We start from the raw sequence: 72,089 nt of genomic DNA on the forward strand, positions 1-72,089 counted from the left end.
TTAGCAGATGCCGAGGACCAGAACTTTTGTTTCCAATGGTAGAGGAGAGGTAGTTCCCATGGCTTTTGCTGAGACCCCAACTAGGGGTAGAGGTAGGACTTGAGCTAGAGGTCCTACTCATAAAGTAGCATCGGCTAGAGGTCGTGTCGATGGAGTGGCACTAACCCGAGGCCGAGCTATAGAGTCTCTCCTAAGCCACATGTTGGGGTTGCTAAGGACCAGGTTCCTCCCGAGTTTGCAGCTCCTTTGTTTTAGGAGACTCTGTTGAGGATGCTTGGTGTGTTAGAGAACTTCTCCCAGGGTGGTGCGACAGGGACACCACAAGTTTCTCAAACGAACGTAGGTGCATATACCCCAGGTCAGCACCATTAGGCTGTGGTCATCATTGATTAGGTGGGTCAACCACTAGTGGTTCCTGCACCAACATTTGGTGCACATTTTTCTCATGAGGTTATTTTGACAGCGGCTGATCAACAATGTTACGAAAGGTTTAGATGATGAAATTACCTAGTTTCACGGTGGTAAAAGTGAGAATGCCCATAAGTTTTTGACTTTCTGCCATGAGATACTTGAGGCAGTGGGTATGATGGATGCTCGTGGTGTCCGATTTGTTACACTTTAGCTTCATGGACGCACCAGAGAGTAGTGGAGGACTTTTGTGAGGTCTAGACCAGTTGGATCTCCTCCGGCGGAGTGGGATGTGTTCTCTAGTACTTTCCAGGACCGTTTCATTCCTTGGAGCATGAGGGAGGAAAGCCGACTGAGGTTTCAGGATTTGAGACAAAGCAATTTGACTGTTATTGAGTATGAGGCCCCTTTTTGTGAGCTTTCCAGGCACGCCATGACTATTGTTCCAGATGAGGCGAAGAGAGTTTATAGGTTCGTGAGAGGGTTGTCTTTCTCTACAAGGTCTTATGTGTTCAGAGTATTCTTGCTTGAGCTAGATGATTAAAATTTATTGTGAATGCTTGATTTATATAGATTGTGTGACTTTAGAAGTGGTTCAGAAGGGGAAAACGCAAGCCTTGGGTTGATTAATTGATTGCATTAAGACAAGTCATCTCTTAAGCATTGTAATCTAGAAGAATTGTCTACTTCTCTTCATTGTAAATGTGTTGGGGAGCAAGGGGAATGAGGTGAAGGGTTATTGCTTCCACTTGATAAATCTTAACGAATAAAAAGGGGATAAATGAAAAGGCAACATGTTCACATTGATGACTTGTGAATTGCCTTGTTGTGGCTCCTATTTCATTGATTGATAAAATGCTTGATGGCATGAGAGTGGATTTGAATTGCTTGAGTTGTTGTATTTTCCTTATGGTGTGAAATTGTTCATGTGCATTTGATTGTTGAACACCTTGATGAGGTTAGAATAATACCTCTTCTTTATCGGTAGGTTAGAATAATACTTGCGACTAATAATAACTCAATAGACACGTCTCTAAAATCATATCAAAGTCATAAGTAGAATAAGAAAATTCATTTGTATAGAATAAATAAGATGTGTCTTTATTGATTTTCCCCAGTCGGAACCTTATCTTATATTCAAGTACGGGGTTATATATACACCACAAACAAAAAATATCTTTGAAAAAAAGAGTATAGTCAAGTTCTTTTAATTTTTACATAACTAACAAGTAAAAGTGACTGATCATTGTTCATGACAGAATCAAGAGTATATTCATTTTAATTTTTACTCTCTCTTAATTTTTGACTTATTTTAATTTTGATTTTATCTTAAATTCCACTTCATCTTTCACTCCCCACATTCAAATTGATCCATCCCTCAATTTTCTTTCTTTTTCTTCACCTCTCACCCTCACCCCACCCCCCACGTCAAGTTGAACCCTTCTCCCTTTTTTTCTTTTCTTTTTCTTTTTCTTCTGCAATCAAATTCTTTATTTCAGTGATTTTTTTATAAAAAATAAATCATACTATTTTCTAGACTTTATTGCATTATTGACAACAAAACTAATTATTTTTCTAAGAAAATTTAAAATTTTGAAGTTATCATCAATTACTCTTTTCCATATAACTTCAAAATTAAAAATGATAATTTTAAAAGAATCAATGAATTCCCCAAAAATTGAAAGAACTTGACTGAAATCGGATAAAAAAAACTATATGATACCTCTTAATCATTTTGAAATCTAATGGGTTTATCGAATTGTTCAAAATGTAAGAAAATATTTAGATAAAGTTTTAAAATTAAAGAGAGTAAAACTAATAGTAGTAAAAAAAAAAAAAGGAAGGTGAAGTTGTGGTAAAAATGGTAACATTGAAAGTGAGAAGATTCAATGGAGATGACAATAAATTTTTGAAGAAGAAAGAAGAAAGAGAAAAATTAATAAGGAAAAAATGTTAAAATAATAAGAATATATATTTTATAATAAAATTATATTTGTTATTATAGGTTGCTCACTCTCTTTGAGAGAGTGCACACACTCTCTATGTAAGGTGGACAACAAATGATGTAATAATATTTAGTGGGGTAATAGAACGCCCGCGTAGTTAAGGTGTCTTTTTAAAAATTCGGGACAAGTTCAAGTGTCACGGATGACAAAGACTTTTTATTTTTCTTCTTTGGTTTTCCACTCGATATTCGGTACCCACATTAGAGTCCGACTAAATTCGAATTCGCGCCCGAAAGTCCCACATTGGGGGTAAAGCGCTCTCCAACAAAGGCGACTCCGTACCCAAGAGGGTTCGAACCCAAGACTTTTTGATTAAGAATGAATGAGTACTTACCACTCCACCACAATCCTTGTCGGTGACAAAGACTTTTTATTTACGGTAAAGACAACATCTATGTTTCAATGGAAGACCAAATTGGTTGTTTTCTTAGCAAATAACAATTCCAAGGAGAAGAATTGTGATTATCTCATTAAGGGAAATTAGACTGATAGATCATGTGTAATTTATGTTGGATATTCTTCTACCATAGTTGCTCAGGTTAATTATGGTTGGTTTTACTTTCTTTTTGTTATTTTTTCTTTAAGCATATTAGTTTGACTTGACAATGAGTTTAAGAAATAAAGGGAGACTTTTGAATTTTGTAAATTAAATATGTCTATATTTTTCTAAATTTTATGGTTTTAAGTTTGTCATGTAGAATGCTGAAATTGAAAAACTTACTAAGTATTGAAAAGACTTTATTTTGAAAAAGCCAAAAAAATAAAGACACGTAATTTCATGTTTAGTAATAGTACAATGAAAATTTTCCGTCATATTTATTTTTAATAAAATTAAATGAGTGACACTTTTATTATTTTGAGAGTAATGATATTATTACAATGATAGTTTCAAATATTTTATGATTTTATAGTACTTTTTTAGAGAAAAAGGCAAAAAAAATACTCTTATATATAAAATAGATCAAATTTGTCCTTCATTATATTTTCAGTTCAAATGTCCTCCCCATTAAATATTCATCTTTAAAATACCTCCAATTACTCAAATGAATCAATAATACCTTTCTATCTAACGATTGTTTCAAAACAAGAAAAACTGGACCAACTTTTTCCATTACTACTTAAAATGAAATAATTTGCCATCAATTTCAAGAATTTAGTAAAAATCTATTTTGGAGATAAATTGAACTATTTTGAAATTCAACAAAAATTATTCTATTTTTTTTCAAAAATATTATATTACCTCTTGACTGACATTTAGGATGACTTAAGTTAAAAATAAAGAGAGTAATATAGCACATCAAAATATAACTGAAATTATTATTTTTAACCACATCAGTGTTCTTAAAATTAGTAAAAAAAGGTACATGATATCATGTTTAAGAAAAAATATAACGCATACCTAACGTGTTAAGAAAGAAAAAGGAATCTATATGCCATCTTCTTTTAAAATGAAAAATATTTATTCTACTTATTTTCTTATTTTATAATTATATTTCTCAGATTCAGTTAAGTTAACCTAGTTTTTTTTTGTTTTGGAATAACTGTTTCCTTTTAGAAGGAAAAGTATCTTAGTCTATTTTGATGAGTGAAGGATATTTTCGAACCAAAAATATAAGAACAAGAATTTTTTTTAATCAAAAATATAATAAAGAATAAATTTAACCTATTTTGAATAGATCTATATTACTTTTAGGAAAATTATTATTATGTTTGAGGTATAAGTATAATGTGGCAGATAAAACTCGTATGAGGAGCCATTTGTATTTTGCCAAGTGGATTTTGGTCCCATTTTAAAATAAATGTGCCAAAATCCCTTCTCTCTCTTCCTTTTTACTTTTTTCCTTTTAGTTCAATTTTTGCTTCTCTTTTTTTGTGTAGTTATTTTAAATTTTGCTACCTTTTATTAATCTTAATATTTTTATTCCCAAAAATGTGGAATTTAATATTTCTAACCGTGTTTATCTTATTTTAACATTTTGATATTATTTTTTAACTTACATTACTAAAAATAATTATTAAAATTACTTGTCAATTAGTAAAATTATCATTACACATGGGGAAAATAAGTAATTATATTTAAAAAAATTTAATTGACAATTAATTTTAAATAACTATTTATGTTTACCCTAAAATAGTACAATTAAATTTTTAGGATGTTAAGAACACATGTTTAATTTAATTCTTTTTTAAATACATAGTGGTTTGAATTTAAATTTGAAGTAACATTAATCTATTTAATTTTCGATAAATAGACATAAAGAACTATTAGGAAAAAGGAAAATAAACTACATTAGAGGAGAATCGGAGAAGTAACGTTAAAGAGACAAAAAAAATAGGAACGTAATATCAATTTTCAAAACTTACTTTTGCTCACAGTGCCTTTTTAATTTGTGTAGTAAAAATAAATTTAAATAATTTTTTTTTTAAAAAAAGGCAATGTACTTTATGTTAAAGGGAGGGGTAAATGGAAGGTGTGGGTGTAGGAGTGAGAAGAAAAAAGATAAGTAATAAAGACATGTGATCCATAAAAATGAATTTTTATTTATTATAAAACTTCTTCATACAACTATGACACGGTAGACCTATTAACCATAAAAAAAATTCAGCACTAGATATTTAGTACACAGGGTTTTGGAATGTGTTTTCTTGATTTAGGTCATGGTACTTTCTCTCTTAAAAATTATCGTTTGACTAAGTGTATAATAATAATGTTGAATAAAGTGTATTAGTAATGTATGATTAGTAATGTCAATATTAGTTATACTGACATTATTTTTCATAATCTGTTTGATTTGATGTAATAAAAATAACAAGTCTTGCATAACTTCTATAACAAATATTTGTTTACAAAAATATCCTCCACGCTCATTAACTTTGGAAAATGAAAAATGTTTTGAGAGAGATTTAAGGGGTAATTATGTCATTAATCAATTTAATGCATGTATTGAAATCCTTTGTATTACGAATAGATGAAAATCCATGGTATTATAATAATACACACTTCAATACACAATAGATTGCGAAACTAATACAAGTATTTGTTATATACATAGGCTTAAAAAAATATCAAACAAAATACTATTATTTTTCTAATACACAAAACTAATGCATGCATTATTTTTTTCTAATACACAAAGGTAATGGATGTATTATATTTTCTAATACACTCTACTAAATGACCCCTTATAACGAGCGTTAGTAATTTATGGATTGTGAATTTCTAAGACATGAAATTAAATTTCAACAAAATAAATATTCAAATTCACAAAAAAAAAAAATTGTTTTGATTCTCATATTCAGAATTTCGCCGATTTACTTTGTAAAAGAAATTAAATTTCAACAAAATTAATATTCAAATTCACATCAATTTAGTAATTCTTTAACCTATCACACGATTTTCTTTCTTGATTGAAAATGATGAATTAATGAACGTTATATTATACTTACACTATATTTTTGTGAATGATTTATGGCAGATGCATAAGAAAATTACTGCTAAGAGTTTATTAATTGGAAAAGACAATTTTATGGTGACAATGTATCCAAATATTGATCAAGCCTTCATCTTCTCATTAATAGTAATCCTTGATGCTATCAAGTATGCAGCCGGAGATAAAAGTGTTTATTTCGTAAAATAATATTTCTTTTACATTGAAAATAATAATTTAAAGTTGGACTAAAAAAATCTCAGTTGGTTAGGATTTGTTATTTACTTATTTATATTTAATTAAGATTTGTTATTTAGAGTGATTCCTAATCCTAATATAATTTGATTTTTACTTTTACAAATAGGAATGTTACTATTATTTTCATTACACAGAAATATACAGAATTGAGAGAACTCGAATTGAGATTTAAGTCTATAAATAAAATATCTTGAGCTATGGGAAAGAGGAAGTTGAAATCAAAGCCACCTCCAAAAAAAAGAATGGACAAACTTAACACTACCTTCACATGTCCATTCTATAGACATGGCAGTAGTGTCGAAATCAAAGCCTCCTCCAAAAAATGGACAGACTTGACATTATGTATTTTTTCATATAAAATCTCCAGTTGCAAAGCACTAATAAGAGCAGCAAAGTAACGATCTTTGTGCGAAGGTCCCGACACAATACAACGATTTCTGCGCGAAGGTTTTCACTACAATTGGAGGGACTGCAGAAGGATAATGAAAACCTTCGCGCAGAGATCATTGTATAGTGTCGAGCTGTGGCAGTGTTAGGTTCAACACGTGGGAAATCGTCTAAGGTTAAAATTCCGGAACCAAAAGCCTTTGGTGGCGCAAGGAGTGCTAAAGAACTGGAAAACTTCATCTGGGATATGGAACAGTATTTTACTGCTGCAAGGGTGCCTGAGGCGGACAAGTTGAATATCACTACGATGTACTTGACTGGTGATGCTAAAATTTGGTGGAGGACTCGAAATGCAGACGATGTGAGTGCTGGACGACCCAGAATTGATACGTGATCCAAGCTAATGAAAGAAATGTGTGATCAATTTCTTCCTAGCAACGCCTCATGGCTTGCAAGGGACATGTTGAAGAGACTGAGGCAAACTGGTTCGGTGCGGGATTAAATTAAAGAATTTACCTCTGTGATGTTAGACATACAGAATATGTCTGATAAGGATAAATTACATAATTTCATTTCGGGTATGCAAGGCTAGGCTCAAAATGAACTTCGGAGGCAGAATGTTAAGGACTTGCCAGGGGCAATTGCTGCTGTTGATTCGTTAGTGGATTTCCAAATGACTCGACATGCTGCTGATGTTCCTTCTACTTCAAAATCTAAGAAAAAAGGTGAGAATAAAGGGGACTGAAAAAGGGAGAATCGTAAATACTATGCTAATGATAAAGGGAAGGCACCAATAAAAGAAGGAAATAATAAAAAAAACAGACCAAAGAACAAGAATGGAAATTCGTATGGCTGTTGGACTTGTGGTGGTCCTCATTTGGCTAAGTCTTGTCCAAATCGGGAAAGGGTGAACGCTTTGCTTGCTGGAAAATTGAATCAGAATGAAGAAGAAGAGGAAGTCATGACTGCTATGGTAAATTCGTTAGGTTTGCCTTTCAATCATATTACGTTGGTTAATAATGTTGAAGGGACGTCTAAGACTTCAAATCCACATGCTTCATTGATTCATATAGAAATGAAAATTAAAGAAAAATGTGTGATGGCTATGGCTGATACAGGGTCTACTCATACATTTATTGATGTTAATATTGTTGCAAAATTGGGGCTTCAGTTAACTAAAAGTCCTTCCTACATCAAAACAGTTAATGCTAAGGCACAAGCAATTGTGGGCATGGCTTATGGGGTGTCTATGTCGATTGAGAATTGGGTAGGAAAACATAACATGATGGTGATGCCGTTAGGAGATTTTGAGATCATACTTGGTATCGATTTTCTGAGAAAATTCCAGTTTGTTCCTTTTCCACACTTAGATAGGATGATGATTATGAATGAGGGCAATGTTGGATTTGTGAAAGATGTTTATCCGTTTGGGAAGGTCAACAAAGTTGCAAAGAAGAAGGACAAAAGGGTGTTGTCTGCTATGTCAATCGACAAAGGGTTGAAGAAAAGTGATGAAACTATACTTGCTACCTTAGTCGAATTGAAGCCTGATGTTATGGTAGAGGTGTCTGATTATGTGGCTGAGTTGCTAAAACAATTTGCTGATGTGATGCCACCTGAATTGCCAAAGAATCTGCCGCTAAGGAGGGATATTGATCATAAAATTGAGTTGTTGCCAGGTACGGTTGCTCCTGCACAAGCTCCTTATCGTATGGCTCCCAAGGAGTTGACTGAATTGTGTAAACAATTGAACGATCTGTTGAATGCTGGACTTATTCAACCATCTAAGGCTCCGTATGGTGCACCTGTTTTATTCCAAAAGAAGCAGGATAGGACGATGAGAATGTGTGTAGACTACAGTGTGTTGAACAAGGCAACTGTAAAGAATAAGTATCTGGTTTTGTTGGTATAGGATTTGATGGACAGGTTGAGCAAATCATACTGGTTCACTAAGCTTGATCTTAGGGCAGGCTATTGGCAGGTTAGAATAGCTGAAGGCGATGAGCCTAAGACTACTTGTGTAACTAGATATGTCTCTTATGAATTCCTTGTAATGTCGTTTGGGGAGGCAAATTGCACGATTTGTCAAGAGAGCTTCAGCACTACTGTTACAACACTAACAGAGGCCATTGACATATACAGTGAATGGATTCACGAGTGTGAACGTGTGAACAACGTAGAAGACGATGATGGTTCTTAGGGTCTAGTGACAGTGTGCTTCAGTTGTGTAAATACATTAAAAAAATAATGATTTTATTGTGTAAAAATGTTTTTAATGGTAAATTTGATTGAGTGATTTTATAAAAGAAATATTCAATGTTTAATGATTTTATTGATACAAAACAAAATTGAATGACTTTACAACATAATTTCTTAAAATTAAATGACCTTTTCAGATATTTACTCTAGCCTGAGATGATCTAAAGCTGACTTAAAGCTTTGATGTTAGTTCTGTTGATATTTCTATGTTTCACTATACAGAAGAGACACACTTCTTTGAAAGGACATGTACATGGAGGATAATTTTAAAAAAAAACTTTTAAGATCCTCTTCAATATGCATTGTTGGAAAACTATATGCGCAACGAAAGCATATCTGATACTGCTTACGTGAATAATAGATAACCAAATCATTTATGTTAGAACACATATAATATGCTAGAACACATAAACTTACTAAAATTTAATTCAAGAATTACCTCTTGAAGCGTGAGTAGATACCTTCAAGCAAATCCACAAGTCAGACAAACCCCTCAAGCGAATCCACAAGATAGACAACAGCTATAGTCTTTTACAGTGATCCCAAGTTCACATCCAAACTCTCTCAATACTTGGGTGAACATATATGAATAGAATCTTTCTAGGGTTAGAAGAATCCTTAATTATAGAGATATATTCCAGTCCAAAGAGGGCAACAAAACACAATCTATTTTCTTCGAAAGAGAAAAATACACAACTGTTTTCTTTTTAAAAGAAAAACTCACGCTAGTCTCCTCTTTTCCCCTTAGAAATAGGATTCTGAGTTCTAGTTAAATATGGGCACTGTAGGGACCATATAATTAATTATTGAGGCTTCCTATTATGGAAATAATTCCAAATAATTAATTTGAATTATTCTTACCATAATAAATTACAAATCATTCCACTAGAAATTTGCAATTGCACTCCTCTATTTATATTTTGAAATTCTCCATTAAACACTTATATAATTCCCCATGTTAAGATACAGATAACTAATCAATAAATTAAATTACTGACGAATTTAATTTAATGATTAATTTCCTTTAGAACACTACTTAACTTATTTCATGTGTCGGATTCATAAATCCACTTGCAAGGTTTGACACGATGAAAACTTATAAGTTTCTCAAAAAAGGCATATCAATCAATCTCTATAATGATACATGGATTCCATTAACTAACTTATTATTTCACCCATATATATTATTATCATCCAATCTACCAGGCATATTATACTACAAAAAAATCAGCATTTAGCGATAAATGAAATCCGTCGCTAATCGATGATACTCTGTCATTATATCGGATTAGTGAAGGATTAGCGACGGATTGTCATTGTTACTATTTCCCTCCTTAATAATCTCTTAATGACGAAAAAATGAGTGTCGTCACAAGTTTAGCGACATCTTAGAGACGAACAATAGTTGTCGCCACATTTTAGTGACGGATTAATTTGTCGTTATACTTATATAGTTCGTTGTGAATTTCATAATTTATTTCGTCATTTTGGATAACTTCACGATGGAGTTTCGGTCACTAATCTATCGCAAACTATTCTGTCATTTGAGTGAGCACATTTGCCACTTAAAAGTTCGTCGCTAGTCCGTCGCCGGTATTTTTTTTTATAGAAACAACCAAATCATCATTAAATTTGTTGCTAAAAAAATATTTTAAAATAATTTAATTTATTCATTTTAAATCTACAATGCTGAAATTAATTAAATGACAATTATTAAATACCCCTAAAATAACCAACATTCACATGATATAATACTTAGACTGTTCAAAATATGTAGATAGCAAAATTCAATTCACATATTTTTAGTGCAAAACATCAAAAGCAATGTATCAACTATTTTTAAAAGTAGCTACGTTCATAAACTATTGTTACTGCACAATTTGTAATTTCCAAAACAACAGACAATATCAAAAATTAAAGTTGCAGGGACTATGGGATAGCATCGTCGTCACTTGAAACTAAGGGATCAACCTCTTTCTCATTAGTAGTAGCAGGAGGAGGCACTATGGGGGTCAAAGGTGATGATTGTCAACGAAAGTAATCATTTCTTGTACCCGCTCCATAATAACAGGAGGAAAATGATTAGTAAGTGCAGGAATCATTTGCTTTACAAATTCATCCATATTTGTTATTGCTGTTGATTGAGAAATTGAAAGTCGTACAGATGATGAGGCACAAAGCTTATGCTTGTAGTAATTTTTCGCTTCAGATCCAATGGAATCCATGACTAATAACTCTTAAGGTAGATGGGATGCTCTCTTCTTCTTTTTTCCCGTTGAAGCCTTTTTAGCGTCAAGAGATTGCGATCAAACCTTTTGTAAGTCATGTACCCTCTCTCTCTTCTAAAAAAATAAAGCTTAAGCTCTTTCACAGATCTAATATAGCAAGTCTATGCGGAAAGGATAGGAAAAAGCTCTATACGATACGCGAGTTGTTGATCATCTAAATTAGAGGACTGAGCAAAGCACCCATTGTGCAATGCTTCATTAATATTCCAAATCCCGGCATTCTACATTTAATTGATTTTCACCTATTTCTTCAAAGCACTCATTGACACTATTATTAAAAACATTCACACATTGTTTTTTTCTTTCTTCTCGATGGATAACTGAGAATTCCTTTTTTCAGAAAACAAAAAAAACAAAGAAATTCATTGTTTTAGCATCAAAACATGTTGGAAAATGTGTTGACTGATACACACATGTCCACTAAGATATCATACTTGGTTCAACAACTATGTTTCAAGCTTGTGAAGTGCACCTACCACAAATTTCTTGTGCCATTGAACTAAAGCCTTAGGCCTTGTGTGTTGGGAATTCTAGATACATTTCAATTAGCCAAAATGAAGGTTCAACCCAATGTAAATCACTTTTACATTTTAAACATCCACTAGAAAACTGTCAAAAGGTACACATAAATAGAGCCTACAAACACCAACTCAACCAAAACATAAAAAAGAAGAAAAAATGGGATCAGAAAACAACAAAATCAATCAATCAACTAGATCAATGTACCAAATAAACAACTATATCAATGTAGCGATAATATAGTTGTAGAGAATAAAGTTATACTGATTAGAGATACCTATCAAATGATTTACCATTACCAGCAGATTTGGATGCCTCGACAACTTATCAAACCCACAAACTGAGTTGAACAGAAAAATAGAAAAAAAGCTTAAAATCGATTCACAATTGTAAACCCTAACAAAAAGCTTGAACTCAACATGCATGAAATGAGATTGGGAAAAACAGACAACAAGCTCACTGTAACATCTCACAATTTAAAATAACTAGGAAGAAGCCAATAATTGGAAATAGTCATTTTTGGAAAGAATGAAAATCTGGAAATTTGTTTAAGTTAGGAAAAATTGAGTTTTGGTCAACTTCAAATGGCCATAACTCCTTGCTCAGAATTAGTTAGACGTATTTCCAGATATGGTTGGAAACATCTTTGAATGATCTTTCCAACGCCACTGAGTTTGCGCAATTTTGAGTTCGTATGAGTAAGTTATGTCATTTGGAAGTTGGGTTGTTGGATTAAGGAAAGTCTAATTCGGATTTTTGAAGGGTAATTTAGTCTTTCCCTTACCTAATTATTCTAATTCGTTTTTAGGAGTTTAATTGGGGTAAATTCATATTTTAGTCAGTTTTAGAAAAGTGAATTTCACGCTAAGGCTTGGAGAAGAGGAGAAAGGAGAAGAACGTTCAAGATTCGTCAATTTCGTCAAGGATAGCTTGTGGATTTCATCAAAGGTGATCCCTAAATGGTATATGAGATCACATAGCGTTGGGTTAGTTCACCCATGCGCCAACCATGATTAAATTCAGAGAATTTAAGTCTTTGAAAGTTTAGAAATTGAGTTCTTGATGAACATTGTTGAAAGTTTCATTTGAATTTCTTGTGGGTTGTTTTGTTGGAGTTTCTTGCGATTTGATTCATGTTTTCAGGTGTAATTTCGGTTTGAATCTATCATATATTAAGGGTATAAATGATTCTAAGTATTTGGGGAAGGAACCATTGAAGTTTAGAGGGTTTAGAGATGAAAAACGGAAAAGAAAGATCGTCAAACACCTGGGTATAGGGGTGGGGCGTCGCGCCAACCAGCGCGCCCCAAAAGGGTCCCCAAATGTTCACCCTTGGGGAGCCGCACCAGCCAGCGCACCCCAGACCAGTTCCTGAATGTTGAGGGCTGGCGCTCCACGCCTCTCAGAGCGCTAGGGACGCCAGTTCTCCCCATTCGTTTCCCCATCTTTTACTACTTATTCCTTAGCAATGTACCTATGTTTCTTAGTTGATTTCAACACTCTTAGGTACATCTAAACATCATGAAATCATTCATAAACATGAGATCATGAACCTTGAATCCATAATCCAATTCAAGGAAAGTTAGGAACAAAGTCAAGAAAAGTTAAGAGTCAAATCTAGAAGTTAAGAACCAAGTCAAGAGAAGTTTATAAAGTTTTCCAAAGTCTTTACCAAACATTTTAACCTTGTTTTAAGACTCAAGATTCAAGTTAAGCAAATAGTAAAGAGTTGAGTTCATTTCTCAAAAAGCTATAAGGGAACTAAGTATTCCCAAGAGTTTTAAATGTTTTCACATTTGAATAACAAAGGGAAATATCGATTTCCAAGAGAGCTTTAAGCTAAAGTTTTGAGTAATTATCTCAAACAAAAGAAAGAAGTTTTGATTTTAAATCATATGAGCTAAGTATATTTTTGGAGTAGTATTGAGCACAGATATGGGGATGCGAGTTCATATTAACTCAAGTCTCCATAAACCATGTAGCCATCATGGGTAGTAAAAGATCATACTTTTTAGATGACTCCTTAAGATACTTTTAGCATAGACTAGTTGACCCACTAAGTTAAGCGTTCTATATGACGGCAAAGTATAGGATAGTTCTGGTAGCGTGGGCAAGACGTTGTATCACCACTTAGGCTCATAGTTGTGGTTGTCGGTTAGAGAATCTCCCACATAAACTATATTACTTTATTATATGAGTAAAGTTGAGTTTGTTGTTGCATTTTCTTTAACGAACAGAGTTGCTTTTATCGTTTTATAAATCTTTTCATATATTGCATGTGTCTTATTGCTTTATTATGAGTTGAGTTATTCATGAGTTGAGAAGAGTCAAGGTAAGTGTTTCTTTCAAAATCTTTTCAAGCCTTTGTATTGTTTAGCTTTCCAACTCGCATACTCGTACATTCAATGTAATGATGCCAGTTGGCATTATGATGCAGACGCAGGTAACCAGGATCAGTATCCAGCGCCTCATTGATACAGTTTGAGCATTCATAGTTTGTTGGTGAGCCTCCTTGCTTCCGGAGGATCCCCTTTTATTGCTTTTCAGTATTTAGTTCATTAAGATGTCGTGGATATTGTCCCGACATCCATCTCAGTTATTAGAGGCTTCATAGATAGACAGTCAGTTAATTCATTTGTCTTTATCTTATTATTGACTTATGTTCAATTTTGAGTTGCCATTTTGGCTAAGTTAAATATTTATTTCTAAAACATTATGAGTTTAGTTTGAGACAGTTAATTTATCTTGCATTTGAGTTCTTTTCTTAATGCTTAAAGTCTTCCGCTAAGTAAGTATGTCAGGCCAAGGGTTCACTTGGGACCAGTAATGGTTCTCGAGTGCCTGCCATGTGCATGGTGTAGGCTCGGGGCATGACAAACTTGGTATCAGAGCACAGAACTCAAGAGTCCTAGTGAGTCTGTGAAGCCGTGTGTGTAGAGTCCTAGTTATAGATGTGAAACGCGCCACATCTATAATTAGGAGGCTGCAACATTTAGGAATTCCTTCACTTCTTTCATATTCATTTCGTGCGATAAAGTTAATCTCTATAAAGTTTATTTCTACTCGTGCTTACGTGTAACTGATTGTGAGTTGGACTGTTTTGAGAGTGCTTTCATGAGATGTATCTTTCCTCATAAGATAAGAGAAGCGAAGAGATGGTTGCTGACATGAGGAGCAGGATGAGTTTATTCGTAGTTGGGTGGACTTGTCTGTCAAGTAAGGAAAGGAATGCAGCCATGCTAATAGGTTACATGGGCATAACAAGGCTTATGATCCATGTGCAACAAGTTGAGAAGGACCAGCTAAATGATAGAGAAGAGTTTGATAATAAGAGGGCTTAGACATCAGGGAATAAATTTGGGCAACAAAAGAGTAATGCGAACCGGTTTTCTTTCCAACATAAGCAGAAAGGATCTGCTCCATCATCTGCTAGTGCACCTGCACCAAGGAACAAATGTGAGTACAATAGTCAAAGTTTTCAGAACTTCAGAGCTAGACCTATGCATTCGCAAGGTAGTAAGGCACAACGGGGTACTAAGACTCCTGCATGTGCTAAGTGTGGAAGGAGCCACTCAGAGATGTGTCGTGATAACTCCACTAGTTTCTTCAAGTGTGGCCAAAATGATCATTTTATGAGAGAGTGTCCTAAGAGCAAACAGAGTAATGGTAATGGGGGCAATAGAGCACAATCTTCTTCAGTTGCTCCACCAGATAGAGCTGTATCTAGATAAGCTACTTCAAGGGCAGACGGAGAAGGAAACCATCTTTATGCTATCGCTAGTCGCCGAGAGCAAGACGATTCACGAGATGTTGTCACTGGTATGGTCCAAGTCTTCAATTTTGATGTTCTTCCTGAGCAACTTCTTGAGCCCTTCAGTGTTTCTACACCTTTTGGTGAGTCTATTCTAGTAGAGAGAGGGTCTATCGTGATTGTCTCATTTCCATCAATCACAAGAGTACCATGGCTGATTTAGTTGAGTTAGACATGGTAGATTTTGATGTCATTCTAGGTATGGACTGGCTTCATGCTTGTTATGCATCAATAGATTGTAGAACTCGAGTAGTCAAGTTCCAGTTTCCAATGTACCAGTTATAGAGTTGAAAAGTTGTTCAACAGTGCTAATAGGTCATTTTATTTCGTACCTTAAGGCAAGAAAGTTAGTTTCTAAGGGGTGTGTCTATCACTTAGTCCGAGTTAATGACTCTAGTGTTAAGATACCTCTTATTCAGTTAGCTCCAGTAGTAAAAGAGTTTCCAGAAGTCTTTCCAGATGATTTACCTAGAGTCCCTCCTGAGAGAGAGATAGACTTCGGTATAGATGTTTTTTGAGATACTCGTCCTATCTCTATTCCACCATATAGAATGACACCAGCAGAGTTGAAAGATCTTAAAAGAGCAGTTGAAAGTTCTTTTAGAGAAAAGTTTCATTCGATCAAGTATCTCACCTTGGGGCGCTCTGGTCCCATTTGTCAGAAAGAAAGATGGTTCCTTTAGGATGTGTATAGATTACCGTCAGTTGATCAAGGTTAACATAGGATTGATGATCTTTTTTATCAGCTTCAGGGTGCTACTAGTTTCAGTAAGATAGAACTCAGATCAGGCTACCATCAGTTGAAAGTAAGAGAATGTGATATTCCAAAGACAACATTAAGGACCTATTATTGTCATTATGAGTTTTTGATCATGTCATTTGGTTTGACCTATGCACCTGCAGCATTCATGGACCTTATGAATAGAGTTTTCAAACCTTATTTAGATATGTTTGTTATCGTCTTCATTGATGACATACTAATCTATCAAGGAATGAAAAAGATCATGCTAGTCATCTCAGAACAGTTCGTCAGACTTTGAAAGATAAGGAGTTATATGCTAAGTTCTCTAAATGTGAGTTTTGGCTTGAGTCTGTGGCATTCTTGGGCCACATAGTTTTCGGTGATGGAATTAGAGTTGATGCTCAGAAGATAGAGGCGGTGCAAAATTTGCCTAGACCCACATCTCCAACTGATATTAGGAGTTTCTTGGGGTTGGTTGGATATTATAGAAGGTTTGTCGAGGGATTTTCATCTATTTCATCTCCTTTGACCAAGTTGACTCAGAAAACAGTGAATTTTCAATGGTCTGAAGCTTGTGTGAAAAACTTTCAGGAACTGAAGAAGAGGTTGACTACTGCCCCAGTGTTGACCTTACCAGAAGGTACTCAAGGCTTTGTTGTATATTGTGATGCGTCTAGAGTTGGGTTGGGTTGTGTGTTAATGTAGAATGGCAAAGTTATGGCTTATGTCTCCAAACAGTTGAAAGTTTATGAGAAGAACTACCCAACCCATGATCTGGAGTTGGCTGTCGTAGTATTTGCTTTGAAAGTATGGTGTTATTATCTTTATGGTGTTATTATCTTTATGGTGTTCATGTGGATGTGTTCACCAATCACAAGAGCCTTCAGTATGTGTTTACTCAGGAAGAGCTCAATCTCAGACAAAGGAGGTGGTTAGAATTACTCAAAGACTATGAAATGAGTATTCTTTCTCACCCAAGTAAGGCTAATGTTATTGTTGATGCCTTGACCAAGTTATCTATGGGTAGTACCACCCATTTCGAGGAAGATAAGAAAGAGTTAGCACAAGAGGTGCATAGACTTGCATGGCAAAGAGTTCGACTAATTGATTCCACAAAAGGAGGAGTAGTGGTGATAAATGGGGCTGAATCATCATTAGTGTTAGAAATGACAGAAAAGCAAGACCAAGATCCTTTATTGCTTGAATTAAAGGCAAGTGTTATAAGCAAAAAGTATTACCTTTTGAACAAGGGGGAGATAACGTACTGAGATATCAAGGTAGATTTTGTGTACAAATGGTGGATGGACTCCAAAAGAGGATCATGGAGGAGGCTCATAGCTCCAGATATTCCATTCATCCGGGTTCCACAAAGATGTATCGTAATTTGAAAGAGGTATATTGGTGGAACAGTATGAAGAAGGGCATTGCAGAGTTTGTTGCTAAGTGCCCAAATTGCCAACAAGTTAAAGTAGAGCACCAAAGGCCCGGTGGTTTGGCTCAGAATATCTAACTTCTGGAATTGAAGTGGGAGATGATTAATATGGATTTCATCACAGGTTTGCCAAGGTCTCACAGGCAACATGATTCGATATGGGTGATTGTTGATAGAATGACAAAATCAGCCCACTTTTTGCCGGTAAAGACTATCCATACAACAGAGGATTATGCCAAGTTGTATCTTCAGGAAGTGGTTAGACTTCATGGAGTTCCGGTCTCCATTATTTCAGACAGAGGTGTGCAATTTACTGCACAGTTTTGGAAGTCATTCCAGAAAGGCTTGGGTTCAAAGGTGAACTTGAGTACTGCTTTTCATCCTCAGATTGATGGGCAAACAGAGCGCACTATTCAGACCTTAGAGGATATGTTGAGGGCTTGTGTGATTGATTTCAAGGGTAATTGGGATGATCACCTACCTCTTATTGACTTTGCTTATAACAATAGTTACCACTCTAGCATCCAAATGGCTCCATATGAAGCTTTTTATGAGAGAAGATGCATATCTCCTATTGGATAGTTTGAAGTTGGTGAAGCTGGGTTGATAGGACCTGATTTAGTTCATCAAGCTATGGAGAAGGTGAAAGTGATTCAAGAAAGGTTGAAAATAGCACAAAGTCGTCAGAAATCCTATACTGATGTTAGAAGAAGGGAGTTAGAGTTTGAAGTAGACGATTGGGTATATCTTAAACTTTCACCATGAAGGGTGTTATGAGATTTGGTAAGGAGGGGAAGCTTAGTCCCCGGTATATTGGACCTTACCGAATATACAAGAGGATTGGCAAAGTAGCTTATGACTTGGAGCTACCACAAGAGTTAGCCGCGGTTCATCCGGTGTTTCACATCTCTATGTTGAAAAAGTGCATGGGCGATCTGTCATTGATCATACCAATTGAAGATATTGGGATCAAGGATAGCCTATCTTATGAAGAGATTCTAGTTCAGATTCTAGATCGCCAAGTTCGCAAGTTGAGAACAAAAGAGGTAGCATCAGTCAAAGTCCTTTGGAGGAACCAATTTGTTAAAGAAGCTACTTGGGAAGCTGAAGAGGATATGAAGAAGAGATATTCACATCTCTTCTTAGTACTCTTTAAATTATGAGTGAGCATGTTGTTTGTTTGCAATTGCTTGTTGGGTGTTTGAACTTGATGTTACACCCTTAGCCTAATAAGAGTAATCTCATTCGAGGAAGAACGTTCCCAAGGGGGAGATATTGTAACATTTCGCAATTTGAAATAACTAGAAAGAAGCCAATAATTGGAAATAGTCATTTTTGAAAATAATGAAAATCTAGAAATTTGTTTAAGTTAGGAAAAATTGAGTTTTGGTCAACTTCAAATGGCTATAACTCCTAGCTCAAAATTAGTTAGGCATACCTCCATATATGGTTGGAAATATCTTTGAATGATCTTTCCAACGCCGCTGAGTTTGCTCGATTCCGAGATCGTATGAGCAAGTTATGCCCTTTGGAAGTTGGGTTGTTGGATTAAGGAAAGTTTAATCCGGATTTTTGAAGGATAATTTAGTCTTTTCCTTACCTAATTATTCTAATTCGTTTTTAGGAGTTTAATTGGGGTAAATTCATATTTTAGTCAGTTTTAGAAAAGTGAATTTCACGATAGGGCTTGGAGAAGAGGAGAAAAGAGAGAAGAACATTCAAGATTCGTCGATTTCGTCAAGGATAGCTTGTGGATTTCATCAAAGGTGATCCCTATATGGTATATGAGATCACATAGAGTTGGGTTAGTTCACCCATGCGCCAACCATGATTAAATTCAGAGAATTTAAGTCTTTGAAAGTTTAGAAATTGAGTTCATGATGAACATTGTTGAAAGTTTCGTTTGAATTTCTTGTGGGTTGTGTTGTTGGAGTTTCTTGCGATTTGATTCATGTTTCCGAGTGTAATTTCAGTTTGAATCTATCATATATTGAGGGTATAAATTATTCTAAGTGTTTGGGGAAGGAACCATTGAAGTTTAGAGGGTTTAAAGATGAAAAACAGAGAAGAAAGGTCGTCAAACACCTGGGTATAGGGGTGGGGCGTCGCATCAGCCAGTGCGCCCCAAAAGGGTCCCTGAATGTTCACCCTTGGGGAGCTGCGCCAGCTAGCGCGCCCCAGATCAGTCCCTAAATGTTAAGGGTTGGCGCCCCGCGCCTCTCAGAGCGCCAGGGACGCGACTTCTCCCCATTTGTTTCCCCATCTTTTCCTACTTGTTCCTTATCAATGTACCTATGTTTCTTAGTTGATTCCAACACTCTTAGGTACATCTAAACATCATGAAATCATCCATAAACATGAGATCATGAACCTTGAATCCATCATCCAATTCAAGGAAAGTTAGGATCAAAGTCAAGAAAAGTTAAGAGTCAAGTCTAGAAGTTAAGAAGCAAGTCAAGAGAAGTTTTGATTTTAAATCATATGAGCTAAGTATATTTTTGGAGTAGTATTGAGCACCGATATGGGGATGTGAGTTCATATTAACTCAAGTCTCCATAAACCATGTAGCCATCATGGGTAGCAAATGATCATAATTTTTAGATAACTCCTTAAGATGCTTTTAGCATAGACTCGTGAATCCACTAAGTTAAGCGTTCTATATGACGACAAAGTATAGGATAGTTCTGGTAGCGTGGGCAAGACGTTGTATCACCACTTAGGCTCATAGTTGTGGTTGTCGGTTAGAGAATCTCCCACATAAACTATATTACTTTATTATATGAGTAAAGTTGAGTTTGTTATTGCATTTTCTTTAATGAACAGAGTTGCTTTTATCATTTTATAAATCTTTTCATATATTGCATGTGTCTTATTGCTTTATTATGAGTTGAGTTATTCATGAGTTGAGAAGAGTCAAGGTAAGTGTTTCTTTCAAAATCTTTTCAAGCCTTTGTATTGTTTAGCTTTCCAACTCGCATACTCGTACATTCAATGTACTGATGCCAGTTGGCCTGCATCGTATTATGATGCAGACACAGGTAACTAGGATCAGCATCCAGTGCCTCGTTGATCCAGTTTGAACATTCATAGTTTGTTGGTGAGCCTCCTTGCTTCCGGAGGATCCCTTTTTATTGTTTTTCAGTATTTAGTTCATTAGGATGTCGTGGATCTTGTCCCAACATCCATCTCAGTTATTAGAGGTCTCATAGATAGACAGTCTGTTAGTTCATTTGTCTTTATCTTGTTATTGACTTATGTTCAGTTTTGAGTTGCCACTTTGGCTAAGTTAAATGTTTATTTCTAAAACATTATGAGTTTAGTTTGAGACATTTAAGTTATCTTGCATTTGTGTTCTTTTCTTAATGCTTAAAGTCTTCCGCTAAGTAAGTAAGTCAGGCCAAAGGTTCACTTGGGACCAGCAATGGTTTTCGAGTGTCGGTCACGTCCACGGTGTAGGCACGGGGCGTGACACTTACAATCGATTCATAATTCACAATAAGTGTAGAATTTCTCACACAATATTTGGGAGAGAAGATTGAGAGTTTACTGTATCTCCTTCCATGTGCGATTTATGAGAGAATAATGAGAACAATCTCCTTCACTGTGCAATTTATGAAGAAACAAGAGCTAATTACCGAAGAAATTTGGGGAAATATTGGGAGCTAAGTGAGAGAGATTCAAAGAAATTTGGGTATATTGAGAGCTAATTCCGTAGACAGTTCTAAATTGGGAGCTCATATTTTGGCAAAGCATTTGAATTCTCTGGAAATCTTAACTGGTAGCTAATTAAGTTCATTTTGTTCACTTTGGAAATCTTAGCTGGTAGAGATAAAAGGAAAAAATATATTTGGAATTTATTTAACAAAGAGAGAGAAACGTGATTTGTTTTTTAATGATGGAAGAAAGAGAAAAGTTTTCAATTAATTAAGGAAAAGAAATCATGTCCGTGTATATAAATATTTATATTTAATAGTTTATATTTTAAGAAAATAATAAATTTATTAGGAAAATTTTTAAAATTTAGAAAATGTTAGTGGCAGTTGAAAGGGTCGTAACTAAAATATAAACCGTCGTAATTGAAATATTTAATATGGTGAATTAAAAAAGATCGTAATATGTTATATTTGTGGCGGTTCATTAGAACCGTCGTAATATAACCGCCATAATATTTCTTTTTTTTTTGTAGTGTTCATATGTTTCCTGTAATAAATAGAGGTAAAGAGAGAGCATTAAAGACTAGGAAAGAAAATTATATTTGAATGAAAATGCAGAAAATACAGAACCTTTTAAGCTGGTTGATTATTACAGCTTACCGTCAATGAGTTGATTACTTACAGTTGTGATTTGTTTCATTACCAAAGTTAGGTTCGAGACTTTAAGTTCTTACATAATCTTCCTCAGTTTCTTTACCCTTAAACTTGAAGCTTTTTTTAATTATCAAAACGACATAACAAAAGATGGTGAACTTTAACATCAATACACAAATAGATCCTTCACTACAAAAAAAACCCCTTAAATTGTTGGGGTTTTATTACGGAGGTTAATATAACCCCCGTAAATTGCATCTAATTATGGAGGTTTAGTAACCCCTGCAATTTCTAAGCAATTTGTGGGGGTCATTAACTGTGGTAACCCTCAAATTAAAATTTCATTATTAATAATAGGGATAAGGATCTAAAAAATATCCCAACTTTGATCGAATTTGTTATTGTGATACTAAACTTTCATGAAACCTATTATCTCCTTAGACTATTTAATACCGTATTTTTACTGTAACAACAAATTCGACCAAAGTTGAAGATTTTTTCAAACCCTTATCCCTTAATAATATTAAGGCAAGAGACATTTTCTCCTCTTCTCTCCAATTTCCCTAATTATTATTTTAGGGTTCCTGGATAGTGATTGTTGGAGAATAAACAATGGCATCGGTGTCAATTGGAATCACCTGCCTGGAAGTCCGATACATCGTCAACTCCATTGACAATGACATCAATATGTATTGAGCGTGCTAGACCAATAATTTCGTTGCCGAAGAAAGTAAGTATACCTACCTCAAGGTCACTTAGAACACCTCTAATTACCCGTCCATAGTTGTCCTCTTCTTAGAGTCAATTTTGTTGAACATTTGGTACAGATTGATTAATATATTTGCCGGTGTAGATTTGTCGGTAGCAAATTTTGAATATTTGTTCATTTACCTGTTGATTTCCATGTATTTGATTAGAAATGGATGCGATTTATGATGAGTTCTATGCACATGTATCACTAGTTCCATACAATCAAGTATTCTAAATGCTTAAATTTAGTTCATTTATCTAAAATTTATTTAATACAAGCATTGCCAGGGATGATTTTACTCTGTTTTTAGCATTGCTATTTGATAGATTAAATTGGAGCTTTATTCAAACAGAAAAAAGTATAGAATGAGGCAAAACAAAATATGTTGGTTGGCTAGGAAGGTGGTATTACGAACGACCAAAATGGTCCTTGATATATGAGGGTTGGAGCTTTTTGGTCCTTTATATATATCATCTTATTGAAATAGTCCTTGATGTATAGAAAAAAGGTGACTATTTTGGTCCTTAACCTAAAACTAACCATAGAAGTGAAAATTTCTGTTAAACTTAACAAATGACTATTTTGGTCTTCCTTCTTTCACCACCATTAGAGGTGATACTCCATTTTCAGTTCACTCACTTGTCATATTCTTGTAAAATATATATATATATATATATACACTACACTCATTTGTTAGTTTCCCTCAGAAATAATAATCCCCAGCAACTCTCATTTTTAGACAGACAAAAAAAGCGATCCATTAAAATAAATAGTATGAACTAAGTAAATTAAATAAAACGCTCTATTTCTCTTTTACGAGATCTCCATAAGTAAACTCTTTTCAAGTTTTAAACAACTATTCTCTCTTGTTGAAGGGATTTATGAGAAGAATATAGCTTTTTCTTGTTTTGTCACTTTTAAGATTAATTAATAACTTTTTTATGTATTAATTTTTTATTCCGTTGTTGACATTAAAGGGTGAAACGGAATGGATAAAGGTGGAAAATAGAATCTTAAAATTTTCTTTGAGATTTGAAGAGATTTTTGTGTGTCAATTTTTTTTCTTGGTAAAATTTGGTTTAAAAAAGAAGAAGGAGGTAATGGAGAGAAGAATAAATCAATTGAAAATTGTAGTAGAAGAAAGAAGATTGAGGGAGAAGGGGTTTGCCATGTGGCAATTTTATGGGACCCACAGTTAAGTTTAACAAAAAGTATCACTTGTATAGTTAGTTTTAGGGTTAAAGACCAAAATGGTCATATTTTTATATACATTAAGGACTATTTTAGTAAGGTAATATATATAAAGGACCAAGAATGTTCAAGCCTCATACATCAAGGACCATTTTGGTCGTTTTCTCGTGGTATTACCATTAACTTGGATATGTCACTCTCCTTTAGAGTTCTTGTTAATAAAGTAAGCACTTGTTGAAATGTTTGTACATAATAGGACTGCAACTTATTGAAATACTTGTCGCCATAGGACATGAAATTGTTACTGATAAAAATCCCTCGAGCTTTACAATATTTTCTAACATTCTAAGTTTTGTAACTTCTTGCCATGGGGATATAGGGCTTCTCAATTCTTGTAAGAATATTTTCCACTAGATATTTTGCCATGTAATTGGATTTTGCATTTAACACATGTCTAATGTACGTTAGACTACTAACTTTAGATATTCAACTATTTGCTAGTCTCATTCTTATTCATTTTGAGAAATTGTGATAATTTCTGTTTGTGAGAATCTCATTTTAACACAATGCCTTTGCAATTTGCAGAGTATGTAAAGAATGAATACTACATTACAGGAGAATCATATGCTGGGCACATATTTTTGTCTCTTAAATTGCCTGCAATATGTGGTATGCACGATTAGAGTTATTTTACATTGAATACTGGTGCTAGTACTATGCTCCTTTTCTCAGTTTGATTGTCCCAGAATGACAAGATTTTCGTGCGCTTCTGCTAAATATGGATGCAGCTTTTCCATCTCGGTTGTTTTCTGGTATTAGTTCTAACATATATATTAAAGAACAGTGGAAAACATGTTATAAAGCCATTTGGATTCCTTGTAACTGTGAATTTTTGCTTAAAACTCCTCTCAAAACTGTTCATAAGAATGATACAGTATGTGCCAGTTTGTTCTGCATATCTTCATTTTTACATTTCTTTACATAAAAAACACTAATAATACATTTTCTTAAAGGCAAAGAAGGATCATGATCGTACAAGTAATAGAGTGACTCTTTTTTGAGAACCGGGTATCGTACCCACATGGACTCACGCTTAGAAACTATCAATTTCTCGAGTTATAAGTTAACCACAAATGTATTTCCAGATTTAGAGAGTTGTTTATTCCTATTTCTAAATTTCTTAAAACAAAATGTACTAACAGGATTCAGTTTCACGAGTTTCAAACAATGATTTGGGAAAAGTCCAGGGTTGCAGCTTCTATCAGGATTCTTGCAATCAATATCATTTATATGGGTAAATATTAACTATCGAATCAATGAATCACAGGGTTAGATGTATGATTATGGTCTCCCGACCTCTAATCGCCTACGATAGATAACACCCTAACTACATCGTTGAGCGGGGATAGAATGATTAACTACCGAGCATTAGGTTATCTTCCTGTATGGTGACCCAAGCGAGGTCTCTAGGTATATCCCTATCCTAGAAACGAATCAATCCTAGCTATTTAGGGTTCAACAAGCTCCTTATATTCCACATTCTATCCTCTTATTCCTCTCCTGAGTTCAATTCAGACAATAAATTTATTTATACAGTGATCAATCATGAAATACAGAAAATAAGAACATAAGAAAGATTCATATGATAGTCAATAATAAACCTCAAGACAAACTCAATCAATTACAATCATCATGTAGCCACAGCCCTAGAACTAGGGTATTTAGCTACTCATAATCCAAAAATCAATCATGCAATGGTTATGAATCATCAAACGATTCAAAGGAAAAGAGTTCGAGAAATAACCCTTAAAACTTCAGAAAACGAACTCCCAAATCGTCGCTTTTCCAATTCAGAAAAAGAAGGCCCCCCTCCCCCCCCCCCCCCCCCCCCCAAAATAAAATAAACTAAAACCTTATTTATACTAAAAGTCGAAACGGCCAAATGTGGGACTCGGGCGCGCGATGCCTTCTAAATTCTGAATCCAAGAACTTTTGCCTTCTGTGCGACGCGCGAGCAGCACGAGGTGTTCTGCCTAGAATTTGATTTCACAACGTATATTTTTCATTTCTCCGCGCAACGCGGAGATAACACATAAATGCCTTGGTGCATTTTCCTCAGCTTCTTCATTGTCATCTTTTGACTCGAATCTTCAGAGTTCTTCCTTTGTCCCTTTTTATGCTCGTTTCTCCCATTAATCTTACCTACACAACTAATCATGTTGGTTAGCTCAATAAATAAACAAATGGCTCGCTAAGACTCTAAATATATATAAATTGACTTCAAACTAGGCTTACATGCGGGCATAATTAGCACTCTAGGCATATAAATATGCCTAAGATCACATCATAAGAACACAAAGGAAACAAAAACAAGAAAACTTAGAGGGGACGATATCAGCAACTAAAGCATTTTTTCTTAAAACGGAGAAATCGATGAAATGAAAAGTTAACAGATCTGATGAAAGTGACAGATGGTTTAGAATATTGCAAAGTATGTGTGTACATATTTCCTTGCATTTTGTGACAGCCAAGGTAAGTACAACAACAAACATAATAGTAGGCCATTTGTGACAGTATTCCCTTTGTTCTTTACTAAATGAGTTTAGTTTATAATCTCAATGGTCTAAAATGACGCATTATGTTTAACATTTGTGTCATAAAAAGACTTACTTTCGTCTAAAATGATGCTTCATGTTTAACATTTGTGTCGTTCGACTTAGTTTATTTTAAATAACGAGTTTTTTAAATCTTCGGTTATGATATATTCATCTACTTTTGCTTGATATGATGGCTCGTCTTTTCCTAAACATATTATCTTCTTTCTCTGTTGATGATTACAGGAAATAGAGAATTGAAATGTATTTTATATCTATGCTTGAGAACTTGCAAATTACCTGATTTTGCTTTATATTGTGTTGGCAAAATTTATCACAGCCAACAATATAATATTTACCGATGTCTCTAAGCCTTAAAGTAATAGAAGAGTAGATCTCGAATGCAGAATCTTGTTGATAATTGTTTGTTGGAATTATTTTGTGTTTTCGTTGAGTATATTGACGAGGTTAAGTTGTACTTTATGAAGAATCTGTTGTTTTCTAAATTGTTAGCATTGAATCGAACTCCTAAGCTTTTAGCGTATGATGGAATGTGAGGGGAAAGTTACTATTTGGTGCAAATAGCAACCACATTTGGACATGAATAATGTTTTCCTATTTACTGCTTGAGTTTTGGACACATTAATGATTTGCTACTGATTTTACTAGGTATAAAATAAAATGTAAAAATTAGGCAAATGACATAGTATAAGAAAGAAATTACTTCATTTTCCTACTCTTTCATTAATTACCAAAAATCTCTTTTTTCAGTGTTTTTCGGATACATAATATAGCAGTGTGAATACTTAATATAGAACGCGGATACTTTAATTAATAACGGGCGGATACTTAATTATTAAGTTGTTAGCAGCACAGATACTTAATTAACGGGCGGATGCATAATATAGCAGCGCGGATACTTTAATTAATAACGGGCGGATACTTAAATTATTAAGTTGTTAGCAGCACGGATACTTAATTAACGGGCGGATGCATAATATAGCAACACGGATACTTTAATTAATAACGGGCGAATACTTAAACTAATAAAGGATCCGATTAAGTTGAATTGGGGGAAAATAAGGGATTTTTGTATTTTAGTAAAAGAGTAGAGAAATATTGAGAATAAGTAAAGAAATATTGTGTATTTAAGTAATTTTTCCTAAAATGATTACGGTTGATTCAGTTGTTACTCTCAATCCATGAATGAATCATTTGACTATGTTTGCAAATTTTGATATCCTCTTCATGTTGATCGGATGCAGAACTTAGGATGCGAAAGGATATTTGAGGTTAGTGGATCCTCATTGGCTAATATATCTAGAAAATCATTGCAATTATTTATTACTTTACTTTACTACTATATTAGAAAAGGCTTGATTTCAACATACCTGTTTCATCTCTACGGCTCTATTTTGTTTCCACGTGTCTGTGTAGTCATCCTTCTTTATACGTGGCTTGCATGCCTGGCCTTTATCTCTATAATATGCTTTCATTTATGTTGAAGATGAGAAGTTCTTTAGCAGAAGCAAGCATGAAAACAACATTAAGGTACTTTTTTCCCCTGTTCGTCTTCAATTTTTCTTCGAATTTTGTTTTTGCATATTGATGAGAGTTCATATTTATATATCTTTCCTGCTCTAATTTTTTAGTTTATAAAATTTGATCTTTATGTTGGTTAAAATCTGAAGAGAATTTGAATTAGGGCAAGCATTGAGATGAAAATTTACTGTATTTCTCAATCAATTTTGTTACTATTAATGTTCCCTATCATTCTTATTGTTTTCTGGTAGGTTTCAGTCCGTGTTATTGTAGTTAACTTCGGAGTAATTATCAATATTTTTGCTTTGATTATGTTGATTGTTTGTCATTCTTGGATTCTCATGTTTGCTTATATATAAAAAAAATTTATGACCCAGCTGTGGTAATCATCTACTTCTCATTCAAATTATTTATCCCAAATTTTAAACCTTGTCTCTATTGTCCTTCACTCAATGCTTACAAAACTAACTCAATTAAATGTAAAAAGTGAGTTTTCATTCTCTGTTTTCTGAATTTATTTTGAAGAAAAAAAAAAACAAGCTGCCGAATATTCATAAACATTTTAATTGTGATGAGGCACGCTTATTTATTCTTATGTTTTACTGTTAAGATGTCGATTTACATGGCATCTAACTATGTATTTTTATAAATTTTTCAAGTTGTCTGCTCTTTCTAATTTGTGATGAACAAAGTTTTGGTGTTTTGTGCAATTGGAAAAATGTACTTTTAAATATATAAAGAAAATGTCATTAAAGATGTTCGAAATTGTAATGAAATTAACTAATGTCTACATTTTAGTACCTCGGAGGACTCATGTCATTCGGAACAACATATTTATTCTCGACGGTGATTAAGAGGGGCCAGTGGGTATAAATAGTGGTATCAACATATCTTCTTCTTTTTTTTTCGATAAATTTAAAATTAATGAAATTTCAGACTTTCTGCCTCTTGTTGACGGGCTATGCAAGTCGGGGAATACCCAAACAACAGTTAATTTACTGAGAAGCATGGAAAGAAGACCTGGCGTTCGGTCTTATGGCACCATAATTGACATTTCATGTAAAGATAGAATGGTAGAAGAGAGCCACAAATTTTTCACTGAACTGATTGACGAAGGCATCCCTCATGATGTTGTTTTATACACTACAATTATGCAAGGTTTTTTATACTTTTGGGCTTTGGGAACAGGTTAAGAAGCTACTAAATCAGATGAAGCATCATCAAGTGTGTCCAGACATTTATACTCAATTTCAGTCTCATTAATTTGCAGAGATTCGTCGTTGCTCCACAGCAGAGACAACATGGGAAGAAGAGTAGAAGACTACCCAGATGGCGTCCGCCATCCTGGATGGTTGGGCTCTAACATCTGGTCAGTGCTTATTTATTTATGCAAAGAGGTTGAATACACTATTCCGCAAACAATCATTACTAATTCACTGTAATATACTTGTTCAGTTGGAATAAGGATAACTATATGAAGTTATAGCTAGAAACTAACTGTAGTTTATTGATATAATATATATGTAAGACACCACGAAGGATGTGGCATGCCACATAGGACACGTCTATCTACTTGTTTCAACTTGATACAAGCTGTTTACTTGCTTGCTTGCGACAAGCTGCTTGACCTTAGGTAAGGTTAGGTCCCGGTCGTCCTACTTCCTCTTTGCATTCATGAAAGGGTACCAAGACTAAAGGAAAAAGGAGTAGGGTTGAAGCTCTAAATCGAGGACACGGCCAAGATCACTTGAGTAAGCAAATGTGTTTGTTATATACAACTGCCCTATTTATTTGAAGTTATATCATACATTGTCCATGAATTGTTTCTACGTAACTGCAAGCTATTGATTAATATGTGAACATAGGCTGCTTGTCGTTAGTCTTGTTTCTTTTACCTACAAAGAATGGAAAATAGGGAACTTAATGAAATCCTAGGAGCTAACTTTAATTCCTAAACTCCAACACAAACCCCCCAAGGTTTATGTTTTCAAGTCTTTAAGTCGCCCCAACTTGAAGACTCTATTCTTACTCCAGTTTATACTTCACTGGATCTAGAAAGAATTAAAGATACAATTCGATAAAAATTCAATACAAGTAAACTTGACTTAAGAAGTACAGAACATAAGCCTATGAATCAGTTCTTCAATTCTTGTTTCCTTGCGTTGGCTACACTTCGTAATCAGAAATCACTCAAATATGAACTCCCTCTATTTGATTGTATTCTGTTTGTAACTCTTTATTTAAGTGCGCAAATTTCGTTGGAAGATTCTTGCTCTAGTTATAGAATAAGTAGACCAAGAATCTTTTTCCTACTTCAACTCTGTTTTCTTATTCGTGTGAAATTTGAAAATTCTTGTAAACTAATTTTATGCACGCTTCATCTTCCTTGAAGGAATTCTTTTTATGAAAATTCTTGTAAACTAATTTTGTAAACTAATTTTATGCACTGGTTTCTTGTCGAAAAAGCAACCCTTCAACCGCTTTATAACTTCTAATTCGTGTGATTGACATTCTCCTTATCCCAGTTAAATTCGATCTGAAAGAAACATGTCGGCGCAACCAGTTCCTTTCATCTGTTTCTCTATTTGTCAATTATCAAAATCTTTCTCGATCTAACAAAGTTGTTATTTGATTTGTATATTTGATGGGGAGTATACCAACGTTACAAAAGATGCAATAAAAAATACTTCAGGCCACCACTATACATTGGTCTCCAACAAACACATGAGGAGACAAGTAACAAGGTAGATATGGACAAGAAATTTCCTACGATACGATTCACTACAAAAGGAACCCCAATTACCAACAAAAAAATTCGTTGGTAAATTGATCAAATTGGTTGGCAAATTGAGTTACCAACCAAATGCCAACTTATATTAATCCGTTGCTAAAAAGCTTGTCGGTAAATATTACCAACCGATTTTAATTTGTTGGTAAACTTACCAACCAAAAATCAGTTGGTAAACACCCAAAGATGATGTTACAAAATTTTGAAGCATGGCCCTGAAATTTCCGTTGGTAAATTCACCAACTAATTTTTGGTTAGTATGGTAATTTACCAATAAATTTTAAATAAATACTTTTTTTTTATTTTCCATCCGGTGTCCGGTACCCACACCGGAGCACGACTAAATCCGAATTCACACCGATAAGTTCCACGGTCCCTAACAAAGGCGACTCCGTACCCAAGGGGAATCGAACCTGAGACCTCTTGGTTAAGGATGAAGGAGTACTTATCACTCCACCACAACCCTTGTTGGTAATAAATTTTAAACACGTTAGTATGATTATTTGTTTTTCTAATAAATTTACTAATTGATTGTTAGTTTGTTGGTAATATAACATTCAAGGCGACTCCGTACCCAAGGGGAATCGAACATGAGACCTCTTGGTTAAGGATGAAGGAGTACTTAATTACCACTCCACCACAACCCTTGTTGGTAATAAATTTTAAATACGTTAGTATGATTATTTGTTTTTCTAATAAATTTACTAATTGACTGTTAGTTTGTTGGTAGTATATCATTCAAGTTCAATGTTAGGTTAGTAATTGATTGACAATATGTTCAAAATATCATTAATTGAATGATTATTCAATAGTAAAATATTTATTAATTTATTGCATTTAAAAATCTAAGAGCACGAATATAAATCCAAAAATATTAATATCAATTTTATAAATCATATTTGAATGAAACAATGTAAAATCTATGATAACAAGTTAAATTAATCTCAATATGACACATATCATTATATCAAAAAATTTAATTTGAGCACGTTTATCAAAAATATTGACCAAATCTAAATTTTGGCCAAAATTTAAAAGTTAAAACGCCTAACAGCACAAACTGAAAATGGAAGCCTCAAAATTTGAACCAACCATCCTATTAGATATAAAAATGAACTTCCAAAGCAAATCGCGCTGACGGAATTCTCATCAGAGCATGTTTACAAAAAATGTTAAGCAAAATCAAATTTTGGCCTAAAGTTAAAAGTTAAAACCCCTAACGGTACAATCTGAATATGAAAACCTCAAAATCCAAACCAACCATCCTATAAGACGAAAAATGACCTTCCAGAGCTTCCAGAGCTAACTGCGCTGACGAAATTCAAATTTGAGCATGTTTCCCAAAAAAATTGACCTAATTCAAATTTTAGCCAAAAGTTAAAAGTTTAAACGCTTAACGACACAAACTGAAAATAAAAGTCTCAAAATCCGAACGAACCATCCTATGAGACCAAAACTAAACTTATATGGCTAACCGCGGTGACAAAATTTCAATTCGAGCACGATTATCAAAAATATTGACTAAAGTGAAATTTTGGCCAAAACATAAAAGTTAAAATGCATAATGACACAAACTAAAAATGGATGCCTCAAAACCCAAACCCTCTAACTTATTACATCAAAAATGACCTTCAGCATCTAACTGCACTGACGAAATTCTCATCTGAACACGTTTATCAAGTATATTGACATAAGTTAAATTTGACCAAAATTTATAAGCTAAAACACCTAACGGCACACACTAAAAATGAAAGCCTCAAAACCCAAACCAACCATCCTAGTAGATAAAAAATTACCTTTGGAGTTAATTACGCTGACGGAATTTTCATCTGAGCACGTTCACAATTTTTTTTACCAAAGTCAAATTTTGGCCAAAATAAAAGATTTAAAACACCTAATGGCACAAACAAAAAACGGAAGCCTCAAAACTTGAACCAACCTTCCTGTTAGATAAAAAATGACCTTTCGAAGCTAATGACACTGACAGAGTTCTAATCTGAGCACGTTTACCAAAAATATCGACCAAAGGCAAGTTTTGGCTAAAATTTTAAAGTTAAAACATCTAACGACACAAACTGAATATGAAAGCCTCAACACTAGACGTTGATTTACCACTTCAATTGATAAATTTATCAACTATTCAAATATAGGTTATAATTAATAATTTATCAATAAATTTTATCACAATTGGTAATAGTTACTATTCAACTAAACATTCATATGTAATATTACCAACTAATAATTAATATGTTGGTAAATTTTACCAATAGATTAATGATCAGTTGGTCTATTACCTACTATTTTAATGATGTTAGTAATTTACTAACTACAATCTTTATTCGTCAGCAAAATTTTCAACTAATTGGATATTGGTTGGCAAGTTTACCAACAAATTACATTTCGTTACTAATTTACCAACACATTTATATTTGGTTGGTAAATTTAGCAACACAATCTTGCCGTTGGTAAATGTTTGGTTAGTAATTCATTGGTAATATGTTAATAAATTATATAAACAATTTTTTGTCATATTAACCAACCGATATATACTTCGTTGGTAATATTACCAACAAAAGGTGTGCGTTAGTAATATTTCAGTTGGTAATCCATTAATAGAATGTTGCTAAATTTGGCGCCATGTTTTCTCGCCGTATTTACCAACTAAAATACTTAGTTAGTAAGATTTTGGTTGGTAATCTGTTAGAATTTCGTTAAGTTTTAAAATATAATTCAGTTAGAAATATGTTGGTAATTTGTTAGTAGAATACTAACCAACTTAAGTTGTTAGTAAAAATCTATTGGCAATTTGGGGTTTTTTTGTAGTACCGACTGAGTAACTTCAGGAGATCAGACTAAAGAGCACAGAACAACCTTCAGGCCACCACTATACATTAGTCTCCAACAAACACATGAGGAGACAAGTAACAAAGTAGATATGAACAAGAAATTTCCTACGATACCGACTGAGTAACATCAGGGGATCAGACTAAATAGCACAGAACAAAGATAATGCTAACCAAAAAAAAAAAATGCTCAGTACCCATGTCCAGTACCTCCTGCTAATGTTATAACTTCTTTATGCTCAACTATATTTTAGCTATATTTGATTTGTCACGACCTGAGCCTACATCGTGGACGTGACCGACACTCGAGAACTATTGTTGGTCCCCAAGCAAACCCTCATCCTGGCTGGCTACAATCGGAAGAGTAACTTAAGCATACAAAAGCTTAAAAACTAAATAGAATTCATGAAACTCAAATACAAAGCTTTAACTCAAATGATTTTACTCCAAATATAAATAGAATATTCAACTAGCCAATAGGAAACTCAAGTCTTTAAAACATTTAAAAAGATAAATGAAACAGACTTTTCAAACTCTACTGTCTATCTATGAAGCCTCTAAATGACAAAGATGGAAGTTGGGACAAGACCCATGACATCCTGACAAAATTGAAAAATAAATGAAATCCTCTGGAAAAAAAGAGGCTCAACATATAGAGCTAACTCGAACTCCATGTGGTATCAACGAAGCTCCTGTTGATGATCCTGAATACCTATATCTGCATCATGAAATGATGTAGACCAAATGGCTCAGTACATGAAATGTACGAGCGTGTAAGGGGAATTTTAAAGCATAACATAAGCTTGAACTTGATAAAAAGGAAACATACTTACCTCTTCTCAACTCACTCAACTAAACTCAACTCAAGAATAAGATACTTAACACAAGATACTCAACTCTAGATAAAACAACAATAAAAGATGCAATATATGGAAAGCTTTTAAAACAGTAAATAGCAACTCAATGTATTTAAGAATACAATAACAACTCAATTTGTATATAATAAAATATAATGTAATTCTGTGGAGATTTTCTAACCAACAATCACACTATGAGCTATGTGATGTACATCGTCTCACCCACATTGTCAAAACTGTCATATACTTTGCCAGGGCATAAGACCTCTCAACTAAGTGGATCCACTAAGCAATAATGATTCATCTAAAAAGTATGACTATTTCTACCCACGTTGGCTACATGGTTTATGGAGACTTGAGTTATTTGAACTAATCCCCATATCGGTGCTCAATAATACTCCCAAAAATATACTCAGCTCATATGTTTAAAAACATAACTCTTTCTTGGTTTGAGATAATTACTCAAAAATCTAACTCTTAAAAGAGATGGTACTCAAACTGCTCAAAAACTCTTTTGGAAATCTCAGTTTCCTCTCATCAAAAACTCTTATGTGTCTCGTGTGTATATATATATATATATATATATATATATATATATTTACACGAGACACATAGAGAGAAATAATAAACAAAGGAGTTAGTATCAGTTCTTTATTGTTCTATGCCTCTTGTTCTTATACATGTTGGAAATCACTCCTTGCTTCTACACTTGTGTAGATTCCGAGCCCAGTACGGTGTGATCACTCTTCTTCTTCTCCTACTTTTCGAGGCTTGTCAAAGAACTATTGAGAGTAGCTGCTTGTCTTTCTGGCGGGCCCTCTTTTTCTTTATGTTAAGCTTTATTCTATTTGATAAACAAAGACATTGAGACTATCTAATTATTTCATTTCCGCACTTTTTGTATTAGAGACTTGTACACGTGATAATCAGATTTTGAGGTGTTAATAGAATGAATAAGTTTTTTCGCTTCCTCTTGTTCTTGTTTTATCTTTTCGCATTCCTTTCGTTTCGTTGAGTTGAGGCTAATTTGTCTTGGTGAAAATAGACAAATGTCATCATATTCATTTCGAACCGTGTCACTATTCTATGAATGAAACAGACAATAATAAGGTCAATATTGGGCCCGGGCAAAAATTATCTAGTTTCAACTAAATGGATAGGTTAGAATAATACCTCTTCTTTCTCGGTACGTTAGAATAATACTTGCGACTAATAATAACTCAATATACACGTCTCTAAAATCAGATCAAAGTCATAAATAGAATAAGAAAATTCATAAAATACAGTTGTATAGAATAAGATGTGTCTTTATTGCTTATCCCCAAGTTGGTATATTCACAGTACGGGGTTATATATATACTACAAACAAAAATATCTTTAAGAAAAAAAAAGAGTATTGTCAAGTTCTCTAAATTTTTGCATAACTAACAAGTAAAAGGCACTGATCACTGTTTATGGCAGAATCAAGTTATGCAACTTGACTAATAATAAATCATATTTACACGTCTCTAAAATCAGACCAATTGGTCTGAAAACCAAAAAAAAAGAAAAGTAAAATTAAGAATTTTCTTAATTTTAGATGTCATTTGATTATTATATCTTTTCTTAGTAGACTAATTCAAACTGTTCATGACTTTTCTTATATTCCCAGTACGTACGCGGTTGTCACTAACATAACACTTGTGCCAAATAAATCTGTTATATATATAAACGAACATTTAAACTACAAACAAAAATATACTCTACTCAAAAGAAATATCATAAAAAAAAGAGTATTGTTCAATATCTCTAATTTTTTGCATAACGAACAAGTAAAAGTGACTGATCGTTGTTCATGGCGGAATCAAGTTATGCAACTATGGCTAATTATCCAATTGCTGTAATCGGATCTCAATATTGTATGCCGAACCAGGTTGATGTTGTTATATCTAGGAAGGTGAAGAAAATTAGATATGGAGAATTTGTTGTTTCAGATATGAATGGAAACTTCATGTACAAAGTTAAAGGCACAACTTTTGGATGGCATGATAAAAGAGTTATTCTTGATGCTGCAGACAATCCCCTCATCACTCTCAAGCAAAAGGTACATGATTGGTTTTTTTAATTATTTGAGGTTAATTTTTAGAGATCTCCTCATATTATGAATTTTTAAATTAATAATGAATAGGTTACAAAAATTTGTTATAAAGAAATTAAAATAAGGGAAGGAAAGTAAATGTTATATATATATATATATATATATATATATATTTGGATCACTCACTGCATGGCTCATTTAAGGGTGGCGTTTCTAACAAAAAAAAAATCATATTCAAGACTGTCATATGATACTTCTGATTAAGGGTGGAGCAGTCTCAGCCACAGCCACTGTACCATAACTCATGTTAGGTAATGTTACAAGCCAAATCTTAAGGAAGATCTGTGCTACTCACTAACATAGTAACATGATAACATGATAAATAAGTTTATAAACATTGATAATTAAAGATATCTTGCATTATCAGTAAATTTTAATTTGTGATACCAAATTAATTATCATTAATACTTATCATAATAATTTACTAGTAATAACTTTACAAGTGACTATCATATAAATGTTTTTACGTTAGAATTAAAGTAGTTCTTGCTATCAATTAATTTTTGTATAGATATTGACTGAGCATTCGAGATGGAATGCATTTAAAGGAAAAAGCACAGATGACAAAGACTTTTTATTTACTATAAAGACAACATCCATATTTCAATGGAAGACCAAATTGGCTGTTTTCTTAGCAAATAACAATTCTAAGGAGAAGAATTATGATTATCTGATTAAGGGAAGTTGGTCTGATAGATCATGTGCAATATATGCGGGAGATTCTTCTACCATAGTTGCTCAGGTTAGTTATCGTTGATCTTACTTTCTATTTGTTATTCTTTCTTTAAGCATATTAGTTTGACTTGACAATGAATTTAAGAAATAAAGGAAGACTTTTGAATTTTGTAAGTTAAAGACGTATGTAACTTTCTAAATCTTATAGTCTTAAGTTTGTTAGGTAGAATATTGAAATTGAAACACTTACCCAGTATAGAAAAAACACTATTTTGGAAAATCCAAAAAAATAAATAAATAAGACAAATAATTTATTTTTGGTAATAGTAAAATGAAAATTTCCCGTCATACTTATTTTCTTAAAAATTAAATAAGTAACACTTATTATTTTGAGAGTAATGATATTATTACTACGATATTTTCAAATAATTTATGATTTTATAGTACTTTGTTTTAGAGAAAAGGGTAAAAAATACCCTTGTATATAAAGTAGATTAATTTCGTCCTTCATTATATTTTCAGTTCAGATGTCCTCCCCATTAAATATTTATCTTTAAAAAAATACTTCCAATTACTCAAATGAATCAATAATACCTGACTATTTCAAAACAAGAAAAACTGGACCAACTTTTTCCATTACTACTTCAAATGAAATAATTTGCCATCAATTTCAAGAATTTAGTAAAAATCTATTTTGAAGATAAATTAACTATTTTGAAATTCAACAAAACTTTCATTCTATTGTTTGTCAAAATTATTATACTGGCTCTTGACTGACATTTAGGATGATTTGAGCTAAAAATAAAGAAAGTAATAAAGCACATCAAGATATAACTGAAACTATTATTTTTAACCATATCAATATTCTTAGAATTAGTAAGGAAAGGTACATAATATCATGTTTAAGAAAAAATATAACTCATACCTAATGTGTTAAAAAGAAAAAAGAATCTATATGCCATCTTCTTTTCAAACGAAAAATATTTATTCTACTTATTTTCTTATTTTATAATTATATTTCTCACATTCAACTAAATTAACCTAATTTTTCTTGATTTGGAATAACATTTTCCTACTAAAAGGAAAGGTATTTTAGTCTATTTTGATGGTTGAAGGATATTTTCGAACAAAAAATATAACAAGAAGAATATTATTTTTATCAAAATTAATATAATAAAGAATAAATTTAATCTATTTTGAATAGTTTTGTATTACTTTTGGGAAAATTTTTCTTATGTTTGAGGTAAAACTTGTGGCAGACAAAACTTGTATGAGGCTCCATTCATATTTTGCCAAGTGGATTTTTGGATCTCATTTTCAAAAAAAAAAGGGAAGTGTCAAAATCTCTCCTCTATCTTCCTTTTTAGTTCAACTTTTCCTTTTCTTTCTATGTATAATTATTTTTAATTTTGCTACTTTTTTTTTAATTTTATTAATTTTTATTCCCGAAAAATGTGGAATTTAATATTTCTAGCCGAATTTATCTTATTGTAACATTTTGATATTATTTTTTTACTTAGATTACTAAATATAGTTATTCAAAATTATTTGGCAACTAACAAAATTATTATTTTTATTTATAATTTTTTAAAGGACGTCTAAAAGGAAAAGCGGACTACTAATTAAAAAGCAATAGGGGTATAAGTTTAATTTGTTCTCTTGTTCTTCTTTCAACAATTTCATAATTTCTAAACACTTAAATCCATCAAATATTCTCCAACAATAAAATATAATGGAAAGAGCATCAATGATCATGACAAATAATTACATAAGTTTTAATTTGACACTATTTTCATGAAACCCAAAATCGAAAAGCATCCATAAACACCTACATATATACATACACTCTCCATCAATTTATACAATATTCTTTTATTCTCAAAATTGCAGCTATAAATTTGTTTTTCATTATTCTAATATGAGAAAAATCTCAACTTAGTGAGAAGATTTTTTTATGAAAAAAAAATACATTTTATAGCTTGGATTTTGAGAACAAAAGGATATCGTATAAATTCATAACGGAGAACGAGTATATATGTAAGTGTTTTAATAATTCACTCCACAAGAATTTTTTTTGCAACTTTACAAAAAGAAAATTACACTTTTAAAGAAGAATTAGTTATTACGATGAAATGGGGGAAAATAATTAATTATGTTTAAAATTTGTTAATTGACCAAATTGTAAATTTATGTTTATCCTAAAACATTACAATTGAATTTTTATGATGTTAAGAACACATGTTTAGTTTAATTCTTTTTTAAGTAGACATAAAGAAGGAAAAAGTAAAATAAACTACATTAGAGGAGAATTAGAGAAGTGATGTTAAAGAGAGAGAGAGAAAATAAGAACTTAATATCAATTTTCAAAAATTACTTTTGCTCATGGTGCCTTTTTAATTTGTGTAATAAAAATAAATTGAATAAATTTTTTCTTTAAAAAAAGACGATGTACTTTATGTTAGAGGGAGGAGTAAATGGAAGATGAGGGGTAGGAGTGAGAAGAAAAAAGATAAGTTATAAATGTATGGAGCCATAAAATGTATTTTTATTTATTATAAAACTCTCTTATATAATTATAACATGGTATACCTTACTCACCATAAAATATTTCAGCACTAGATATATTCATTATATTACACAGTATTTTGGCTTGTGTTTTCTTGATTTAGGTCATGGTACTTTCTTTCTTAAAAGTTATCGTTTGATTGAGTGTATAATAATAATATTGAATAAAGTGTATTAGTAATGTATGTATTAGCTAGTTATATTGATATTATTTAATTCTCATATACTGTTTGATTTGATGTAATAAAAATAACAAGTCTTGCATAACTTCTATAACAAATACTTGTTTACAAAAATATCCTCCACGCTCATTAGCTTTGGAAAATAAAAAAATGTGTTGATAGAGATTTGAAGAATAGTTATGTCACTAATCAATTTAATGCATGTATTGAAATCTTTTGTATTAGGAATAGATGAAAATCTATGGTATTATAATAATATACACTACACTTCAATACACAATAGACTGTGAAACTAATACAAATATTAATTTTATTATATCCATTGGCTAAAAAAATATATCAAACAAGATACTACTATTTTTCTAATACACAAAACTAATACTCTCTCTTTCCCTAATTACTTGTTCATTTTTTCTTTTTTAATTGTCCCTAATTACTTGTCCATTTTGACAAATCAAGAAAAGACAAATTCTTTTTCTCTATTATACCCTCAATTTATTACTTTGAAAAATGTAAAACTTTTTGAAAATCTTAAGTTTTTAATTCATTCACTTCATAATTAATAGGGTTAAAATGATAAACTCACTATATCAATTATTGTTTTCTTAATAGGTGTGTGTCAATTTAAAAGTAGCTAAGTAATTAGAGACAAAGAGTACATGCATTATTTTTTCTAATACACTCTACCAAACAACCCCTTGGAACGAGTGTTAATAATTGATCACACAAATTCATTTCTTAGTTGAAACTGATGAATTAATGAACATTATATTATGACTTATTGCAGATGCATAAGAAAATTACTGACAAGAGTTTATTAATTGGAAAAGACAATTTTATGGTGACAATGTATCCAAACATTGATCAAGCCTTCATCGTCTCCTTAATAGTAATTCTTGATGCTATCACTGAAACCGATGCTGCTGTCATAGGTGCCGCTGCCGATGTAGGTGCCGCCGCTATTGGTGTTGGTTTCTAGCAAATTAAAAGTATCTATTCTGCAAAATAATACTTCTTCTGCCCTGATGTATGTGGTATCGTTTAATTTGACACGGTGTTTAAGAAAAAAAAACTTTTAAAATTTGTGGTTAAAAACAATTCTTAAATATTTATGTGGTTGTAAATCATTTCACTAAGGGTAAAATGAGAATTTTAAAATTAAATTATTTTCAATTATAGAAGGATGATATTTTTTTTTGTGAGAGACTAAAATGAAAAGGTAGCACATGAAATAAGACGAAGAGAATGTTTATTTTAGACCGTTGAGGTTGTAGACTGTAGTATCATATTTTGATTATGAAAGTTATTTTAGTCCAACTGGTAAAAGGTTAATCATGCATTAATTATCTTTTGAACCTAATGAGATTGTGGAATCTCAATTTCGAGCTCATATACATTGGTCAAACTTCAAAGGATTTCACTTAATTATTAGGAATGTTATTCATTATTTCATTTACTTTTGACCTTAAAAGTACATGACCAATGAGAGTATCTAGGATTTCTTATATAGGATATGTACAAACGATGATCGTATTTGAAAAAGGATTTCTCTTAATTAAGAATGTTATTCATACATAGTTATTGAAATACTTTATATGATAAAGGTTAATTCAAAGGTTCATACTCATAGTATATGTTCAGTACGTCGCAAAACATGATTTATGGCAATAGGAGTCATTGATATATATGTGGTGACTTACCACTTATTCGGGATCTTTTTACTTTAGTTTTGTGTCATATTTGCCCTTTATTATACTTTTTCAACATATTTGTCCTTTTCAACCAACTTAAGGGTCATATTTGCCCTTGTACTCTCAATAAGGGTCATATTTATCCCTACGACGTTAACTCCCCATCAATATATTTGCCCTTATACTCTAAAAAAAGTGACATATTTTGTCCTTAAACTCTAAAAAGGGGTAATTTTTGCTTTGTATTTTAAAAATTGGTCATATGACCCTTTTAGAGAGTATAATGACAAATATGACCCTCTTTTAGAGTACAAGAGCAAATATATTGATGACATGAAGATTAAACATCATAGGGATAAATATTGTTAGTGGAATAGTTCGTTACTTAGAGTTGTATTAGCAAATAAAGTCAAGTTGTTTTAGCTTTGTCCCAGTCTTTAGGGGAGTAGTTTATCATGGATCTACTTCCTATTTTTTAGAAGGTAGTGGTTCCATTTTTTAGCTTCAAACATTATGTATTTTTCATATAAAATCTCCAGTTGTTGCAGAGCACTAATAAGAGCAGCAAAGTAGTTCCCTTTCTTCTCAACGTGTCAACTCTTTTTCTCTATTTTTGTTTACTGCACATTTCACTATCTTGCTTATGTTTAAAGTGGCATCAGAGCGAGCGTGAGATCCTAAAGTGAAAAAAAATAGCGATAGGCAAACAACATTACATAGGGAGATCATGGAGTTATACCTCTCTCCTCTTTTCTGTATCACTCATGACATCAGGTAGTAAATATGTACAAGCAACAATTTCTCTCTTTGATGGTCATTATGACCATTGGAGTATGCTGATGGAAAATTTTTTGGGTTGAAGAAGTATTGGCCAATTGTCGAGGACGGCATCGGTGCTTCAACAAAAGGTGAAGTTTTAATGGATGCCCAAAAGACAGAGTTCGGAGCAAGAAAATTGAAATATTTAAAGGCAAAAATTTACTTCTTTCAAACTATTGAGCGTCCTAGTCTTTGCAAAGAAACTTCTAAGAGTATTTTAGATTCGATAAAGAAAAAAATATTAAGGCACTGCCAGAGTGAAGCGTGCACAATTTCAGGCCTTGAGAAGGAATTTTTGAAACTTCATAAATGAAGGAAGGAGAGTCTATAACGAGTTACTCCGCTAGAACAATGGAAATCGATAATAAAATGTGATTCCATGGCAAGAAGATGAATGATGTCACAATTGTTGACAAAATATTGCGCCCTTTGACACCAAAGTACGATTATGTTGTGTGCTCCATTGAAGAGTCAAAATATGTAGATGAGTTGTTGCTGGACGAATTGCAAACTCCTTATTGGTGCATGAATAGAAGATGAATTGCAGTTTAATTTCTTAGGAGCAGGCCTTGAAGGCTTCTGCTTTTATTTTTTCCAATTCTAGAGAAAGAGGAAGAGGTAGAGGTAGAGGAATAGGGAAGTCAATGGGGCAGGGCGGATGAGGGGGCAAGTGGGGCAGGTTTAAAGTTGTGGGGCGGGGTTTAAGGTTGTGCGGGGCAGGTGTAATGTGGGGTGGGTTGAAGTGAATTTTTTAAAACTAATGCGGGGGGTGGGTATATGTGATTTTATGTGGGTTTAAACTTAATTTTAATTTGTTTACATGTTATAAGAGTGATAGAACATTAGTTATTAAGATAATTTCTTTAAAACTGCTAAAATATCCAAGATAGTAAATGCAAATGATTTCAATAAAAATAATTCAATTTCTTATATGTTTCCCAATTGCCCTCTAATAAATAAAATTTTAAGTCACTATCCTATTAAATTAATACAAGTTAATAAAAAATGAATTTATTTTTATGAATTTTATTTTTAGTATCAAAGTTAAGTAGAAAAAGAAAATATTAAAAAATTATGTGGGGCAGATTCATGCGGCGGAGCGAATCTATGCGGGCGGGGTGAAAATGAAAAACCAATGTTATGCGGGGCGGATTAAAAATTTTGCGGGTTAAGCTCAACCCGCCCCGCCCCATTGCAATCCCTATAGAGGAAGAGGAAGAGGAAGAAGGAGATGAGATAGAGGAAATAGAGATGGAGGCAACAAGGATGGTAGCAGAAATTTTAGAGCCAATGATGACAAAAAAAAAGGGGAAAGAATTTTGACAAATTAAATGTCGAATGTTATTGATGTCATAAATTTGGTCATTATCAGTCTGATTTCTAAACTAGGTTGCCTAATGATAAGGACGAGAAGTCAAATTTTGTTGGAAACAATGAAGTTGAGACCTTGTTGATACCAACACAAGCATATGAAGAACCTTTGCAAGATTTTTGGTATCTGGACACAGACTGCAGTAATTACATAAGTGGGAGTAAGTCTTGTTTTTCTTATTTAAATGAAGGCTTTCGTTCTAAAGTTAGTTTTGTTGATTGCTCTACTGTGGATGTAATGGGAAAATGTAATATTAAAATTAAAGCCAAAGAATGATTTAGAATAATATCAAATTTGTTATATGTTCCTGCTCTAAAAAGCAATTTATTGAGTATTAGACAGTTGCAAGAGAAAAGGTATTTTATTCACACGAGAAAAGGTGTTTGTGAGATTTATAGTCCTACTAGAGGATCTACTGGAAAATAAATTCAAACAAGTTATTTCCCTTGAACATTGAGAGTATTAAATCTTTGTTGAAGTCGGAAGTGAAAGATCCTTCCTGGTTGTGACATTTTAGATATGGTCTCTTGAGTTTTGGTGGATTAAAAACTCTCCAACAGAAAAATATGGTAATAGGCATTTTCAAAATTCTCATCCCCTCCTAAGTTTGTGAAGAATGTATTGTTGGCAAATAACATCGATCGTTTCAATTTCAAAAAGGGAAGTCGTGGAGAGCAGAGGATATTTTAGAATGCATTCAGATATTTGTTGCCCAATTAGACCAACTTTTAATGGAGGATTTTACAGATGATTATTTTCGAAAAATTTTGATGTATTTTTTACGAGAAAAATCATAAGTTTTTGAAGCCGTAGAATGCTGAAATTGAAAAACTTACTAAGTATAGAAAAAAACACTATTTTGGAAAAGCCAAAAAAAATAAAATAGTAAGACACATAATTTCATTTTTGTTAATAGTAAAATGAAAATTTTCTGTCATATTTATTTTTTTTAAAATTAAATGAGTAACACTTTTATTATTTTGAGAGTAATGATATTAGGGAAAAAGCTTAAAAATGCCCTTAACCTATTAGAAATAGTTCAAAAATGTCTTCCTTCCACCTATTGATTTAAAAATGCCCTTAACGTTTTCTTGAGGTTCAAATATGCCCTTTAGCTAATAGAAATATGACATAGAATTTAACTAAACAAATGGTCAATTTTCATTGGTCAACAAAATTATTTTATCAAATAAAAAAACTTCACCCAAACCCGTTTTCAACTGGCACTTCATGCGACCTTTGTCTTTTCTTCTTCCTCTGTTCTTTCTTCATCCTCTTTTCTTTCTTGAAAAAACAACTTTCATCCCCAAAGTAACTAAAGTTGCATCAATTAACTTGATAAAAAATAGCTAAATTGCAGCTTTTAAGCCCAAAAAAGAATTACTTTCAACCCAACAAACAACAATTAAAATGAAAGCTTGAAACTCAAAAAATAACACCTAAATGTAGATTGTAAACCCCCAAAACAGCATTTTAACCCAATAAATAGCAACTAAAATGCATAATAATATTAATCACTGATGCCGCAAGGTGGGAATTTACATACAATATTCATTCGCATCCACATTGTGAAATGATTTACAATCAATCTTCAATAGCTATTACACGATTAATCTTGACTAAGAAACTAATCTTTTATACATTAAATAGGAAGAAAGAAAACACAAATTAAATAAAAGGGGTAGATGAGGAAAAGGGGAAGGGGAAGAAAGAAAGAAAGAAGAGAGACAAAACTTGGGTTATATTAATTTGAAATGGGTTTGGGTGTCGGGTTTGAAATGAGTTTGGGTGTTTGGTTTGAAATGGGGCTGGGTGGGTTTTTTTTTATATTTGATAAAATAATTATGTTGACCAATGAAAATCGGCCATTTGTTTAGTTAAATTTCATGTCATATTTCTGTTAGCTAAAGGACATTTTTGAACCTAAAGAAAACGTTAAGGGCATATTTAAACCAATAGGTGAAAGGAGGGCATTTTTGAACCATTTTCAATAAGTTGGGGACATTTTTTAACCTTTTTCCATGATATTATTACTACGATATTTGCAAATATTTTATGATTTTATAGTAATTGTTTAGAGAAAAAGTCAAAAAATACTCTTGTATTTAAAACACATCATATTTGTCCTTCATTATATTTTCAGTTCAAATGTCCTCCCCATTAATATTTATCTTAAAATACCTCCAATTACTCAAATGAATCAACAATACCTTTCTATCTAACGATTGTTTCAAAACAAGAAAAACTGGATCAACTTTTTCCATTACTACTTGAAATGAAATAATTTGCCATTAATTTCAAGAATTTAGTAAAAATCTATTTTGGAGATAAATTGAACTATTTTGAAATTCAACAAAATTTTATTCTATTTTTTTCTTTAAAAAAACCTATGATACTACCTCTTGACTGACATTTAGTATGACTTAAGCTAAAAATAAAGAGAGTAATATAGCACATCAAAATATAACTGAAATCATTATTTTTAACCATATCAGTGTTCTTAAAATTAGTAAAAAAAAGTACATGATATCATGTATAAGAAAAAATATAACTCATACCTAATGTGTTAAGAAAGAAAAAGGAATCTATATGCCATCTTCTTTTAAAATGAAAAATATTTATTATGTTTATTTTCTTATTTTATAATTATATTTCTCACATTCAACTAAGTTAACATACTTTTTCTTGTTTTGGAATAACCGTTTCCTATTAGAAGAAAGATATTTTAGTCTATTTTGAATTTTGATGATTGAAGGATATTTTCGAACCAAAAATATAACAACAAGAATTATTTGTTTTAATAAAAAATATAATAAAGAATAAATTTAACCTATTTTGAATAGTTCTATATTACTTTTAGGAAAATTTTTATTATGTTTGAGGTATAAGTATTATGTGGCAGACAAAACTTGTATGAGACTCCATTCATATTTTGCCAAGAAGATTCTTGTCATGCCCCAAACTCAAGGGGCGCAACTGTTGACTTATTTGCTACTAGCGCATGGCAGCCACACGCAATCAAGAAAACAAACAAGTATATCTCGGCTTAAAACTAAGCCTTTGACCGGCAAGGCCCCTGTCAACAGATTTATAAAAGAAACAGCTACTCTCAAGAGCTCATATAAAGAAATAACCAACTAGCACAGAAGTCCTGATTGGGCTGTCGAGGCCACCATGATCTCTATACCAAAACTGAAAGCAGGTATATATCAAGACAAACATCAAACAACTCACAAGCTTTAACAAACCAACAAACTAGGCCAGCATGGCCATAACGTAGCTATACACCGCACACACTAGTCTTCAAGCTTCTAAGAGTAGTAAAAATTGGCGGGATAGGGCCCCAGCCTACCCATAAAAATATATACAACAAAAGCTAACAAACCTCCCAACTCTGATAGCTCCGGAGGAAAGGGGTTAGCCAATCGAATAGAAGTTAATCCTGCTGCTGAGGAGGTCTACTGGGTCCTCTGTCGAGACCTGCATGCATGTATGCAGCAACCCCCCAGACAATGGTGCGTCAGTACGAAATAATGTACAGAGTATGAAAGACTATAGACTAAATGAGCAAGTATCGTAATATACCAAAAACAATCAGGTAAGGAAATCAAAGGTAATGGATGTATTATATTTTCTAATACACTCTACCAAACGACCCCTTATAACGAGTGTTAATAATTTATCAAAACAAGGATTTTGAATTTCTAAGACATGAATTAAAATTTCAACAAAATAAATATTCAAATTCACACAAAAAAAGAAGAAGATATGTTTTGACTCTCATATTCAGAATTTCGCCGATTTGCTTTGTAAAAGAAATTAAATTTCAACAAAATTAATATTCAAATTCACATCAATTTAGTAATTCTTTAACCTATCACACGATTTTCTTTCTTGATTGAAAATGATGAATTAATGAACGTTATATCATACTTACACTATATTTTTGTGAATGATTTATGGCAGATGCATAAGAAAATTACTGCTAAGAGTTTATTAATTGGGAAAGACAATTTTATGGTGACAATGTATCCAAATATTGATCAAGCCTTCATCTTCTCATTAATAGTAATCCTTGATGCTATCAAGTATGCAGCCGGAGATAAAAGTGTTTATTTCGTAAAATAATATTTCTTTTACGTTGAAAATAATAATTTAAAGTTGGACTAGGAAATCTAAGTTGATTAGGATTTGTTATTTATGATATTTAGGATTTGTTATTTAGAGTGGTTCCTAATCCTAATATAATTTGGTTTTTACTGTTATAAATAGAATGTTATTATTATTTTCAATACACAGAAATATACAGAATTGAGAGAACTTGAATTGAGATTTAAGTATATAAACAAAATATCTTGAGCTATGGGAAAGAGGAAGTCAAAATCAAAGCCGCCACCAAAAAAAAGAATGGACAAACTTGACACTACCTTCACCTGTCCATTCTGTAGCCATGGCAGCAGTGTCGAATGTCGCATTGATATGAAGAACTTGATTGGGGAGGCAAATTGCATGATTTGTCAAGAGAGCTTCAGCACTACTGTTACAGCACTGACAGAGGCCATTGACATATACAGTGAATGGATTGACGAGTGTGAACGTGTGAACAACCTTGAAGACGATGATGGTTCTTAGGTTCTTATGGTTTAGGTTCCCGTAATGTAATAATTGTGTTTTGTTTTAGATTGTGTAATGAATTAAAGTGATCGTTATATTAAGCAATAAATAAAATATGTACTTAGTGCAAAATAGTTTGTTAGTCATCAAACTGATCAAATTAACTAGAGAAATCAATGTCTACACATATAATATTAATGATCACTTGATGCATGTATTATGTTTCTATAGTTTGCTAGTCATCAAAGTGGCCAAACTAAAATGTATAAAATTATTTTCATGCACAAAATTTTATGATATTATGTGTACATTTGTATTTATATAGTTTGTTAGTCATCAAAGTGATCAAACTAGTATGGTTAAGAAAAATATGCATTCATGCTAGAACTTAAGAATTTTTCCAAAGACAAATCAATCATTCTACGAATAGTGAACATTATGAGGTAAATTAATATTTTCAATCAAACATATATTATATATCCAAAGAATTCGTATACGTCTGACTAAAAAAATGGCATTTAATTATGATAATGTGTCGTAGTATCTACTCAAAGGAGAATCACGATATGTTTTTTATCGTTTTACTGAATTCACATTATTTTCTGATTTGTGAGCATGTATATCTATTTTGCAGTTATTCCTCTTCATTCGCATGCTTCGTCTGTTATCATGTTCAATGGTTGAACTTCTCTGAATGGCATGAACAAGTCCAGTTCCACTTAGGTGTGAAGTGTGATGGATCTTGACTTGGCTCTGCTGAATGATAAACCTAATGCCATTACTGATAAGAGCAGTGAGGATGATAAGTCTTTTCATAAATCATGGGAGCGCTCTAACAGATTGAGCCTTATGTTCATGCGAATGATTGTTGCTAATAACATTAAGAGTACTATTTCACAAACAGAAAGTGTCACGAAATACCTGAAGTTTGTGGAAGAACGTTTTCATAAGGATAATAAGTATCAAATTTCTCAACTCAACAAGCCATAAAAGGTGTTCTCAAATGATAGGGATGGTGAAGAAATTCATTTACGGTCTATGGACCTATTGATTTTTATCTAGAGTCTAGTATCAATTCTGCGAAGAAAAGGTCAACCTATTGATTTTTGTCTACTACCAATTCTGGGAAGAAAAGGTCAATTACGTGCGACTACTAACCAATTACGAATCCTTGAATATTTTACTAACATAAATGATCAAAAAGAGACCACTAAGACCAAGCTAACAAATCTGGATATCCTTTCGGAAAAAGTTCAAACTAAAAGGACAGGCAATAATAATACCTTTTTTACTTCCCCGGTAGGTTAGAATAATACTTTTTTTCTGTTAGGTTAGAATAATATTTGACTAATAATAAATCACATTTACACGTCTCTAAAATCAGATCAATTCGTCTGAAAATAAAATAAAAACACAAGTAGAATAAGAAAATTCATAAATATAGTTGTATGGTCCTCATCAAGATGTGTCTTTATTGTTTATTTTAATTTTAGTTTTTGATGCAAATGGAACCTTATTAGAAAGACTGTCATTTGATTATTATATCTTTTCTTATTAGACTAATTCAAATCGTTCCTGACTCTTCTTATATTCACACTACGTACGTGCGGTTGTAACTAGCATAGCACTGCGCTAAATAAATTTGCTATATATATAAATGTACATAACAAAAATATACTCAATACAAAACATATCGTAAGAAAAAAAGAGTATTATCACGTCAATTTCTCTAATTTTTTGCATAACGAACTGATAAAATCTGCACTCAGGCCACCATTGATGAGGTCTATAGAAGAAAGGGAAGAAAGCTAATAGAGAGCAATTGTGTTGTGTTGAGATTTTTATTATTCACACACTTCTGAACTGATCCTTACAATCATGGATCCACTTATATACAGTGCATTTACAAAAGCATTTACAAAGTTAGTTACTAACTAACTATCCACTTGTCAACCTCTAATTGGAAACTTAATAACAAACTTCTTAACTAAGTAATCTATACACGGTTATCAACTAACTATTCCTTCATTTCTACACTCCCCCCCAAGTTGAGAATGGAAAATGTTTTTCATTCCTAACTTGACCAGTAATGCAGCATGTTGTTGACGACCCAAAGCTTTGGTAAACACATTTGCTGGTTGTTCCTTGCTTGCAACATAGTTAGTTCTTACCAAACCTTCCTGCAATTTTTCCCTTATAAAATGGCAGTCAATCTCAATGTGTTTTGTTCTTTCATGATATATGGGATTGGCTGCTATTTGTAATGCAGCTTTATTATCACAATATAGATCAATTGGCAATTGCACCTTCACCTGCAACTCTTGTAACAACCCTTTTAACCAAGTCAATTCAGCTACTGTTTGAGTCATGCACCTATATTCTGCCTCAGCAGAACTTCTAGAGATAGTGTTTTGTTTTTTAGCTTTCCAAGAGATGAGAGATGTTCCCAATTTGATACAAAAACCAGAGATAGACCTTCTAGACATAGGACAAGCAGCCTAGTCGGAGTCACAATATGCTTCTATCTTCTCATCCCCTTTACTAGACATTAAGAGACCAAGCCCAGGCTGACTCTTGATATACTTCACCACATGCAAAGCAGCTTCATAATGAGACCTTTTAGGGGCATACATAAATTGACTTTAGGACTGAACAACATATGATATATCAGGCCTTGTGATTGTAAGATGCAAGAGTTTTCCCACCAGTCTCTGATAGACACTCTTGTCTTCTAAAAGAACATCCTCAGATTTTTCAGAGAATTTAAGATCATACTCACTGCTGGTTAGTTTCATGTTCTGCTCCGTTGGTGTCCACTTAGGTTTTGAACCACTCAATCTAGTCTCTGAGATAATTTCCAGAGCATACTTCCTTTGTGATAGGAGGATTCCCTCACTTGACCTGGCAAGTTCAAATCCCAGAAAATACCTCAGTTCTCCTAGGTCCTTCATCTTGAAGTTTTTACGCAAATCTAGCTTAGCTCTATTGATATTTTGTAGATCAGACCCTGTGATAAGCAAGTCATCTACATGAACAAGAATCAACACTAGCTTATTATTAGCTGTTTTTGTGAAAAGAGAATAATCATGATTGCTCTGTGTGAATCCAGAACTTGTAAGAGCTTATGTCAATTTCAGGTTCCACTGTCTAGAAGCCTGTTTCAGACCATATAGGAATTTAAGTAGCCTGCATACCTTGGACTCCCCCTGGCTACTAAAACCTTGTGGCAAAGCCATGTACACCTCCTCAGAAAGATCACCATTAAGGAATGCATTATGGACATCCATTTGGAAGATAGGCCAATGCCTAAGGGCAGCCAATGCAATCACAGTCCTAACTGTGGTCATTTTTTCTACAGGGGAGAAAATATCATGAAAGTCAATGCCTTCCTTCTGAGTATACCCCTTAGCTACTAACCTTGCTTTAAACCTTTCTATAGTCCCATCAGCATGATACTTTACCTTGTAAACCCATTTAAAACCAATAGGAACCTTCCCAGATGGTAAATCCACTACCTTCCAAGTATGATTATGATCTAAAGCCTCAAGTTTAAGCTTCATAGCTTGAATCCACCTAGGATTCTTAACAGCTTGGGAATAAGAAGTAGGCTTAGAAATAGAATAAAATGAGGCAAGAAAAGCCTGGAATGGACAAGAAAGATGAGAATATAAAAGATATGACTGAATAGGATAAAGAGAACAAGAACTAGCAGAAGTAGAAGAGGTAGTAGAGGGAAAAGAAGGATGAACATAATCTGTGAGCCATATAGGAGGCTTAGTAAGTCTATTGGACTTTCTTAGAGGAACATGAGAAGTAGCATCATGGGAAGAAATAACAAGTAATGAGGAAGAAAGATTAGGACAGTCAGGATGCTCATCAGAAAGATCTAGTGAAGGTACATGAGGAGAATCTGGCACAGAAGTAGTAGAAGAGTCCTTAGAGCCAGGAAGAAATTGTGACTTAGGATGAGAGAAAGGAAACATATTTTCATGAAATGTAACATCTCTACTGATTATAAACCTTTCTACAGCAATGTCATATACCCTGTAACATTTCTAAGCAACAGAATACCCCATAAAGACTCCTGTAATAACCTTGGAAGAAAATTTGTCATGGAAAACAAAAATAGTAGCATAACAAAGACACCCAAAAGTTCTCAATTGAGACAGAATGAGTGGTGTACAATGAAAAACTTCATAAGGTGAAATGTCATTTAGAACAGTACTAGGAAGCCTATTGATAATATAAGTGGTTGTAAGTATACAGTCACCCCAGAACTTGATAGGTATACTAGCTTGAAACCTAATAGCCTTTGCTACTTTTAGGAGATGCCTATGTTTTCTCTCCACAACTCTATTTTGTTGTGGAGTATGAACACAACTACTTTGGTGAATAATCCCCTTAGTTTTCAAGAAATTAGTGCATAAGTGTTAAAAAACTCAGTACCATTGTCTGACCTCAAGATTTTAACTGTGATAGAAAACTAGTTCTCAACAAGAAGAATAAAATCTTTAAGCAGCACAAACACATCACTCTTAAGCCTTAGTAAAAAAGTCCAAGTCATTCTCGAAAAATCATCAACAAGAGTAAGAAAATACTTGAATCCATTATAAGTAGGAACCCGATAAGGTCCCCAAATGTCAGCATGAACAAGATCAAACACAACTGAAGTTTTAGAAATACTAATAGGAAAAGGCAACCTAGTCTGCCTAGCTAAGGGACAAACAGACAATGGGCAACATCATCTAGTAACCTAGTTATTACAGGTATTTTTTTCAAAACAGAAATGGGAGCATGGCCTAGCCTTTGATGCCATAAATGTGACACAGAAGTAGATATTACAATAGTCATGCATTTGAAAGGAAAGCTTGTACACAGAAGTGGATATTGCAGCAGGTGTTGAAGGACTAAAGATGTATAAGCCACCCTCTTGTCTACCAATCCCCTTCACCTTGCCACTTGAGAGATCCTGAAAGAGAAAAAAATCAGGGTAAAAATGTACTGAATTATTAAGCTCTCTTGTATACCTAGTCACAGACAATAAATTGGTGTTAAATTTAGGTATACACAGAACATTGTGAAGAGTTTTAGAGGGTAACAAACTACAAGACCCTGTATGTGTAATCTCACTGATATGCCCAGTAGGAAGATGTACATAAGTAGGTTTAGTGAAGGAATTGGATTTATCAGTGAACTCAAGGAAGAAGTCATATGATATGAGGCTCTAGAATCAATAATCTAACAGTCTGATTTTGTGGATACCATACCTGCCATATTGGCTACATCTACTGGTGAATCCTCATTGTCCTCTCCTTTATTTTTCTTCTTCAAATCTTCCATAATTTGCACAAGCTGCAAGTACTGATCATTGTTGAGACCTTGGAAGATAGAACCCATACCACCAGTCGCATGAACCCTATCACCATTCCTTGAAATATGTTTTTCCTGATTGATCACATTATGTGCTGATGGTTGATCATAAGAGGTCTTCCTTCTATTATTGTTAAACTTGAACCCTGGAGGATATCCAATCAACTTGTAACATGTTTCTCTAGTATGACCCTTTAACTTGCAGTAATCACACTTTAATTATGTGTTTGGATTCCTACTAGGTCTTATATTAGAGATGTTTGCAACAATTAGAGAGCTGTGAGTCCTTTCTACTGGTGAAACGCCCAAGATTCCATTACTCCCTCTTTGGATCTCTTCTTGAATCATCATAGAATACGCTTGATCCAAAGTAGGAGTAGGTGTCATCATAAGAATTTGACTTCTTTGTGGAGCATAAGTCTCAATCAGGCCCATCAAGAATTTCATAAACTTCTGCTGATGCAAATAAGCTGTGAAATTCTTAGATTTATCACAATCACACACCGGAAAAAGTATTATAGACTCAAGCTCATCCCACAAATCACTCAACTTGGAGAAGTAAACAGAGATGTTTTGAATCCCTTGATCAATCATACAGATCTCCTTGTGAAGCTGGAAAATCTTGGTTGCATTCACTTTATCAAATCTTTCTTTAAATGCTTTCCAAACCTTGTGAGCACTTTCAGAATATACAATGTCATTTCTCAATTCTTGAGTCACAGAACTCATGATCCATGACTGTACAATCGCATTACACCTATCCCACTGATGTAACTTGAACTCATCCTGCAGATACGTTTCTCTCTTGCAAGATCCATCAATAAACCCTACTTTATTCTTTACTAGCAGATACAACAACATCGATCTACTCCATTCTGAGTAATTATCAGTTCTTGTCAACAACTGAGGAACGAGAGAGATACCTGGCGTATTTGAATGTTGCATATATAGCGGGTCATTGCGATCTAGTTGAGAAATTGTTCTTGGATCTTTTACTCCAGTACTAACAGATGTCGAATTGTCTCTCATTGTTGAAAAAAACTTTGAATCAGATAATCAATAAAGAAGAACAAGAATTTCAAGGAAGAAAGAAATGGGGGAAAATTAGAAAGACAATGGAGAAGCTCAACAGCTATGGAACGCACTAACACCGTGCTCTAATACCATGATAAAATCTGCACTCATGCCACCATTGATGAGCTCTATAGAAGAAAGGGAAGAAAGCTAATAGAGAGCAATTGTGTTGTGTTGAGATTTTTATTATTCACACACTTCTGAACTGATCCTTACAATCATGGATCCACTTATATACAGTTCATTTACAAAAGCATTTACAAAGTTAGTTACTAACTAACTATCCACTTGTCAACCTCTAATTGGAAACTTAATAACAAACTTCTTAACTAAGTAATCTATACACGGTTATCAACTAACTATTCCTTCATTTCTGCACGAACAAGTAAAAGTGATTGATCATTGTTCATGGCAGAATCAAGTTATGCAACTATGACTAACTAGGGAGAGTTGGCAAAATAGTCACCTTAAACACTTAATGTGACATTAAGTCACAAGTCTTGAATAATTTGTGGTATACCCACTATTAATGATATCATCCACATGTCCTAATTGACACATACAAAAGACCCCACTAAGTTTCCATATCTCCACTTTGGTCTCCCCCTTCTTTTCCAACTAATTTGGAATAATATATTTATTTGCAATTGTTAAAATTTATATTAGAAAAAATAAAAAAGTCTCCAAACGGAAACAAGAGCAGCTCGTTTTTGCTGCTGTTAATTTGTCAATTTCGGCGAGTTTTCCGGCTGTAATATTCATTTCCAAGGTAAAATCATCATCATCATCTCGTACTTCATAGTCATGTTTACTCCATTTTATTTCAAAAACCAAGCTTCAAAATTAGTTTTTTGCCATTTTAGAAATTTGAGAAATCTTCCATAATAATCACTTGATAACTCATTATAGATACATTTTAGTAGTTTAAAAGCATTAAAAATCTGTTTCGCCATTGCAGGAGCTGAATTTTGAACCCCGATCTCATTCAGTCGCATTTTGTACGAATTGCATACCTCATAGACTGATACTGTAAACTATTATCGATATTTGTAGTCTACAATAGCAGTAACTGAATTTGTTGTTGCTGGTGGAGATTATATAGGAGTATGGGAGGAGACTCCCAAAAGCTGGAATTGGAAATCTTTTAGTAAGACGACAGTTCCCATTGTATTGTGTCGCAATGGTTCATATGACGATATGATTGCAAACGTAATTGAAGCCGGTGAGTTAACTTGCGAGCCAAATGACTTGGTGATTAGCTATCAAATGAATGGGAGGGGGAAAATACATCCCACATTCATAAAAAAATGATCGGCACGTTAGCTTGTACATGTTAGATATTGGTATTGATGGCTCTAGGCCTACATTGAGGATACACGTCAATGCGAGGCCTCCAATTGAACCAACAAATTCATTTAACGACGACAATTATTCTATTGGAAATGAAAGATTGGGTGATCATTCAAAGGAGAGCTTGGGTGATCATTCAAATGAGAGTTTGGGTGATCATTCAATGAATATACATGATGATCCAACTAATGTGGAAAATCAGTCAGTAGATGCGGAAGATCCCGAACGTGAATGTTGTGAAGAAATGCAGGGAGAACAAGAATTGAGATCACAATCCAACCATTCCTTCTCCGATGGAACTAATTTATGCATAAATCAAACTTTCAATAACAAGAATGAGTTGCAATTGTTATTAGCCGATGCGGCGGCAAAGAAGTCTTTTGATTTTGCTACTTTGAAGAGTTGTACTAAATATTTAAAGGTGAAATGTGTATCTCAGAATTGTGCAATGCGGCAAATGCTTATTCTTTGGAAGAGTTTGACAATCATTTTGTCGAATTCAAGAACAAATGTCCCGCGGCAGCCATCGTCCTTGAGTATGATATAGGTTTTGAGAAGTGGAGCAGGGCATATTTTCCTAGAAATAGATATGACGTGATGACCACAAATATTGCCGAGTCACTCAATAATATGTTGATAGACGAAAGGGAGTATTCTGTGGCATCATTATTTAATTCGATTGCTAAGAGGTTTGGAGAAATATTTAGGAAGAGGCATGCATATATTCTTAAATCAATGGGTAATCAAATGGTGCCTCCTGCCGAAAAAATTGCTAGAAAGAAAATGATCGAGGGCGACTCCTTATATGTGGAGAACGTAATCGGGGACGACAATCAATTTATCATGTTCGGTGCAGGTGTTACTGCTATGTTGACCTACTGGAAAAGTCATGTTCTTATAGGGAATATGACTTGATCAAGATACATTGTGCTCATGCGATGGTCGTTTTGCGATCAAAGCATGACAATGAGTATGGTATGATCATTTATAAGTACTCTTCGCCTTTGTATAAAGTTGAATCGTACCTCCTTACATACTTAGATTATATTAATGTTGTCCCTCTCGAGTCGAAATGATGTGTGCCAGAAGAATTGCTTAATGTGAAGATTCTTCCGCTTCTTGTTGATATCAAGCTTGGAATAAAACGTGTCAAAGGTGTCGGTGAGAATTTCAAAAGCAAGAGAAGGAACGAATGTTCAATTTACAAGAGAATCAGACACAAGAGAACCATATGTATGAACAACAACAAATCTTAATTAAGCTTGGTTGAATCTATTGATTGAATTTGTTTCTGTAATCATTTTTGTAATCAAGCTATTGTATTTTTGGCTTCCAGCATTTTGGTCAATTGCTATTATCGTAATTACTCATGATCTAATATAGATCAATCAAAAGATGACATACATTTTGCACACTGTCTATTAATGTTTATTATCAAGTCCACTCATTGTGTATTAAGTTGTGTATTATTAATTTATGAAAATTCATGGTATTCGTAATGCAGTGATTTTAATGTATCAATTAGAATATGATTTAATGCAATGATCTAAGTATAACTAATACAAGAATTGTTTGCATATACACTCTATCAACTGAATTCTTAAAGAATTGTCAAAATATCAAATGTTACCATTTAAAAAGTAGCAATTTGAATTTTTTTTACCATTGTAAAATTTGTATATGTAAATATTTACTGGTTATCAAAATATATAGACCATTTATATAATCGATGCATCTCTATGTGCTTGGTGTATGTATGACCAATGAGATTTACACTCTGACATTAGTAAGGTATGTTCGGGTTTATATCTATTTTAAAGCATTGTCGATACTTCACCTACTAGAATCTGACACTTATATGTTGACCAAAATTAGTAGAATTTAGAAAACACAATAATTAATTAATAATAAATTATATTTTTGAAATTTATCCAATTAAATGAGTTTAAACAACTCATATGATCATGTAAGAGTCCACATAAATTGGGTGTGGTGATTAGAGATGTATAAGGAAGAGTTGTTGTTATACAATCAACATTCTTAGAACAATGTTTGAGAAAGCATAAGTATGTTGTGAGGAAATCACTTGTTTAACCACACATTGTTGATTGCCACCCCAATTTATGTAGACTCATACATGATCACATTCTTATGTTCTAAAGATGTTGATTGTATAACCACACATAACAAGTTACATCCTTACATCATACTTATGCTTTCTCAAACATTGTTATAAGGATATTGTTGATTGTATAACTATAACTCTTCCTCATACATCTCTAATCACCACACCCAATTTATGTGGACTCTCACATGATCATATGAGTTGTTTAAACTCATTTAATTGGATAAATTTCAAAAAATAATTTATTATTAATTAATTGTTGTCTTTTTAAATTCTACTAGTTTTGATCTACATATAAATGTCAGATTCTAGTAGGTGAAGTATTGACAATGCTTTAAAATAGATATAAATTCGATTATACCTTACTAAGGTCAGAGTGTAAATCTCATTGGTCATACATACACTAAGCACATAGAGATGCATCGATTGTATAAATGGTCTATATATTTTGATAGCCAGTAAATATTTACATATACAAATTTTACAACGATAACAAAAGTTCAAATTTCACTCTTTCAACGGTAACATCTGGTTATTTTTTAGTATAAAAGGAAGGCAATCCCTCATAAACAACTCAAACACCTCCATTTTTACAATGTCTCAAGCATCTCAAACATCTAAAGCAAAAAAGTCTTACAATTGTTATTGTGGTAATCTAGCTACGTTGAGGACGTCACACTCAGGTACAAATTCAGGTCGACAATTCTGTGCAGTTGGCATATGCTCATTTTCAGGTGGCTTGAAAATGAATCATAAACGAGTAGCCCATCAAATTTTCAAGGCGTTGTCAAATTTAAATTATTAACAAAGCTACGAAAATTCGAAGAAAATAGGGATCTTCTAATGACTTTCTTAAAAGAATTTGAAGAGCAGAGGAATCACTTGAAAGTGTTGCTAAAAGATGCTGAAAGAGATAGAGATCAACTAAAAGACAATTTTGGCAGAAGAAAAAGAAAACGCCTAAAAACTGTTTTGTGTGATTTATTTTTGGTGTTTGCTTTTTGGAAATGTGTAACAGGAATGTAGTCTGAATAAATGAAAGTATTTCTCTCTATTTATTGCACTCTTATATCTTTCATTTTTTATCGATAATGTTACAAATCAACAGTGATAGCAATCTATAGTATTAAATATACAACTTTATTGTCGATAATTGACTGCTAAATAATTTTACTCCATAACGGTAAGAAACTAAAGTTAAGCAAAAATCACATACTATTAAAATATAGATTCATAAAACCCCTTCATAATAAAATATGTTAAATTGTTTCTCAAAACTACCATTAACCATATACAAAAGTATCAATAATCTTTCAGATGTATAGTTTTCTCCTCAAAACAGCGAAACAACAAACTAATTCAACCATTGTCTTAAAATGTCAAATACTTTCAAAATCATTGTCTTAAAATGTCAATACTTCAAAAACCACTTAAATTGTTTTTTTCGTCACCATTGCGTTTCATAACGATACTCATCACATCCACTGAATTTTCACTGTCATTTTCTTCTTTCTCTTCTCATTCATCTGCTGACTTCTCTTTTACTTTTTCTTCTTCCTTCTTCTCTTCTGCCACTTCATCAATCGCTTCACTGCCACTTCATCAACAACATCAACTGCCATTGGATCAACTGCACCTGCCACTTCACCACTTGCCACTTCATCAATAACATCAGCTGCCACTGGATCAACTGCACCTGTCACTTCATCAATAACATTAGCTGTCACTAGATCAACTGCACCTACCACTTCATTAATAACATCAACTGTCCCTGGATCAACTACCACTTCATCAATTGCCACTTCATCAACAACAGTAACTGCCATTGGATCAACTACACATACCACTTCATTAACTGTCATTTTATCGATAATATCATCTACCACTTCATCAACCACAACAACTCCTACTTCATCAACTAAATCAACTGTCATTGCATCAACTACCACTTCATTAACTCCATCACCTGCCACTTCATCAGCATGATCATTTGTTACTTTATCAACAGCAACAACTGCCACTTCATTAACTTCATCTGTAAGGTATTCATCGATTGCAACAAAGTCTTCATCAACTGTTGCAAGGTCTTTATCAATTGCTGCAAAGTCCACATGTATTGTATTACTTTTAAAAATATTATAGGAATAAATTACTTGACACTAACAACGTATATACTAATTTACCTTTCTTTTGTTGTGTTTTTTTATTCTTTTCAGTTCTCCTCAATCTTTCTTCCCGTACATAAGCAACAACTTTCACCATTAATTGCTCAAGGGATAGAACACGTTCGCTCAAATTTTCTAAATTTCCATTATTAGAAGTACTCGGTGCATTTTTCTGTTTACTAGGAACAAAATTCATACAAGGTTGGACAATATTGTGATCACCCAAATATTCATCGTTTGTGCTCTCTACTCCTAAAGTGATGACGGTCACGCCTTTCAATTGGGCCTTCAAGACATCGATGATCGCGTCCTTCACTTCATCTTTATATGGCTTAAATGTTGCCATATAATTCTGCTCCATCTCACGAATAGTAGGGGTAAGGTATATATATATATATATATATATATATATATATATATAAATATTACACAAAGTTCACTTATTTAAAAATATTGTTAGATAATAACAAATAAATGTATACCTTCGTACTTCTTCCTTTGTACTTAAATGGATCCCCTTCAACTATATTATCGCTCTTTGATGTGTACCATCTGAGTAAACGGGGAATGGACAGTGGAGTATACAAGGACTTCCTGGCATACTTTCCAAGATATGAAAAAGCCTTATATAACCAAACCTAAAATTCATAGAACAACAAACAAATAAATAGAGTCTATGAAGTGCTACACAAATAAATAAGAGTATATCATATATCGACTAAATAATTGATAATAAGTACCAGAACTGCCCAGGGAAAGCCGTACAGAGCATAACATGCATTCTTCTTTTCATTATACATTTTTCCCTGCTTTTTCAAATTAATTCGATTCTTCAGATAGGTTAATGTTAAATCAAATAACTCTTTTCCCCATGGATAACTGTTGAAGAAATCCAAATCATCTGCCATCTTGATGTGGTTTGAATCCACAATCTTAGACTGATCATGGGCAAGCAACATCGAGTGGACGAACCAAACTAACGAGCACTTCAATTTTTGTTCCTTATTTAATTTGTAATTACTATTGATTATTCTCATCAACTTTGCACCAGTGATGTTCTTGTTCCTTGTCACTTTGAAATGAAAATTCTCACCTTTCCTAAGGACTTTGTTCAGTTTTGATTTATGGGGGTATGCTGAGCAATTCAGCCCCGTAATCAATGCAAACTCTTTTAAGTCAAATATGCAGGCTTATCATTCACACAAAACCAAATTTCATGCAATTTTTTCATTTCTCACCCGTCGCAACAACATATTATGGACAATCTGTGTATTGAACTTAAAATAATTTGAAATATGCCTCAAATGTCCAAAGCAAGTACCCTTAACTTCATTATAAAGATTTTATTCAACCAGAATTTTTCTAAAGTCACGATAAATTGTCATCCTTGATCTTACAGAAATCTTGGCTGGAAACGATCCTACCTCATCTAGCCACGTTGCTAGGTCATACAACTCACCAGAGATATCTCTTGCACAAATGGGAAAGGATAGAAGATCTTCCTCATCTCGACTACTCTCCTCGCTATCACGTTCCCCTTCACTACTCTCAACATTATCACTTTCATCAGGACTACTGTCCTGGTAATTGTCAATCTCCGCCATTGTTTTCGTTTCTGAATCAGACTCGGGTTCTTTGACTGTAAGTTCTTCTTTTTACAAGTTTTCAAAACTTTTTCAGCCTTTTGTTTTTTAATGCTAGAAGCAATAGGAGCAGATGGCTTAGTTCTTCCACCTCTAGTTTTAGCCATACTTTATAATCTACAAGCAAAAACATATTTATCGATCACTAGTTTATTAACATAAACAGAGTAAACCTCAAATAAAACATGCAAAATAAATAGCAGATCCAACAGAAATCAACAATGCGATTGATAGAAACGCCACTAAAGTCTATCAAAATATAGTAAATATTTTAAAATCAATAGGCGAAATAAACATAAAAATAATTTAAAAAATAAGCAACCAAATAAGGCTAAATATTTAGATACAAACAAAAACGACATTAGAGACAACAACACTGAATACAGCGAAAAAACTTCATCCCAAACAAGAACATCAACAAAAACAATCCAGAAAAAAGGGGCCATTAAATCATTACACTACCATAACAAAATAAACAATCAAATATGGACAATAATTATCGAAGAACACCATTACAGAAGGTTCAACTTACCAAAGATGAGGGCTTTAATTTGAACTTGGAGAAGAAGATTGAAAAAAACAGATGACTATTTGAGAGGGGTTTAGGACGATGAAAAGTGAGAAAAGTTTGTATAAATTAATGGAAGAGAAACGTATGATTACACTGGAAGAGAAGTGTATGGGGAAGATGAAAAGCCCTTGCACTTGGAGAAGAAGAAACGTCGGAACAAATATTCAGAAAAGGTGCCTCGATTTTCATCAATAAATAATATTTTTAAAAATGTATTGGGATTATAATATATTTTTGTAAAGTTATAGCTTTTTCCCAAGTTTTAAAAACAATAAACAAGCCCATGACCCCACATTCACAAATATACCCCAAGTTTTAAAAAAGCCTGTCACGCCCCGAGCCTACACCCTGGGCGGGACCGGCACCCGGAGACCATTTCTAGCCCCAAGCGAACCCTTGGCCTGGCTTTCTTAACTCAGCGGAAACCTCAACAGAATAACTCAATGCAATGCAATATTACAAAACAACTTAACTTATAAAATATGGCCATAAAGGCAACTCGAATCTCAAAATAGAATATTTACATATATATATAGATGAGAGACTCAAAACTAACTGACTGACTGTCTGTCTATGAAGCCTCTAAAATACTGAGATGGATGTTGGGACAGACCCCGCAACATCCTAATAAAACAAAAACTAAGAACACAAAATAATTGAGTCCTCCGGAATGCAAGGAGGCTCACCACTGACTCTGGAGTGCTCAGCTGGATCAACGACATGCAGGATGCTGATCCGGGGTACCTGAATCTGCATCATCAAACGATGCAGGCCAACTGGCATCAGTACATGGAATGTACGAGTATGCAAGCTGGAAAACTAAGCAACAGAGGCTAGAAGGAAATCTGGAAGAAACTGAATAGCTTACCTGGCTCAACTCAACTCAACCTGACTGACTTCTTCCAATATAAGGCAATTTAAAACAAGTGCGATATAAAGAAAGACTGTTTAAAACATGCTATAAACTCTGTGTGTATACAAAGATACAATAAGCCTGAAATGTATATAGAAATACAATGAACTGATGTATATAAAAATACAATAATCTCTGTGTATGAAAAATACAATAACTGCTGTGGGAGTTTCTCTAACCGACAACCATCACATAAGAGCTATAGTGATGATACAGCGATCGACCTCACGCTGCCAGAGCATCTTATACCCGGCCAAAGGTATAAGACCTGAACTGCCTAATGGATCCACTAGTCTAATCTGAAAAGGATTCATCTAAAAAGTATGATCCTTTTCTACCCATGGTGGCTAACATGGTTCTATGGGGGCTGTGGGTTCTTTGAACGCTCCCCCAATTCGGTGCTCGATACTACTCCCAAAAATGTACTGGCTCTTATGTTTTTAAAACATATTTCTTCCTGCTGATATGAGATAATTACTCAAAAACTAGCCCGAAGGCTCTTTTTGGAAATCTCAGTTTCCAACCTTGTTTAAATGTAAAAACATTTCTTTAAAACTTCTTTGGGAATACATAGTTCCCTAATAACTTTGAGAAAAGAACTCAACTTTAAACTCTTTACTTTACTTGAACTCTTGGCTTGATGTGAAACTCTTAACTTAACATGAAACTCTTAACTTTTGACTTGACTTGAAACTCAATACTTAACTTGGAACTTGAGCCTTAGAATGAAGTTAAAACGCTCAATGAAGACTCTTGGAAAACCTTAAAGACTTGCTTTGACTTACTTACTTCTAAGCTTGACTTCACTTGACTTGGAAACTAACTTCACTTGACTTGGAAACTAACTTCACTTGACTTGTAGTTTTACTTGACTTTTGGAAGTACCTTGGAGTGTTGGAAACAACTAGGAAACATAGGTATAATACCTAGGAACATGTATAAAAAAAGAAATGGTGAATGAAAGGGAAGGATTGGTGTCCTTGGCACTAGGAGAGGTGCAACAGCCCAGCCCCTTTTTCCCCAAAAATCCGACTTTTTCCCCTTGTTTCTTTCCAATTCTAAACCCTCTCAACCTCAAGGTTTCAGCAGCAACACTTAGAATCATAAAGACCCTTATTATACAATAGATTCAACTCAAAAATCACAGCCAGAAATCTGTACTAAATCAGCAAGAACTTCAACACAACACCACTACAACTTCAACAACCAATAAATCTTCTCTTGGAATTAAAAACGAGTTGGTGTGTGGGGGTATGAACCAACCAACACTAAGGATCATAAAATCCCTCAATATACAATAGGTCACAACTCAAATACACAGCCCAATCCTGTCCCACAACCAACAATAACTTCAACAACACAACTAACAACATCAACAACAACTAACAACTTCAACAACAAATCCAATCTCTTCTCAAATCATAAAAACGAGCTTGGTATGTGGGGGGAAAGGATAAACCCACACTAAAGACTCACATACCTTGATAGGGATCACCCCCGACGAAAATCCACAATGATCTTGACCAATCTTGTTGATCTCCTCTTTCTTCTCTTCTTCTTCTCCTTCTTCTCTTCTTCTTCTCTTGAACCCTAACTCTTTCTCTTTCAAAATGGGACAGAATGATCCAAATATCAGCCTAATACAACAATATAAGCTCAAAAGAAATGATTTGTGAAAAGACCAAAACGCCCTTAAATTTCCGGAACGGAATCCCTGCCAACTGCCCCACTTTCAAAGATCATAACTCGCTCATACGAACTCGGAATTGAGCAAACTCAGTGGCGTTGGAAAGATCGTTCCACAAGCTTCGAAACCATAACTGGAACTACTCCAAAATCATCCTGAGCTAGGAGTTATGACTGCTCAAAGTTGGCCAAAAACTCACTGATTTCCACACTTAGCCAAATTTTCCAGATTTTAAATTTTTCCAAAAATGACTATTTCCAAATTTCAAGCTTCTTCATATTCATTTTTAAATTGTCGGATGTTACAATATCTCCCCCTTGGGAACATTCGTCCTCGAATGAGGTAACTCTTACAAAGCTAAGGGTGTAACATCAACTCAACACCCAACAAACAACCATGCAAACACAACAACAATAACGACATGCTCATTATAATTTATAGAGCACTAAGAAGGAAATTAATACCTTAATCTGCGGATTCAAAGAGATATGAATATCTCTTCTTCATGTCTTCTTCGGCTTCCCAAGTTGCTTCCTCAACAAATTGGTTCCTCCATAGGACCTTAACTGAGCCTACATCTTTCGTTCTCAACCTACGAACTTGACGATCCAAAATTTGAACAGGAATCTCCTCATAAGATAAGTTATCCTTGATCTTGATACTTTCAGTCGGTAGGATCAATGAAGGATCGCCTATGCACTTCTTCAACATGGAGATGTGAAATACCGGATGAACCGCTGCTAGTTCCTGTGGTAACTCCAACTCATAAGCAACATTGCCAATCCTCTTGGCTATGCGGTAAGGTCCAATATACCGGGGACTAAGTTTCCCCTTCTTACCAAACCTCATAACGCCTTTCATGGGTGAAACTTTCAAATATACCCAATCGTCTATTTCAAATTCTAACGCCCTTCTCCTAACATCGGTGTAGGATTTCTGACGACTCTGTGCCGTTTTCAACCTCTCTTGAATCACTTTCACCTTCTCCATAGCTTGGTGAACTAAATCTGGTCCTATCAACTGTGCTTCACCAACTTCAAACCATCCAATAGGAGATCTAGATCTTCTCCCAAAAAGAGCTTCATATGGAGCCATCTGGATGCTAGAGTGATAACTGTTGTTGTAGGCAAACTCAATGAGAGGTAGGTGATCATCCCAACTCCCTTTGAAATCGATCACACAAGCCCTCAACATATCCTCTAAGGTCTGAATAGTGCGCTCTGCTTGCCCATCCGTCTGAGGGTGAAAGGCAGTACTTAAGTTCACCTTTGAACCCAAGCCCTTCTGAAAAGATTTCCAGAACTGTGCACCTCTATCTGAAATAATGGAGATTGGGACTCCATGAAGTCTCACTATCTCTTGAACATACAACTTGGCATAATCTTCTGCTGTATTGGTAGTCTTTACCGGTAGAAAATGAGCTGACTTTGTCATTCTGTCGACAATCACCCAAATAGAATCATGTTGTCTGCGAGACCTTGGCAACCCTGTGATGAAATCCATATTGATCATCTCCCACTTCCACTCTGGAAGTTCTATCCTCTAAGCCAAACCACCGGGCCTTTGGTGTTCAACTTTCACTTGTTGGCAATTTGGACACTTAGCAACAAACTCAGCAATGCCCTTCTTCATGCCATTCCACCAATAAACTTCACGCAAATCACGATACATCTTGGTGGAACCCGGATGAATAGAATATCTGGAGCTGTGAGCTTCATCCATAATCTTCTCTTGGAGTCCATCTACCATAGGTACGCACAATCTACCTTGAAATCTCAAAACACCATCTCCCCCTTGTTCAAAAGCTAATACTCTTTGCTTTTGAACATTTTCCTTCAACTCGAGCAAAATGGGATCTTGATATTGCTTCTCTTTCACTTCTGACATTAATGATGACTCGGCCCTGCTCGTCATCGCTATTCCTCCTTCTATGGAATCTGTAAATCTGACTCCCAGGCATGCCAGTCTGTGCACATCTTTTGCTAACTCTTTCCTTCCTTCTTCAATATGGGCGGTGCTACCCATAGACAACCTGCTCAAAGAATCAGCAACAACATTAGCCTTACCTGGGTGGTAAAGAATACTCAGGTCATAATCCTTGAGTAACTCTAACCACCTCCTCTGTCTGAGATTAAGCTCTTTCTGAGTAAGCACATATTGAAGGCTCTTGTGATCAGTGAATATGTCGGCATGCACACCATACAAGTAATGACGCCATATCTTCAAAGCAAATACTACAACAGCTAGCTCTAAGTCATGGGTTGGGTAGTTCTTCTCATGAACCTTTAACTGTCTGGAGGCATAAGCTATAACCTTGCCATTCTGCATTAAGACACAACCCAAACCAACTCTAGATGCATCACAATACACCACAAAACCTTGAGTACCTTCTGGTAGCGTCAAAACTGGAGCTGTAGTCAATCTCTTTTTCAATTCTTGAAAGCTTTTCTCACAAGCTTCAGACCATTGAAATTTCACTGTCTTCTGAGTCAACTTTGTCAAAGGAGATGCAATAGTCGAGAACCCTTCAACAAACCTTCTATAATAGCCAGCTAATCCCAAGAAACTCCTAATTTCAGTTGGAGATGTGGGTCTAGGCCAATTCTGCACTGCCTCAATTTTCCGAGTATCAACTTTAATTCCATCACCGGACACAATGTGGCCTAGGAATGCCACAGACTTAAGCCAAAACTCACACTTAGAGAACTTAGCATACAACTCCTTGTCTTTCAAAGTCTGAAGAACTTCTCTGAGATGACTAGCATGATCTTCTTCATTCCTTGAATAGACTAGTATATCATCAATAAAGACAATAACAAACATATCTAAATAAGGTTTGAAGACTCTATTCATCAAATCCATGAAAGCTGCAGGCGCATTAGTCAAACCAAAGGACATGACCAAAAACTCATAATGACCATACCTGGTTCTGAAAGCTGTCTTTGGGATATCACTTTCCTTTACCCTTAACTGATGATAGCCGGATCGGAGGTCAATCTTTGAAAAACAAGTGGCACCCTGAAGCTGATCGAAAAGATCATCAATCCTCGGAAGAGGGTACTTGTTCTTGATGGTAACCTTGTTCAACTGGCGGTAATCTATACACATTCTAAGGGAACCATCTTTCTTCTTCACAAACAAAACCGGAGCACCCCAAGGTGAGACACTCGGTCGAATGAAACCCTTTTCTAGGAGATCTTTCAACTGCTCTTTCAACTCTTTCAACTCTGCTGGTGCCATTCTATATGGCGGAATAGAGATAGGACGAGTATCTGGAATGAGATCTATGCCGAAATCTATCTCTCTCTCAGGAGGAATTCCGGGTAGATCATCAGGAAACACTTCTGGAAACTCTCTTACTATAGGAACTGACTGGAAATGAGGTATCTCAACACTAGAATCATGAACTCGGACTAAGTGATAGATACAACCCTTCGAAACTAACTTTCTTGCCTTAAGGTACGAAATAAAACGACCCTTAGGCACTGCTGAACTGCTACTCCACTCTATGACTGGCTCATTCGGAAACTGAAACTTGACTGCTCGAGTTCTACAATCTATCGATGCATAACAAGCATGAAGCCAATCCATACCTAGAATGACATCAAAATCTACCATGTCTAACTCAACCAAATCAACCATGGTGCTATTGTGATTGATAGAAACAGGACAATCACGATAAACTCTTTCCGCTAGAATAGACTCCCCAATAGGTGTAGAAACACAAAAGGGTTCACAAAGTCTTTCAGGAAGAACCTCAAACTGATTTGCAACATAAGGAGTTACAAAAGATAAACTCGCTCCTGGGTCTAGCAAAGCATACACATCAAAAGCAAAGACTTTGATCATACCAGTGACAACATTCGGAGAATTCTCTTGCTCATGGCGACTGGTGATAGCATAAAGGCGGTTTGCTCCTCCACCTACACTAGAAGTAGCTCCTCTAGGTGTCGTCCTGTCTGGTGGAACAACTGAAGAAGACTATGCTTTATTGCTTCCATTACCCTGCCTATTCTTTGGACACTCTCGCATGAAATGTCCATTCTGACCACACCTGAAACAACCAATGGAGCCATCTCGACAAATACCTGAGTGGTTCCTACCACATTTGGCGCAAACAGGAGGCTTACTACTCCCTTGCGCCACACTACCCGAAGATTGTGCTGGTCTAGCCCTGAAGTCCTTCGAATTCTGAACATTAAATTCACCTCTGTATCTGGGTGCAGGTGCTCTAGCAAATGATGGAGCAGGTCCCTTTTGCCTTTGCTGAAAGGAAGAACGGTTTGAATTACCTCTCTGCTGCCCGGACTCGTTCCCGATCTTAGCTCTCTTATTTCTAAACTCTTCTCTGTCCCTCAGCTTCTCTTCCTCAACCTGCTGCACATAAACCATCAACCTTGATATGTCCATGTCCCCGATAAGCATTGCAGCCCTACCTTCCTTGCTCGACAACCGAGACAACCCAGCAACAAACAAGCTCATTCTATTCCTCATGTCCGCAACCATCTCCGGAGCATAGCGGGATAATTGTGTGAACTTCAAACTGTACTCATGAACACTCAAGGACTCCTGCTTAAGTGTGAGGAACTCACGTACCTTGGCCTCTCTCAATTCTCGAGGAAAGAAATGCCCCAAGAAAGCTTCCTCAAAATCGGCCCAACTTGTAGGTGGTGCATTCTCAGCTCTGCCCCCTTTCCACTGGTCGAACCAAGTTCTAGCAACATCCTTCAATTGATAAGCAGCTAGTTCAACCCGCTCAATATCTGCCACATGCATCACATCAAAAATCTTCTTCAACTCCTCAATGAAATCCTCTGGATCCTCAGTAGTGCTCGAACCCATGAAACTCGGAGGATTCATCCCCAAGAACTCACGAATCCTTGAAGTGTCATCTCCTTCATGTCGAGCTCCTCTTTGCTGACCAATCTGATTTGCTACAGCTTGACTCAACATTCTAATTGCCTCTCTGAACTCGGCATTAGAAACTTCCCCTTGATCTTGCACTCCCGGTGCATAGGGTAACTCTTGCTCATCAACATAACGTCTAGGAAGACGCCCTCTACCAACTCTTCGTGGAGGCATGACTATCTGAAACACGCGCAAGCACGGAATAGAAAGAAACTTTTTAGAGATCAACTCTAACGCATGAAATGAGTGTGAAAGAAATGAGAAATCTTCCTAAATGTTGCAGCCTCCCAATTATAGATGTGGCGCGCTTCACACCGATAACTAAGACTCTACAGACACGGCTTCATAGACTCCCTAGGACTCCTGAACTCTGTGCTCTGATACCAAGTTTGTCACGCCCCGAGCCTACACCCTGGGCGGGACCGGCACCCGGAGACCATTTCTAGCCCCAAGCGAACCCTTGGCCTGGCTTTCTTAACTCAGCGGAAACCTCAACAGAATAACTCAATGCAATGCAATATTACAAAACAACTTAACTTATAAAATATGGCCATAAAGGCAACTCGAATCTCAAAATAGAATATTTACATATATATATAGATGAGAGACTCAAAACTAACTGACTGACTGTCTGTCTATGAAGCCTCTAAAATACTGAGATGGATGTTGGGACAGACCCCGCAACATCCTAATAAAACAAAAACTAAGAACACAAAATAATTGAGTCCTCCGGAATGCAAGGAGGCTCACCACTGACTCTGGAGTGCTCAGCTGGATCAACGACATGCAGGATGCTGATCCGGGGTACCTGAATCTGCATCATCAAACGATGCAGGCCAACTGGCATCAGTACATGGAATGTACGAGTATGCAAGCTGGAAAACTAAGCAACAGAGGCTAGAAGGAAATCTGGAAGAAACTGAATAGCTTACCTGGCTCAACTCAACTCAACCTGACTGACTTCTTCCAATATAAGGCAATTTAAAACAAGTGCGATATAAAGAAAGACTGTTTAAAACATGCTATAAACTCTGTGTGTATACAAAGATACAATAAGCCTGAAATGTATATAGAAATACAATGAACTGATGTATATAAAAATACAATAATCTCTGTGTATGAAAAATACAATAACTGCTGTGGGAGTTTCTCTAACCGACAACCATCACATAAGAGCTATAGTGATGATACAGCGATCGACCTCACGCTGCCAGAGCATCTTATACCCGGCCAAAGGTATAAGACCTGAACTGCCTAATGGATCCACTAGTCTAATCTGAAAAGGATTCATCTAAAAAGTATGATCCTTTTCTACCCATGGTGGCTAACATGGTTCTATGGGGGCTGTGGGTTCTTTGAACGCTCCCCCAATTCGGTGCTCGATACTACTCCCAAAAATGTACTGGCTCTTATGTTTTTAAAACATATTTCTTCCTGCTGATATGAGATAATTACTCAAAAACTAGCCCGAAGGCTCTTTTTGGAAATCTCAGTTTCCAACCTTGTTTAAATGTAAAAACATTTCTTTAAAACTTCTTTGGGAATACATAGTTCCCTAATAACTTTGAGAAAAGAACTCAACTTTAAACTCTTTACTTTACTTGAACTCTTGGCTTGATGTGAAACTCTTAACTTAACATGAAACTCTTAACTTTTGACTTGACTTGAAACTCAATACTTAACTTGGAACTTGAGCCTTAGAATGAAGTTAAAACGCTCAATGAAGACTCTTGGAAAACCTTAAAGACTTGCTTTGACTTACTTACTTCTAAGCTTGACTTCACTTGACTTGGAAACTAACTTCACTTGAATTGGAA

At 34.1% G+C, this 72,089-nt stretch overlaps 2 protein-coding genes and 2 pseudogenes across 2 annotated transcripts; all 4 read left to right on the forward strand.

Annotated features, from left to right (window-relative positions):
- The first annotated feature begins 2,736 nt into the window (after window positions 1-2,736).
- Window positions 2,737-6,052, forward strand: LOC125817175 (protein LURP-one-related 15-like; annotated as a pseudogene).
- A 333-nt stretch (window positions 6,053-6,385) lies between these two features.
- On the forward strand, window positions 6,386-29,240 carry LOC125817176 (uncharacterized; annotated as a pseudogene).
- Window positions 29,241-36,210: 6,970 nt separating this feature from the next.
- LOC125817177 (protein LURP-one-related 10-like) lies at window positions 36,211-40,949 on the forward strand. The gene is made up of 3 exons (XM_049496728.1): window positions 36,211-36,494; window positions 37,060-37,290; window positions 40,758-40,949. Exons 1-3 carry the CDS (start codon window positions 36,246-36,248, stop codon window positions 40,947-40,949), a joined length of 672 nt encoding a protein of 223 aa, XP_049352685.1. The 5' UTR covers window positions 36,211-36,245.
- A 7,263-nt stretch (window positions 40,950-48,212) lies between these two features.
- Window positions 48,213-48,484, forward strand: LOC125817047 (transcription elongation factor 1 homolog). The gene has a single exon (XM_049496635.1). The coding sequence runs from the start codon at window positions 48,215-48,217 to the stop codon at window positions 48,482-48,484; it is 270 nt and encodes an 89-aa protein (XP_049352592.1). The 5' UTR covers window positions 48,213-48,214.
- Window positions 48,485-72,089: the final 23,605 nt, after the last annotated feature.

Source organism: Solanum verrucosum, unplaced genomic scaffold, assembly GCF_900185275.1.
Source record: "Solanum verrucosum unplaced genomic scaffold, falcon-dt-bn FXZP01000094.1, whole genome shotgun sequence".
NCBI classification, from domain to species: domain Eukaryota; kingdom Viridiplantae; phylum Streptophyta; class Magnoliopsida; order Solanales; family Solanaceae; genus Solanum; species Solanum verrucosum.

Coding starts and splice junctions, on each gene's coding strand:
- LOC125817177 (XM_049496728.1), top strand. CDS start 36,246: ATGGCGGAATCAAGTTATGCAACTATGGCTAATTATCCAATTGCTGTA. Junction 36,495..37,059: donor TCATCACTCTCAAGCAAAAG/GTACATGATTGG, acceptor ATTTTTGTATAG/ATATTGACTGAGCATTCGAG. Junction 37,291..40,757: donor CTTCTACCATAGTTGCTCAG/GTTAGTTATCGT, acceptor GACTTATTGCAG/ATGCATAAGAAAATTACTGA.
- LOC125817047 (XM_049496635.1), top strand. CDS start 48,215: ATGGGAAAGAGGAAGTCAAAATCAAAGCCGCCACCAAAAAAAAGAATG.